Here is a 72,089-nt window from a genome sequence, read left to right on the forward strand (position 1 = left end):
GTCACAGAGAAGCTCCGATTGCTCTGTGATGAAGCCATGTGCGTTCTTTTCTAGAAAGTTTTCGCCCACTGAGCGGAATTATGATGTTGGTAATCGGGAGCTTTTGGCCATGAAGTGGGCATTTGAGGAGTGGCGTCATTGGCTTGAGGGTGCTAGACATCGTGTGGTGGTCTTGACTGATCACAAAAATCTGATTTACCTTGAGTCTGCCAAGCGTCTGAATCCTAGACAGGCTCGTTGGTCACTGTTTTTCTCCCGTTTCGATTTTGTGGTTTCATACCTGCCAGGTTCAAAGAATGTGAAGGCGGATGCTCTTTCTAGAAGTTTTGTGCCTGATTCCCCTGGAAATTCTGAGCCCACTGGTATCCTTAGGGATGGGGTGATTTTGTCGGCTGTCTTCCCAGACTTGCGACGTGCTTTGCAGGAGTTTCAGGCGGATAAACCTGATCGTTGTCCGCCTGAAAGACTGTTTGTTCCGGATAATTGGACCAGTAGAGTCATCTCCGAGGTCCATTCTTCTGCGTTGGCAGGTCATCCTGGAATATTCGGTACTAGAGACTTGGTGGCCAGGTCTTTTTGGTGGCCTTCCTTGTCGAGGGATGTGCGTTCTTTTGTGCAGTCTTGTGAAGTTTGCGCTCGGGCTAAGCCTTGCTGTTCTCGGGCCAGTGGATTGTTGTCACCTTTGCCTATCCCGAAGAGGCCTTGGACGCACATTTCCATGGACTTTATTTCGGATCTCCCTGTCTCTCAAAAAATGTCCATCATGTGGGTTGTGTGTGACCGCTTTTCTAAGATGGTTCATCTGGTCCCCTTGCCTAAGTTACCTTCCTCCTCTGAGTTGGTCCCTCTGTTTTTTCAGAACGTGGTTCGTTTGCATGGGATTCCGGAGAACATTGTTTCTGACAGGGGATCCCAGTTTGTGTCTAGATTTTGGCGGACGTTCTGTGCTAAGATGGGCATTGATTTGTCCTTTTCGTCTGCATTCCATCCTCAGACGAATGGCCAGACGGAACGAACTAATCAGACCTTGGAAACTTATTTAAGGTGTTTTGTTTCTGCTGATCAAGATGACTGGGTTACCTTTTTGCCGCTTGCCGAATTTGCCCTTAATAATCGGGCTAGTTCTGCTACCTTGGTTTCTCCTTTCTTTTGTAATTCGGGGTTTCATCCTCGTTTTTCCTCTGGTCAGGTGGAGCCTTCTGATTGTCCTGGAGTGGACATGGTGGTGGATAGGTTGCATCAGATTTGGAGTCATGTGGTGGATAATTTGAAGTTGTCCCAGGAGAGGGCTCAGCAGTTTGCTAATCGCCGTCGCCGCGTGGGTCCTCGACTTCGTGTTGGGGACTTGGTGTGGTTGTCTTCTCGTTTTGTTCCTATGAAGGTCTCTTCTCCTAAGTTCAAGCCTCGGTTTATCGGTCCCTATAGGATCTTGGAAATTCTTAACCCTGTGTCATTTCGTTTGGATCTCCCGGCATCGTTTGCTATTCATAATGTGTTCCATCGGTTGTTGTTGCGGAAGTATGAGGTACCTGTTGTTCCTTCGCTTGAGCCTCCTGCTCCGATGCTGGTGGAGGGAGAATTGGAGTATGTTGTGGAGAAGATCTTGGATTCTCGTGTTTCCAGACGGAAACTTCAGTATTTGGTCAAGTGGAAGGGTTATGGTCAGGAGGATAATTCTTGGATGGTTGCCTCTGATGTTCATGCTGCTGATTTGGTCCGTGCATTTCATAGGGCTCATCCTGGTCGCCCTGGTGGTTCTCGTGAGGGTTCGGTGACCCCTCCTCAAGGGGGGGGTACTGTTGTGGATTCTGTTTTTGGGCTCCCTCTGGTGGTTACAGATGGTACTGGGTGACTTGTGTTCTTTGCGGTCTCTGGTGTCCACCTGTTCTATCAGGATATGGGAGTTTCCTATTTAACCTGGCTTTCTTGTCATTTCCTCGCCGGCGATCAATGTAATCAGTGTGTCTTGTTACCTCTGCTTTCTGCTTCTGTAATCATCAGGACAAGCTAAGTTTTTGATTTTCCTGTTCCACGTTTTGCTTTATTTTTTGTTTTAGTCCAGCTTGCAGTTATGTGATTCCTTGTTGCTGGTTGCTCTAGTGGGCTGATATTACTCCTCATGTTCCATGAGTTGGCACATGAGTTCAGGTAATTTCAGGATGGTTTTTTGTAGGGTTTTTCGCTGACCGCGCAGTTCACTTTTGTATCCTCTGCTATCTAGTTTTAGCGGGCCTCATTTTGCTGAATCTGTTTTCATTACTACGTATGTGCTTTCCTCTCATTTCACCGTCATTACATGTGGGGGGCTGCTATTTCTGTGGGGTGTTTCTCTGGAGGCAAGAGAGGTCTTTGTTTCTTCTAATAGGGGAAGCTAGTCCTTCGGCTGGCGCGAGACGTCTAGAATCATCGTAGGCACGTTCCCCGGCTACTGCTAGTGTTGTGAATTAGGTTCAGGATCGCGGTCAGCTCAGTTTCCATCACCCTAGAGCTTGTTCTGTTTTTTGTGTGCTTGTCTTTTTGTGATCCCCTGCCATTGGGATCATGACAATAGACATTTAACCACCATGAATTTGCAAGCCTGGACTAACTACCAAACGTCCCTTAAGGTTGTATCACCCTCGGCCAATGAAGCTAGTCAGCAATGCTACATCCCTTCCGTCACTGTAAGGCCACCATTTCCCGCACCACCTGCAGTAAATGTGCAGGTTTCGTTGCCAGGCCAAAGCAGTCAGGGAATCACCAGTTTCGTAGTAGGAAACACTGCATGTAGGGCACCGGCAAGAATACCGTCTCCAACCGTCTCTCAGTCTGCCATGTCCACCGGCACCCCCGCTAGTTCCACGATCTCCAGCTCTCCAGTCCAGCTCACCCTACATGAGACTCTCGTTAGAAAAAGGAAGTACGGTACTCATCCTCGCATCCACGTACACAGGGTTTGAACGCCCACATTGCTAGACTAATCTCGTTAGAGATGATGCCCTACCGGTTAGTTGAAAGCGAAGCTTTCAAAGCCCTGATGGACTACGCTGTACCACGCTACGAGCTACCCAGTCGACACTTCTTTTCGAGAAAAGCCATCCCAGCCCTCCACCAGCATGTTAAAGAGCGCATCGTCCATGCACTCAGGCAATCTGTGAGTACAAAGGTGCACCTGACAACAGATGCATGGACCAGTAGGCATGGCCAGGGACGTTACGTGCCCATCACGGCACACTGGGTGAATGTGGTGGATGCAGGGTCCACAGGGGACAGCAATATTGGGACAGTTCTGCCTGGCCCACGGTCTAGGAAACAGTTGGCTGTAGCCGTTCGCCCCCCCCCTCTTCCTCCTGCAGAAGCGAGAGCTCGTCCACAGACCGCAGTCGCACAACCACTCCATCCACAGCTGCCACTGTTGCACACCAGGTGTCCCATTATGGGGCAGCTACTGGCAAGCGTCAGCAGGCTGTATTGGCAATGAAGTGTTTGGGCGACAACAGACACACCGCGGAAGTTCTGTCCGAGTTCTTGCAGAAAGAAACTCAGTCATGGCTGGGCACTGTACATCTTGAGGCAGGCAAGGTAGTGAGTGATAACGGAAGGAATTTCATGGCTGCCATAGCCCTTTCCCAACTGAAACACATTCCTTGCCTGGCTCACACCTTAAACCTGGTGGTGCAGTGCTTCCTGAAAAGTTATCCGGGGTTATCCGACCTCAATGTGCGCAGACTTTGCTCGCATATCCGCCGTTCGCCCGTACACTCCAGCCGTATGCAGAACTATAAGCGGTCTTTGAACCTTCCCCAGCATCGCCTAATCATCGACGTTGCAACAAGATGGAACTCAACACTGCACATGCTTCAGAGACTGTGCGAACAGAGGCGTGCTGTTATGTATTTGTGGGAGGATACATATACACGGGCAGGCAGTTGGATGGCAGACATGGAGTTGTCAGGTGTGCAGTGTGTGTGCTATACATTAAATCTAGTGTGTAACACGTATGTTATATGGCCAGTGTGTGTGTACACTGTGTATTTTATATGGCCAGTGTGTGTGCAATATAGTATGTCTAGTGTGTCGGTGTACCGTGTATGTTATATGGCCAGTGTGTGATATACAGCATATCAAGTATGTGAGTGCTGTATACAGTATGGTCCCTGCGTGTGGTATACAGTAAAAGCAGTGTCTGAATAGAGTGCCGGACCCTGGGACTGGGCCTAGGTCAGAGAAATGGGGCTGTAAGGTCAAAATTGGATGTGCTGATACATAAACGGCTCGGCTCCATACACATCGTACACACGACTCAGCTCCATACGCCTTGTACACACACGGCTCTGCTCCGTACACCTTGTACACACATAGCTCCGCTCTGTACACACACGGCTCTGCTCCGTACACACACAGCTCTGCTCTGTACACACACACGGCTCTGCTCCGTACACCTCGTACACATGCGGCTCCGCTCCATACACCTCGTACACACACGGCTCCTCTCCGTACACCTCATACACATACGGCTCCGCTCCGTACACCTCGTACACACATGGCTCCGCTCCGTACACCTCGTACACACACGGCTCCGCTCCGTACACCTCGTACACACGCGGCTCCACTCCGTACACCTCGTACACACACGACTCCGCACAGCTCGTACACACACGGCTCTGCTGCGTACACCTCGTACACAGACGGCTCCGCTCCGTACACCTCGTACGCACACGGCTCTGCTCCGTACACCTCGTACACACGCGGCTCCGCTCCGTACACCTCGTACACACACGGCTCCCCTCCTTACACCCCGTACACACACGGCTCTGCTACATCCACCCTGTAAACCCCTCCTGACCCCACACATAAACTTCCCCTCATCCAGCACCATGACAACCAGCACAGCAGAGTCCTGCATACACTGAGGCCCCTGATCATGTGACCCCTGACTCCTCCCCTCCTGTGACCTCATCACAGGTCCTGTGTGCACAGAACAGCCATATATGTGGAGTGCGGCTCTGCAGGTGGAGGTAGGTGCTGGAGATTCCTCATTACTGGGCGGGGGCAGTAACCCTTTCACTACTGAGACCAGTGCAGTGATTTTGTGTTGCCACTTTCTATCATTTTTTTATTCCTTTTTCTCTGATAGTTATGACCCAACTGTGATAGACGGGAAGTAAGGAAACCCGTATTCCTCACATAGTACAGTGCTGCTTTATTGTCCCCAGATAGTATAATGTTCCCACAGTACTGCCATCCCCCACACACAGTATAATGATCCCCCAGTACCGCTATCCCCCACACACCGTGTGTTACTACTAGATGCCCCCACAGTATTGTACCAGGCACAACCCTGGCTAATAAATACTTGGAGCGCCCGTAGGACCGTGGGGTACTCGGGTTGATCCTTAATGGGATGTGTCACAGTGGCAGTGACCCGATCCGTGGCCCTGGGCGTCCAATAAAAGGAGAAAAGTGTAGAGGGAATAAAGTCTATTGAAGTAGTGTTCGTGACGCCACCGGTGGTACTTGGCCAGGGATGGCCGACGCTGCTTAAAGGGGTCCTCTGGGGATGATGCTGCAAAAAGATGGAATAGTTCCCCACAGGTAGAACTTAGTCCCCAGGGCTTTCTGTGCAGTTGGTAAGGATGATAGATGGTAAAGTGCAGGAAAGAATCAGAGGACACAAGGTTGCAGTCTCTTTACCTTTTACTGGTGCTGTTCAGGTACACGGATTACAGGTGGTCTTTGGAATCCAGTCAGCCTGGAAGCGATTCGGAATCCCCCTTGCCAGGTGGTATTGGAAGCCTTCCTTACTGCGCTGTGTTTTAAATTCCTTGCTGTCTGAGAGTTCACACAAGGACCTCTCTTTCTCTCTGTCCCTTTTAGGTGGACACGACCCGCATGGCAGGCAATGCGAGCCTTTTTATAGGTGTCCCTTCTCGTGGTGACTCCGGGCTCTATCTGCTGCGGTGCCTTCGGGTGTAATGGTGGCCAGGAGACATGGAATCTCCTGCCCACCGGTTTCTGCTGTGAGGCATACAGTTAACCCCACAACCTTGGAATTCTGGCCTCCGGTTTCTGTGCTTGATCCTGGAGTGAGCCCAATCGCAGCTCCACTCCAGTTTTTTTTCCTCCTTTGCTTCTTCTCCCCTCACAGTCTCCTACACAGTGCTCTGTCAGGAGCTGCAGAACCAGCCTTCTGCTCAGCTCCAGCTCTCCTCTTGACTGACGAGCTAACTCCTCCTCCAGCCAGAATATATCTAGGGAAGCTACCTTGAAACTCGGTCTAGAGCTCCTCCTTCTGGCCTGGAGTCAGAACATTGTTGTATGTACATGTTACCTGTTAAAGGGATCCTCCTCCCTTCCAGGCATGGCATCACCCTTCCCGTGAGGAAGGCAGCACCACTGTAACAACCGGCTTCCTGGGGTGTTACATACTCGCTTAATAATTTTTGCCAAAATTAATTATTTTTTTTACATTTAAAAACTTTTTTTTAACAAACCCTCATTAGTGCAATCATACAGCATAGATGCCTCTGATTGCTCCGGTGATACCCTGTACTTCTGTAGTGCGGGGTACTCTCCCACATGAGATCACTGTTGGCCGGACAATCATTCTGCTGATGTCTATTTCTCCCGACTCCCCACACACAACTGTTCTACTCGGCCGAGCTTTCCTATATAGAGCCTTGATGGATAGAGAGGAGGCAGGATGAGGAGGTAGTTGTTGTGAATTCTGCTCGTGGGCTCCCTCCGGTGGTTATGAGTGGTAGTGCTACTGTCTTTGGATCGCAGCATTTATCAGGTGTGTCCATTTGGACTAATTGCAATTTGGACTGGGCTATTTAGTCTTGCTTGATCCTTTTGTCAGTGCCAGTTGTCCATTGTTTTTGGAGGATTCACATCCCTGACTGGTCTCTCCTGTTTGCTGTTCTTTTCAACAAAGATAAGTTCTGGCTTTGTTTTTGCTGTCCACATGCTGTGGGCCTTATAGTTCTGTGCATTTTCATGTTTTGTCTTGTCCAGCTTTGTCTTTGTTAGGATTTTTTGCAGCCAAGCTGTATCTCTGGAGATGCAGATATACCCTCCATGTCTTTAGTCAGATGTGGAGTTCTGTATTTTCTGTAGTGGATATTTTCTAGTGTTTTAATACTGACCGCATAGTTCTCTGTCCTATTCTTTCTTTTTAGCTAGAAAGGCCTCCTTTGCTAATCCTGATTTCAGTCTGCATATGTCATTTCCCTCTCCTCTCACAGTCAATATTTGTGGGGGGCTGTCTATCCTTTGGGGATTTTCTCTGAGGCAAGATAGTTTTCCCGTTTCTATCTTTAGGGGAAGTTAGTCCTTAGGCTGTGTCGAGGTGTCTAGGGAGTGTTAGGTACATCCCACGTCTACTTCTAGTAGCGGTGCTAAGTTCAGGGTCTGCGGTCAGTACAGGTACCACCTTCTCCAGAGTACGTCACATGCTGCTCCTAGGCCACCAGATCATAACAGGTAGTATGGGAATGGGAGATGCTGATGCAGTTAGTGAGGTATAAGGAGATCCAGGAGAGGGTATGTAGACTAGAAGTAAAAAAGCGTAATAAAGTCTTAACTGGTAACAATGTGGTGCAAAAAAAGGCAATCCGCTCACCTGATGGACTTGCACTTAAGCAACACATATAGCACATGTATCAGCTGCTGCAGGACACGGGTCCATAAGAACTGTGAAGCAAGGAATCCGTTGAAGTGTCACTTGTTGCACTACTGCTGGAGATAGACGGTATACTTTCAAAACTTTAATAAATAGGTTTTATGGGTTAACACGTTTCGAGTACATCACACGACCTGTTCATAAGGTTTTGTCCTGATAAAGAGGTCTTGTGCTGTCCTCGAAACGTGTTGACCTATGAGATCCAGGTGAGTGCATAGCCTGTGATTCTGAGGGAAAAGAGGATCTGTAGTAGGAGGGAGTGGTTAACCGTGTCAAAAACAGAGGTGAAGTCTAGAAGAAGTATAGAAAATTGTCTGTTAGCTTTGACAGTAAGTCATTTGGAACTTTGGTTCATGTGGTTTCAGTGGAATCTTGGGGACGGAAGCCAGATTGTATGTTGTTGAAGAATTAATTAGATGATAGGTGGGAGGAAAGTTCTGTGTGGACCTGCTTGTCGAAGAGTTTGGAGGCAAACATGGGGCACTAGTTGAAAGTACAGATCAGGTCACTCGATGGCTTCTTCAGGATAAGTGTGATTATTGCATGTTTGAAATACGAAGGAAAGACAATCCTAGCATGCGTTACGGCTATCGAACAGCTGCAAGACGTGCAGCTGCGGCGACTCGAACTTAGTTTTCAAGCACACTGAAGATACTCTGTTAACGCCCAATCGTGTTCAGGTAACACGTTATTCAAGCACGTTCGCTCGTCACTAATGGTGGGGTATTATTTGAAGAGAAAATGAGTTAGCTTTGCTTTAGTGATGTTGGGAAGGAAGGTTATGAGTGATGGGCATTGGTCTTTTATACTGAGGGGTTGTGGTGGTTGTACATTAAAGTTTTCTTCTATAGAAATGAGAAAGGTCGGAAGGGGCAGAGTTGGCTGGAAGAGGGATATTAAAAGTGTTGAATATGTTTAGGTTGTGGGATAGAGGTCTGTGGAGTAGGAGTCCATTTTGGTGGAGTCATTATAAAATGGACTGACTCCTAAAATATGTAATAAATTGGGTTCAGTAGTTTAATGCAGGATGTGCTGTAAATGTTTTCATAAGAAATTAAGAAAGCTGAGAAATGTCCTATAAATGTCTGTTCTGTTCCTGATCTAAGGATCTCGGCTTTTAGTTGAAATGAATCTGTGCTGCACTTTATCTACAGGTGCTTCTCACAAAATTAGAATGTTATCAAAAATGTATTTCAGTTCTCCAATACAAAAAGTGAAACTCATATAGAGTCATTACAAACAGTGATCTATTTCAAGTGTTTATTTCTGTTAATGTTGATGATTATGGCTTACAGCCAATGAAAACCCGAAAGTCATTATCTCTGTAAATTAGAATAATTAACAAAAAACTCCTGCAAAGGCTTCCTAAGCATTTAGAAAGGTCCCTTAAGGTACCGTCACACTTAGCGACGCTGCAGCGATACCGACAACGATCCGGATCGCTGCAGCGTCGCTTTTTGGTCGCTGGAGAGCTGTCACACAGACAGCTCTCCAGCGACCAACGATGCTGGTAACCAGGGTAAACATCGGGTAACTAAGCGCAGGGCCGCGCTTAGTAACCCGATGTTTACCCTGGTTACCATCCTAAAAGTAAAAAAAACAAACGCTACATACCTACCTACCGCTGTCTGTCCTCCAGCGCTGTGCTCTGCACTCCTCCTGTACTGGCTGTGAGCACAGCGGCCGGAAAGCAGAGTGGTGACGTCACCGCTCTGCTTTCCGGCTGACCGACGCTCACAGGAGTACAGGAGGAGAGCAGAGCACAGCACTGGAGGACAGACAGCGGTAGGTAAGTATGTAGTGTTTGTTTTTTTTTACTTTTAGGATGGTAACCAGGGTAAACATCGGGTTACTAAGCGTGGCCCTGCGCTTAGTTACCCGATGTTTACCCTGGTTACCAGTGAAGACATCGCTGAATCGGTGTCACACACGCCGATTCAGCGATGTCTGCGGGGAGTCCAGCGACCAAATAAAGTTCTGGACTTTCTTCCCCGACCAACGACATCACAGCAGGGGCCTGATCGCTGCTGCCTGTCACACTGGACGATATCGCTAGCGAGGACGCTGGAACGTCACGGATCGCTAGCGATATCGTCTAGTGTGACGGTACCTTTACTCTGTTTCAGTAGGCTCCACAATCACGGGGAAGAGTGCTGACTTGACAGATGTCCAGAAGGCAGTCATTGACACACTCCGCAAGGAGGGTAAGCCACAAAAGGTCATTGCTAATGAAGCTGTCTGTTCACACAGTGCTGTATCCAAGCATATTAATGGAAAGTTGAGAGGAAGGAAAAAGTGTGGTAGAAAAAGGTGCACAAGGGATAACCGCAGCCTTGAAAGGATTGTTAAGAAAAGGCCATTCAAAAACTTGGGGGAGATTCACAAGGAGTGGACTGCTGCGGAAGTCATTGCATCAAGAGCCACCACACACAAAGGTATCCAGGACATGGGCTACAAGTGTCGCATTCCTTCTGTCAAGCCACTCATGGCCAATAGATAAGGCCAGAAGTGTCTTACCTGAACCAAGGAGAAAAAGAACTGGACTGTTGCTCAGTGGTCCAAGGTGTTGTTTTCAGATGAGAGTAAATTTTGAATTTCATTTGGAAATCAGGGTTCCAAGAGTCTGGAGGAAGAGTGGAGAGGAACACAATCCAGGCTTCTTGAGGTCTAGTGTGAAGTTTCCACAATCAGTGATGGTTTGGGGAGCCATGACATCTACTGGTGTAGGTCCATTGTGCTTTATCAAGACCAAAGTCAGCTCAGTTGTCTACCAGGAGATTTTTGAGCATTTCATGCTTTCCTCTGCCGACAAGCTTTTTGGAGATGAAATTTAATTCTCCAGCAGGACTTGGCACCTGTCCACACTGCCAAAAGTACCAATACCTGGTTCAAAAACAACAGCATCACTGTTCTTGATTGGCCCGCAAACTAGCCTGACCTTAACTCTATATAAAATCTATGGAGTATTGTCAAGAAGATGAGACTCCAAACCCAACAATGGAGACGAGCTGAAGGCCGCTATCAAAGCAACCTGGGCTTCCATAACACCTCCATGCCGTGCCGCATTGATGCAGTAATTGATGCAATAGGAGCCCCGACCAAGTATTGAGTGAATTTACTGAACATACATCTCACTAGGCCAACATTTTGGATTTTAAAATCATTTTTCAAGCTGGTGTTATAAAGTATTCTAATTTACTGAGATAATGACTTTTGGGTTTTCATTGGATGTAGGCCGTAATCATCAACATTAAAACAGAAATAAACAGTGAAATAGATCACTCTGTTTGTAATGACTACATAATATGAGTTTCACTTTTTGTATTGAAGAACTGAAATAAATGAACTTTTTGATGATATTCTAATTTTGTGAGAAGTACCTGTCTTACTCAGTAGTGAGGCAGTGCTGTGGAGTCGGAGTCAAGGAAATTGAAGAGTCGGAGGTTTTGTTTAATGATTCCACAGTCCTGGTGAGATAGCGAAGATATGAGAGCTGTGAAGTAGTCCTGTTTAGCACAGGTGAGAGTCGACTTGAATGTGTGAATTGCTTGTTTGAGTGTGATAAAGTCTTCCTGAGAGTGAGTTTTCCCGCTCTGCCACTCTTAATGCTTGCCGTTGTTTTTTTTTATATTGGTGTACCAGGGTTTGCTATTTATTCATCACCTTCTGTTGTTTTCGAAAGGGACAACCGAGTCAATAATTTATGCTAGTTTGAAGTTGTAGAAAACAGTGGCTGAGTCTTCGAGTTAACATATGTTACACGTCAGTAGAAGAGAGTCAGTCAAGATGTGAGAGGCTTCTGCGGTTGTGTGCTAGCTGCTGGACTTTGAGGGAGCAGGTGAAGAGGATGGTCATGAGAGTAGGAGTAGATGGTTTTTAGATATGGGTAGAGGTGAGGTTAATAGAAACAGGTGAAGCTGAGATCTGGGGTATGTGTCTGTTTTTGTATTGAAAAATAATACCCTGAGAAACTTCTTAATGTTACACTCACAATCCTAACTTTATTTTCTGTGAAATAATACAAGGTTTTCTAAATATTTTAAACTTATAAATCTGAAAATTGTGATGTAAATTTGTATTCAGCCCCCCTGAGTCAATACTTAATAATAATAATAAATTTTATTTATATAGCGCCAACATATTCCGCAGCACTTTACATTTTAGAGGGGACTTGTACAGACAATAGACATTACAGCATAACAATAAACACAGATCAAAACAGATACCAAGAGGAGTGAGGGCCCTGCTCGCAAGCTTACAAACTATGAGGAAAAGGGGAGACGCAAAAGATGGATGGTCCAATTGCTTTAGTTGTTCGGACCAGCCAAGGTGTAAGAATCGGGTGTTCGTGTAAAGCTGCAGGAACCGGTTGTGAGCCTAAGTATGTAACATCCACGCGAGGAAGGATGAATGAACGCCACCAGGGCAGTTTGCACTGTTGTATACCAAATACGTTTGATAATTGGCATGCAGCTGTCATGGTCAGGACATGGTTAATGTCCTGTCAGGGTTAATTTTTGCTAGCCTCTTTTCTATATTGTGAGGGGTATTTATACTCGCTCGTAGCCTGGTTTCTCTGTCAGCTATAGATTCTGTTTCTGTCTGTATGCGTGACTCCTGGATTGTGTGCCTGGTTTGCATAGCGTTGTCTTGCTTTCTGTGCTTTACCCTGTTTGTGTTCCTGGCTACTGAACTCTGGCTTTGCTTCTGACGATCCCCTGTCTCTCTGTTTTGGTACCTCGTAATCTCCTGGCTACGACTTCTGCTTGTTTGATAATTCTTTAGTGCTTGTCCCTTCTCTGTTTCCCTGGCATCTGGCTCCGCCCCCTTTTCCTCCTCCCACTCTGTCACATGGTCTAGGTCCTGTTCGTTACCTGTACACTCTGTTTCATGTCAAAGGTCCTGTGGGTTCAGGTTAGTAACTTGGCATTTTGCTCAGCTGCTGTGTGCAGCTTCCCCTGCAGCATAGATATCCAGGCACCGTGACAGCAGCTTTGCAAAATTACAAGTATTTGGTGCTCAGCATTATGACAAAAGCGAGAAAATTATGAAAATTGAAGAGAATGCGGCACTCGCCCTTTTGCAGTGAAGTCGTTATCTTTATTATACCATAAAGGTATCAACAAACAAAATCCATGGGAGCGGCAGGTGTTCAGAGGGATGCGGGGAGAGGAAAGTGGACGACGGCCGTTTCGCGCGGGCTGCGCTTCAATGGGTCCAGGTGCTTCATTAACACGTCATTTCCTTGTAAAGGCTTTTGACGTGTGCACACAAACATGCATAAATAAAGTGCAAAACATTAACATGTGCATAGTTAAAAACATATTTTTAAACGTTTTTCCAATGTAGAAAAATAAACAAGGACAGTATAGAACGTATACCACAAATTTGCTTTAACAGGAAATGAAATCACGGACAAAATGAGAAATAGGGCCGATGTGCAGAGGATTTTTAACTATTCATAAATGAAAAAAACTGCAGTTACCACATTTATAATTCTCTTCTGGGGCATTCTTTCTTAGCCAGTTGAGTCAATGATTATGATTTTGAGTTCGCCTATATGCAAACTGTGGAGCATTTTCGTATATCTCGGCTATATCTCTTTCTGACTGCAATACGTGCCAGTTCTTACGAATTGCTGAATGTATTGCATTATCCATGCGCTATAGTGACTGCAGTTTTTGTCATTTACGCATAGTTAAAAATCCTCTGCACATTGGCCCTATTTCTCATTTTGTCCGTGATTTCATTTCCTGTAAAAGCAAATTTGTGGTATACGTTCTATACTGTCCTTGTTTATTTTTCTACATTGGAAAAACTATCAGACCTATAGTCACTAGATTCAAAGAACATTAGAACTCCATAACCTCTGGCAAAGGGTGATTAAGATTAATTCAACATATGAAGGAGAAGCATAATTCTAACCCTGACTTATTAAAGTTTGCTGGTGTTGAAGTGGTTAAATATCCTATACAGGGAGGCAACCACAATAGAGTATTAATGCAACATGAAGCCAGATGGATAACTGGTGCACAGGGTCCGATTGGTCTAAATAACAGGTTAGATCTATCAGTATTTTTGTAAAATGCTAGCAATCCGCAATAATGATGTTACCATATAATTTTAATTATGCACATATGTTAATGTTTTGCACTTTATTTATGCATGTTTGTGTACACACGTCAAAAGCCTTTAAAAGGAAATTACATGTGTTAATGAAGAGCCTGGACCCGTTGAAGCGCAAACCGCGCGAAACGGCCGTCGTCCACCTTCCTCACCCCGCATCCCATTGAGCACCTGCCGCTCCCATGGATTTTGTTTGTTGATATCTAAGTATGTAACAGTACAGAAACAGAGGGTTATTAAATGCATAAAGCGTGTGAGAACATGATGCGAGGAGCCTGGTTATGGTAAAAATTTTGAATGGGCAACACAGGGGTCGTTAGGTTAATGTGTTGAGGCGGTAGACCGGTCTGAACAAATGGAATTTTAGGGCACGCGTAAAACTGTGTGGATTGGGGATTAATCGTATGCACCTGGGTAGTGCATTCCAATGAATTGGCGCAGCACGTGAAAAGTGTTGGAATCGGGAGTGGGAGGTTCTAATTATGGAGGATGCTAACCTGAGGTCATTAGCATATCTGAGGGCATGGGTAGGGGGGTAGAATGCAGGGGCTGACTGGCAAATTTTAGCCTGGGGGGCAAGCACACAGCAGTGGCCCATGAGTAGCGGCCCATCCTTAAAGGGGTTGTCGGATCTTAAGCTACATGTCTACAGTCACTATGTGTGAATCCTCATATCGCGCGCACTGTGCGCTGTGAGGATTCTCCGGTGCCTGCGCCGGGAACAGGTGGTCTTGTGACTGCAAGCATGCGATATATATATATATATATATATATATATATATATATATATATTTATATTATGACACGCACAGGCACAGTCCCACTGTATAATCACAAACACACAGCCCCACTGTATAGTCACACACGCGCACAGCCCCACTGTATAATCACACACACACACACACACACACACACACGGCTGGAAAGGGACAAAAAAGCACCCCTGCCACAAAAAACCCCACCAGTCCACATACTCAAACACTCCCCACCCCCTATCAGTGAATTTTGCTATACTTTGTCCTGCCCTTCAACACTCCTCTTAAAGGCGTTATTTGAAGAGCCACATGTGAATGGCGCCGAAGTGCGCATGATCGACCACAGATCCATTTACATGGTGCTCTTTAGAGCTCCAGCTCTCAGGATCATGGGGGTCTCAGCGGTTAGACCCCGGCGATTCTAAGTTCTCGGCATAGGAGATTACTTGGGATAATCCATTTTAATGGATTTTCCAATTTTTTTTTTAATTTTCCCATAAAAAACCTGAAAATAATAAACCAGTATTGACCTTTCCAATGACCAATGTCACCTCTCTGACAACAGAACAGGAGAAATGGTACCGTGCAGTGTATATATACAGGACAGGAGGAGTGTTACTGTGCAGTATATATATACAGGACAGGAGGAGTGGTACTGTGCAGTGTATATATACAGGACAGGGGGAGCGGTACTGTGCAGTGTATATATACAGGACAGGAGGAGTGGTACTGTACAGTGTATATATACAGGACAGGAGGAGTGTTACTGTGCAGTGTATATATACAGGACAGGAGGAGTGTTACTGTGCAGTGTATATATACAGGACAGGGGGAGCGGTACTGTGCAGTGTATATATGCAGGACAGGAGGAGCGGTACTGTGCAGATATACAGTACAATACAGATAAGGCCACATTCACACTTTCAGCATTTGGTCAGTATTTTACATCAGTATTTGTAAGCCAAAACCAGGAGTGGGTGATAAATGCAGAAGTGGTGCATATGTTTCTATTATACTTTTCCTCTGGATTGTCCCACTCCTGGTTTTGGCTTACAAATACTGATTAAAATACTGAACAAATACTGACCGTGTGAACGTGGGCTTAATACAGGTACTCATTAGGGTGGAATCACACTAGAATATGGCATTGCATGTGATATGCAAACGATACCCGGCTCTTGCTCTGCTGCGAGCGTGAGCCAAGTGTCCGTGCTCCAATACTCTCGCAGCATAGATGTGGAGGAGAAGGAGAAATTAATTTCTCCATCTCCTCAATGGTCTGAGTCGCCGTGTATCGGACTGCAACATCTGCTGAGAAAAAAAAAACGACTCCACACTGACAGCAAGTGGGAAGAAAATTGTACCACTTTTGTGGAAGAAAATGGAACCAATTTTTTTTTATACTCTTTATTAGCCCATGTGGCAACATTTCTCTTCCATATCAGAGAAATGTTCAGTTATGGATCCAAAACATTGCCACATGGGCCAATAAAGAGTCCGCTACTTTTCTAACAATTAATCAGGCTCCCTCGTTCCTGTATCCATGGCTCCTTATCCCTGTCCTTGTCTGCATGGCTCCTTATCCCCATCCTTGTCTGCATGGCTCCTTATCCCCGTCCTTGTCTGCATGGCTCCTTATCCCTGTCCTCGTCTGCATGGCTCCCTATCCCCGTCCTTGACTGCATGGCTCCTTATCCCCCTCCTTGTATGCATGGCTTCTTATCCCCGTCCTTGTCTGCATGGCTCCTTATCCCCGTCCTTGTCTGCATGGCTCCTTATCCCCGTCCTTGTCTGCATGGCTCCTTATCCCCGTCCTTGTATGCATGGGCTTCTTATTCCCGTCCTTGTCTGCATCACTCCTTATCCCCGTCCTTGTCTGCATGGCTCCTTATCTCCGTCCTTGTCTGCATGGCTCCTTATCCCCTTCCTTGTATGCATGGCTCCTTATTCCCATTCTTGTATGCATGGCTCCTAATCCCCGTCCTTGTCTGCATGGCTCCTTATCCCCATCCTTGTCTGCATGTCTCCTTATTCCCGTCCTTGTCTGCATCGCTCCTTATCCCCGTCCTTGCCTGCATGGCTCCTTATCCCTGTTCTTGTATGCATGGTTCCTATTAAAAAAAAACATCCTACTTACCTTCATTGAATGCCCTTGCAGCATCTCATTCCGGTGCCAGCAGCTCCTGTGGCCGGGTGATCACGTGTCTCGCGCTCATTAAGGTAATGAATATTTACTCCACGCCTATGGGAGTGGAGAGGGGTGAATACTCATTACCTTAATGAGCGGAGGACACATGATCGCTCGGCCTGAAGAGCTGCTGGCACAGGAATGAGATGCAGCCAGCGCGCGCAAGGAAGGTAAGTAGGATGTGTGCTGGAAGCCGGCAGCTGTGCACGCTATAAGAGAAATGAATATTCACTACCAGCGCAGTGAATATTCATTTCTCTTTAGTAGCGGCACAGGCTTTAGCCACAGCCACCGGCTCCTGTCTCTGTGACCAGCTGCTCCCCCTCCATCTTTCTGAGACAATGACTCGTGTACAGGTCCTTCTCAAAAAATTAGCATATAGTGTTAAATTTCATTATTTACCATAATGTAATGATTACAATTAAACTTTCATATATTATAGATTCATTATCCACCAACTGAAATTTGTCAGGTCTTTTATTGTTTTAATACTGATGATTTTGGCATACAACTCCTGATAACCCAAAAAACCTGTCTCAATAAATTAGCATATTTCACCCATCCAATCAAATAAAAGTGTTTTTTAATAACAAACAAAAAAACCATCAAATAATAATGTTCAGTTATGCACTCAATACTTGGTCGGGAATCCTTTGGCAGAAATGACTGCTTCAATGCGGCGTGGCATGGAGGCAATCAGCCTGTGACACTGCTGAGATGTTATGGAGGCCCAGGATGCTTCAATAGCGGCCTTAAGCTCATCCAGAGTGTTGGGTCTTGCGTCTCTCAACTTTCTCTTCACAATATCCCACAGATTCTCTATGGGGTTCAGGTCAGGAGAGTTGGCAGGCCAATTGAGCACAGTAATACCATGGTCAGTAAACCATTTACCAGTGGTTTTGGCACTGTGAGCAGGTGCCAGGTCGTGCTGAAAAATGAAATCTTCATCTCCATAAAGCATTTCAGCCGATGGAAGCATGAAGTGCTCCAAAATCTCCTGATAGCTAGCTGCATTGACCCTGCCCTTGATGAAACACAGTGGACCAACACCAGCAGCTGACATGGCACCCCACACCTGTTGTGAGTTCTGTTTTTGGGCTCCCTCTGGTGGTTACTGATGGTACTGGGTGACTTGTGTTCTCTGCGGTCTCTGGTGTCCACCTGTTCCATCAGGTTATGGGAGTTTCCTATTTAACCTGGCTTTTTTGTCATTTCCTCGCCGGCTATCAATGTAATCAGCGTGTCTTTTTACCTCTGCTCCCTGCGTCTGTTATCTTCAGGACAAGCTAAGTTTTGATTTTCCTGTTCCACGTTTTGTTTAATTTTTGTCTTAGTCCAGCTTGCAGAGATGTGTTTCCTTGCTGCTGGTTGCTCTAGTGGGCTGAAATTACTCCTCATGTTCCATGAGTTGGCACATGAGTTCAAGTAATTTCAGGATGGTTTTTTGAAGGGTTTTTCGCTGACCGCGCAGTTCACTTTTGTATCCTCTGCTATCTAGCTTTAGCGGGCCTCATTTTTGCTGATTCTATTTTCATAACTACGTATGTGCTTTCCTCTCATTTCACCGTTATTACATGTGGGGGGCTGCTATTTCTGTGGGGTGTTTCTCTGGAGGCAAGTGAGGTCTGTGTTTCTTCTTATAGTGGAAGTTAATCCTTCGGCTGGCGCGAGACGTCTAGGAATCATCGTAGGCACGTTCCCCGGCTACTGCTAGTTGTGTGTTTAGGTTCAGGATCGCGGTCAGCTCAGGTTCCATCACCCTAGAGCTTGTTTTGTTTTTATGCTTGTCCTTTTGTGATCCCCTGCCATTGGGATCATGACAGTATAGCCGGCCAATAAAAAATCGGTCATCGTTTTGGCTGAAGTAGGAGGAAAAGTAGTCTGAGGAAGTTTTTTTTTTTTCCCCTCCTCAGTGTTTGCTGCCTAGCCTTAATTGCAGCTTGACTGCTTCTTTCCTCCTCTTAATCCTTGAATGGCTCTGACCTCAGCTGTTTATCATGGACGCCCAGAGTTTTTTTCTGGAGATAGATCTAGTTTTCTGAATTTTAGGAACAATTGCACGTTGTTTCTTTCCTTGAAATCTCGCTCCTCTGGAGACCCTGCTCAGCAGGTCAAGATTGTTATATCTTTCCTGCGGGGTGACCCTCAGAATTGGGCATTTGCATTGGCACCAGGGGATCCTGCGTTGCTCAATGTGGATGCGTTTTTTCTGGCATTGGGTTTGCTCTATGAGGAACCTAACCTAGAGATTCAGGCTGAAAAAGCTTTATTGGCTCTCTCTCAGGGGCAAGATGAAGCAGAAATATATTGTCAGAAATTTCAGAAATGGTCGGTGCTTACTCAGTGGAATGAGTGCGCTCTGGCTGCAAAATTCAGAGATGGCCTTTCTGAGGCCATTAAAGAGGTTATGGTGGGGTTCCCGGCGCCTACAGGTCTGAATGAGTCCATGACTATGGCTATTCAGATTGATCGGCGTTTACGGGAGCGCAAACCTGTGCACCATTTGGCGGTGTCTTCTGAACAGGCACCTGAGATAATGCAATGTGATAGAATTCAGTCCAGAAGTGAACGGCAAAATTATAGGCGGAAAAATGGATTGTGTTTTTATTGTGGGGATTCAGCTCATGTTATATCAGCATGCTCTAAACGCACAAAAAAGGTTGATAAGTCTGTTGCCATTGGTACTTTACAGTCTAAGTTCATTCTGTCTGTGACGCTGATTTGTTCATTATCATCCATTTCCGTCGATGCCTATGTGGATTCAGGCGCTGCCCTGAGTCTTATGGATTGGTCATTTGCCAATCGCTGTGGGTTTAGTCTGGAACCTCTGGAAGTTCCTATTCCTTTGAAAGGAATTGACTCTACACCTTTGGCTATGAATAAACCTCAGTACTGGACACAAGTGACCATGCGTATGACTCCCGTTCATCAGGAGGTGATTCGCTTCCTGGTACTTTATAATTTACATGATGTCTTCGTGCTTGGTCTGCCATGGTTACAAACTCATAACCCAGTCCTGGACTGGAAAACAATGTCTGTGTTAAGCTGGGGATGTCAGGGGGTTCATGATGATGCATCTCCGATTTCTATCGCTTCATCTACTCCTTCTGAGGTTCCGGTATTTTTGTCTGATTATCGGGAGGTTTTTGAGGAGCCTAAGCTCAGTTCGCTTCCTCCTCACAGGGATTGCGATTGTGCTATAGATTTGATTCCTGGCAGTAAATTCCCTAAAGGTCGTTTGTTCAATCTGTCAGTGCCAGAGCATACTGCTATGCGGAATTATGTTAAGGAGTCCTTGGAAAAGGGACATATCCGTCCATCTTCGTCCCCTTTGGGAGCAGGTTTTTTTTTTGTGGCCAAAAAAGATGGTTCCTTGAGGCCTTGCATAGATTATCGTCTTTTGAATAAGATTACAGTCAAATATCAGTATCCTTTGCCATTGTTGACTGATTTGTTCGCTCGCATTAAGGGGGCTAAATGGTTCACTAAGATTGATCTTCGGGGTGCGTATAATCTTGTGCGGATAAGGCAGGGTGATGAGTGGAAAACCGCATTTAATACGCCTGAGGGCCATTTCGAGTATTTGGTGATGTCTTTTATGCACGATATTTTCCGTGAATATCTGGATAAATTTATTATCGTGTATTTGGATGATGTTTTGGTTTTTTCTGATGACTGGGAGTCTCATGTTCAGCAGGTCAGGAAGGTGTTTCAGGTCCTGCGGGCCAATTCTTTGTTTGTAAAGGGTTCTAAATGTCTTTTTGGAGTCCAGAAGATTTCTTTTTTGGGGTATATTTTTTCCCCTTCTACTATTGAGATGGATCCCGTCAAGGTTCAGGCTATTTGTGACTGGACGCAGCCTACATCTCTTAAGAGTCTACAGAAGTTCTTGGGCTTTGCTAATTTTTATCGTCGCTTCATAACTAATTTTTCTAGTGTTGTTAAGCCTTTGACGGATTTGACTAAAAAGGGTGCTGATGTTACTGATTGGTCTCCTGCGGCTGTGGAGGCCTTTCAGGAACTTAAGCGCCGGTTTTCTTCTGCTCCTGTGTTGCGTCAGCCAGATACGTCGCTTCCTTTTCAGGTTGAGGTCGATGCTTCCGAGATCGGAGCGGGGGCGGTTTTGTTACAGAGAAGCTCCGATGGCTCAGTGATGAAGCCATGTGCGTTCTTTTCTAGAAAATTTTCGCCCGCTGAACGGAATTATGATGTTGGTAATCGGGAGCTTTTGGCCATGAAGTGGGCATTTGAGGAGTGGCGTCATTGGCTTGAGGGTGCTAGACATCGTGTGGTGGTCTTGACTGATCACAAAAATCTGATGTACCTTGAGTCTGCCAAGCGTCTGAATCCTAGACAGGCTCGTTGGTCACTGTTTTTCTCCCGTTTCAATTTTGTGGTTTCATACCTGCCAGGTTCAAAGAATGTGAAGGCGGATGCTCTTTCTAGGAGTTTTGTGCCTGACTCCCCTGGAAATTCTGAGCCCACTGGTATCCTTAGGGATGGGGTGATTTTGTCGGCTGTCTCCCCAGACTTGCGACGTGCTTTGCAGGAGTTTCAGGCGGATAAACCTGATCGTTGTCCGCCGGAAAGACTGTTTGTTCCGGATAATTGGACCAGTAGAGTCATCTCCGAGGTCCATTCTTCTGTGTTGGCAGGTCATCCTGGAATATTTGGTACTAGAGACTTGGTGGCCAGGTCTTTTTGGTGGCCTTCCTTGTCGAGGGATGTGCGTTCTTTCGTGCAGTCTTGTGGAGTTTGCGCTCGGGCTAAGCCTTGCTGTTCTCGGGCCAGTGGATTGTTGTTACCTTTGCCTATCCCGAAGAGGCCTTGGACGCACATTTCCATGGACTTTATTTCGGATCTCCCTGTCTCTCAAAAAATGTCCGTCATATGGGTTGTGTGTGACCGCTTTTCTAAGGCTGGTTTCACATTTGCGTTTTTTTGGGTGCGTTTTTGCGGTAAAAAACGCAAAAAAATGCATGGTGAAAAAACGCATGTAAACGCATGCAAATGCTGCGTTTTTTTGACGCATGCGTTTTTGCATGTGGTGTAAAAAACGCGGCGTTTTACCGCGTTTACATGCGTTTTTTCATGCGTTTGCGTTTTTTAAACGCATGCTGAGAAATGTGTGACAGCTGCCAATCATTAAAAAAAAGTAAAAAACCCACTATAAACAGAAATAGTTAGGGTTAGGGGTAGGGTTAGGGGTAGGGATCATAACCCTAACCCTAAAGAGATCCTAACCCTAACCCTACCCCTAACCCTAAGGGATCCTAACCCTACCCCTAACCCTAACCCTACCCCTAACCCTAACCCTAAGGGATCCTAACCCTACCCCTAACCCTACCCCTAACCCTACCCCTAACCCTACCCCTAACCCTAAGGGATCCTAACCCTACCCCTAACCCTACCCCTAACCCTACCCCTAACCCTAACCCTACCCCTAACCCTAAGGGATCCTAACCCTACCCCTAACCCTAACCCTACCCCTAACCATAAAGGGGTTAGAGTTAGGGGTAGGGTTAGGATCCCTTAGGGTTAGGGGTAGGGTTAGGGTTAGGGGTAGGGTTAGGGTTAGGGGTAGGGTTAGGATCCCTTTATCACCTTTACGTTGGGTGGTGGCATATTAGTGTGTTTTAAGTGTTTTTAATAAAAAAACGCATGCGTTTTTTAACGCAAAAAACGCATGCACCAAAAAACGCATGCGTCCCCATTGACTCCAATGCATTTTTCGACACAAAAAAAACGCATGAAAACGCATGCGTTTTTTTTTGGTCCAAAAAACGCTTCTAAAAATACTACAAGTAGCATTTTAGAAAAAAAACGCATGCAGTAAAAAAACGCATGCGTTGCAAAACGCGACCAAACGCATACACAAAAAAACGCATGCGTTTTCAATGTTAAATATAGGAAAAAAAACGCATGCGTTTTTTTGAAAAAAAAACGCAGCAGACAAAAACGCAAGTGTGAAACCAGCCTAAGATGGTTCATCTGGTACCCTTGCCTAAGTTACCTTCCTCCTCTGAGTTGGTCCCTCTGTTTTTTCAAAACGTGGTCCGTTTGCATGGCATTCCGGAGAACATCGTTTCTGACAGGGGATCCCAGTTTGTGTCTAGATTTTGGCGGACGTTCTGTGCTAAGATGGGCATTGATTTGTCCTTTTCGTCTGCATTCCATCCCCAGACGAATGGCCAGACGGAACGAACTAATCAGACTTTAGAAACTTATTTAAGGTGTTTTGTTTCTGCTGATCAAGATGACTGGGTTTCCTTTTTGCCGCTTGCCGAGTTTGCCCTTAATAATCGGGCTAGTTCTGCTACCTTGGTTTCTCCTTTCTTTTGTAATTCGGGGTTTCATCCTCGTTTTTCCTCTGGTCAGGTGGAGCCTTCTGATTGTCCTGGAGTGGACATGGTGGTGGATAGGTTGCATCGGATTTGGAGTCATGTGGTGGACAATTTGAAGTTGTCCCAGGAGAGGGCTCAGCAGTTTGCTAATCGCCATCGCCGCGTGGGTCCTCGACTTCTTGTTGGGGACTTGGTGTGGTTGTCTTCTCGTTTTGTTCCTATGAAGGTCTCTTCTCCTAAGTTCAAGCCTCGGTTCATCGGTCCCTATAGGATCTTGGAAATTCTTAACCCTGTGTCGTTTCGTTTGGATCTCCCGGCATCATTTGCTATTCATAATGTGTTCCATCGGTCGTTGTTGCGGAAGTATGAGGTACCTGTCGTTCCTTCGCTTGAGCCTCCTGCTCCGGTGCTGGTGGAGGGTGAATTGGAGTATGTGGTGGAGAAGATCTTGGATTCTCGTGTTTCCAGATGGAAACTCCAGTATTTGGTCAAGTGGAAGGGTTATGGTCAGGAGGATAATTCTTGGGTGATTGCCTCTGATGTTCATGCTGCCGATTTGGTCCGTGCTTTTCATAGGGCTCATCCTGGTCGCCCTGGTGGTTCTCGTGAGGGTTCGGTGACCCCTCCTCAAGGGGGGGGTACTGTTGTGAGTTCTGTTTTTGGGCTCCCTCTGGTGGTTACTGATGGTACTGGGTGACTTGTGTTCTCTGCGGTCTCTGGTGTCCACCTGTTCCATCAGGTTATGGGAGTTTCCTATTTAACCTGGCTTTTTTGTCATTTCCTCGCTGGCTATCAATGTAATCAGCGTGTCTTTTTACTTCTGCTCCCTGCGTCTGTTATCTTCAGGACAAGCTAAGTTTTGATTTTCCTGTTCCACGTTTTGTTTAATTTTTGTCTTAGTCCAGCTTGCAGAGATGTGTTTCCTTGCTGCTGGTTGCTCTAGTGGGCTGAAATTACTCCTCATGTTCCATGAGTTGGCACATGAGTTCAAGTAATTTCAGGATGGTTTTTTGAAGGGTTTTTCGCTGACCGCGCAGTTCACTTTTGTATCCTCTGCTATCTAGCTTTAGCGGGCCTCATTTTTGCTGATTCTATTTTCATAACTACGTATGTGCTTTCCTCTCACTTCACCGTTATTACATGTGGGGGGCTGCTATTTCTGTGGGGTGTTTCTCTGGAGGAAAGTGAGGTCTGTGTTTCTTCTTTTAGGGGAAGTTAATCCTTCGGCTGGCGCGAGACGTCTAGGAATCATCGTAGGCACGTTCCCCGGCTACTGCTAGTTGTGTGTTTAGGTTCAGGATCGCGGTCAGCTCAGGTTCCATCACCCTAGAGCTTGTTTTGTTTTTGTGCTTGTCCTTTTGTGATCCCCTGCCATTGGGATCATGACACACACCATCACTGACTGTGGGTACTTGACACTGGACTTCAGGCATTTTGGCATTTCCTTCTCCCCAGTCTTCCTCCAGACTCTGGCACCTTGATTTCCGAATGACATGCAAAATTTGCTTTCATCAGAAAAAAGTACTTGGGACCACTTAGCAACAGTCCAGTGCTGCTTCTCTGTAGCCCAGGTCAGGCGCCTCTGCCGCTGTTTATGGTTCAAAAGTGGCTTTACCTGGGGAATGCGGCACCTGTAGCCCATTTCCTGCACACGCCTGTGCACGGTGGCTCTGGATGTTTCCACACCAGACTCAGTCCACTGCTTCCTCAGGTTCCCCAAGGTCTGGAATCGGTCCTTCTCCACAATCTTCCTCAGGGTCCGGTCTCCTCTTCTCGTTGTACAGCGTTTTCTGCCACATTGTTTCCTTCCAACAGACTTACCATTGAGGTGCCTTGATACAGCACTCTGGGAACAGCCTATTTGTTGAGAAATTTCTTTCTGGGTCTTACCCTCTTGCTTGAGGGTGTCAATGATGGCCTTCTTGACATCTGTCAGGTCGCTAGTCTTACCCATGATGGGGGTTTTGAGTAATGAACCAGGCAGGGAGTTTATAAAAGCCTCAGGTATCTTTTGCATGTGTTTAGAGTTAATTAGTTGATTCAGAAGATTAGGGTAATAGGTCGTTTAGAGAACCTTTTCTTGATATGCTAATTTATTGAGACAGGTTTTTTGGGTTATCAGGAGTTGTATGCCAAAATCATCAGTATTAAAACAATAAAAGACCTGACAAATTTCAGTTGGTGGATAATGAATCTATAATATATGAAAGTTTAATTGTAATCATTACATTATGGTAAATAATGAAATTTAACACTATATGCTAATTTTTTGAGAAGGACCTGTATAAGCTGAGGGGGGCGTTTTCAGCTAAAAAAAAAAAAATATGCTGAAAAACTCGGCTTTATACACGAGTATATACGGTATACTACATTCTATTATATACACAGATACATATTATATACCTTGTTAAGGAATATAGAGCGGTGTAAATATTATATAGAGTAGAGATGTGGCAGTGTATATATAGTGTGAATTCTACACTATATACATAGCGCCACACTATATAAACATCTCTAGACTATTATATATATATATACAGTGGGGCAAAAAAGTATTTAGTCAGTCAGCAATAGTGCAAGTTCCACCACTTAAAAAGATGAGAGGCGTCTGTAATTTACATCATAGGTAAACCTCAACTATGGGAGACAAACTGAGAAAAAAAAATTCAGAAAATCACATTGTCTGTTTTTTTATCATTTTTTTTGCATTTTATGGTGGAAAATAAGTATTTGGTCAGAAACAAACAATCAAGATTTCTGGCTCTCACAGACCTGTAACTTCTTCTTTAAGAGTCTCCTCTTTCCTCCACTCATTACCTGTAGTAATGGCACCTGTTTAAACTTGTTATCAGTATAAAAAGACACCTGTGCACACCCTCAAACAGTCTGACTCCAAACTCCACTATGGTGAAGACCAAAGAGCTGTCAAAGGACACCAGAAACAAAATTGTAGCCCTGCACCAGGCTGGGAAGACTGAATCTGCAATAGCCAACCAGCTTGGAGTGAAGAAATCAACAGTGGGAGCAATAATTAGAAAATGGAAGACATACAAGACCACTGATAATCTCCCTCGATCTGGGGCTCCACGCAAAAGCCCACCCCGTGGGGTCAGAATGATCACAAGAACGGTGAGCAAAAATCCCAGAACCACGCGGGGGGACCTAGTGAATGAACTGCAGAGAGCTGGGACCAATGTAACAAGGCCTACCATAAGTAACACACTACGCCACCATGGACTCAGATCCTGCAGTGCCACACGTGTCCCACTGCTTAAGCCAGTACATGTCCGGGCCCGTCTGAAGTTTGCTAGAGAGCATTTGGATGATCCAGAGGAGTTTTGGGAGAATGTCCTATGGTCTGATGAAACCAAACTGGAACTGTTTGGTAGAAACACAACTTGTCGTGTTTGGAGGAAAAAGAATACTGAGTTGCATCCATCAAACACCATACCTACTGTAAAGCATGGTGGTGGAAACATCATGCTTTGGGGCTGTTTCTCTGCAAAGGGGCCAGGACGACTGATCCGGGTACATGAAAGAATGAATGGGGCCATGTATCGTGAGATTTTGAGTGCAAACCTCCTTTCATCAGCAAGGGCATTGAAGATGAAACGTGGCTGGGTCTTTCAACATGACAATGATCCAAAGCACACCGCCAGGGCAACGAAGGAGTGGCTTCGTAAGAAGCATTTCAAGGTCCTGGAGTGGCCTAGCCAGTCTCCAGATCTCACCCCTATAGAAAACCTTTGGAGGGAGTTGAAAGTCCGTGTTCCCAAGCGAAAAGCCAAAAACATCACTGCTCTAGAGGAGATCTGCATGGAGGAATGGGCCAACATACCAACAACAGTGTGTGGCAACCTTGTGAAGACTTACAGAAAACGTTTGACCTCTGTCATTGCCAACAAAGGATATATTACAAAGTATTGAGATGAAATTTTGTTTCTGACCAAATACTTATTTTCCACCATAATATGCAAATAAAATGTTAAAAAAACAGACAATGTGATTTTCTGGATTTTTTTTTCTCAGTTTGTCTCCCATAGTTGAGGTCTACCTATGATGTAAATTACAGACGCCTCTCATCTTTTTAAGTGGTGGAACTTGCACTATTGCTGACTGACTAAATACTTTTTTGCCCCACTGTATATATATACTAGATGGTGGCCCGATTCTAACGCATCGGGTATTCTAGAATATGCATGTCCTCGTAGTATATTGCCCAGTCATAGTATATTGCCCAGCCACATATTATATTGCCCAGCCACGTACTATATTGCCCGGCCACGTACTATATTGCCTAGTCACGTAGTATATTGGCCAGCCACGTAGTATATTGCCCAGCCACATAGTATATTGCCCAACCACGTAGTATATTGCCCAGCCACGTAGTATATTGGCCAGCCACGTAGTATATTGCCCAGCCACGTAGTATATTGCCCAGCCACGTAGTATATTGCCCAGTCATGTAGTATATTGCACAGCCACGTAATATACAGCACAGAGCCACGTAATATATTGCCCAGCCACGTAGTATATTGCCCAGTCACGTAGTATATTGCCCAGCCACGTAGTATATTGCCCAGCCACGTAATATACAGCACAGAGCCACATAATATATTGCCCAGCCACGTAGTATATTGCACAGCGACGTAGTATATTGCCCAGCCACGTAGTATATTGCCCAGTCACGTAGTATATTGCCCAGTCACGCAATATACAGCACAGAGCCACGTAGTATATTGCCCAGCCACGTAGTATATAGCACAGCCCACGTAGTATATAGCATAGCCCACGTAGTATATAGCATAGAGCCGTAGTATATAACAGGCCACGCAGTATATAACATAGCCCATGCAGTATAAAACACAGCCACACGGGTACAAACAATCGTCCAGACCAGCATATCGCAGAACAACTGATCAAACTGGTAAAGAGGGCAAACCTAAAATTCCCGGACAGTAAAATCCTTCTGTCATCGCTGCTCCCAAGAAAGGACATATGCAGGCAAACCACCCAAGCCATCAATACAGAACTGACTGAAAGGATCAAGACTGTGCCAAACGTGACCCTGGCACAACACCTCTCCATAAACATCAGTCACTTGCACGATGATAAACACCTCAACAAACAAGGGGTCAGCCTCCTGGCCAAAGAGCTGAAGGACATCGTGCTAAACAGAGACCCCGGGCCTGGATTCAACAGTGGCCATAATCACACTGGAAGACCCCCGAGAACGATAAAGCAGAAAACCCCAAGGCTACCTCCTGAAGCTGGAAACAAAGCTCTCCACCCAGTGTCAGACCATCAGAGGTGGAGACCTCCACGGAGGAGACCACCGAGCCCACACAGACACATGCAGAGCAGAGATAGGAATGAGATAAAGAACCTGCTCAAGGAACTGCGCAGAATACTAATGTGACTGGATGGAACCAAGCACCGCTATAAAACGGTCAGAAATCCAATTTGTCCCACACAGCCATACTCATTACAAGGTATATACACACAAACCACACAGAAGAATGTCTTCACTTACAATCAGCAGCTGGAATATCCAGGGTCTCAACGCCTCAACCTTCGGATCTAAAACAAAGGACCCTGATTTTATACAAAGTCTGAAAAATATAGACATTCAGATCCTCCTGGAAACATGGACCAGAGCCGAAAACGAATCCCTGGTGCCTATTGGATACAAGGAATTCTGGGTCCATGCCCAGAAAAATAAAAACATCAAACAGGGCCGGGGCTGAGGAGGAGTAGCGATCTGGTATAAAGAGGAGCTCCAGCAGTACATCAAACCGGTGAAGAAAGGAGGCAGCCACATATGGATCAGAATCAGCAGCTCCATCCTCACCGGTCAGTCTGATGTCCACCTCTGTGCCACCTATATACCACCACCAGAGTCCCCCTACTTCAATCCAGACTGCTTCGAGATCTTACAAAGAGAAGCCGCCCATTATCAGGCCCTGGGCAAAGTTCTCATCTTTGGAGACCTCAATGCAAGAACAGGGAGAGAGAGAGCCTTCCTGACCACGGATGGAAACATCTACATACTTGGAGCAGAGAATGACGGCCAAGACCCTGTACACACTGAGAGAAACAGCTATGACAGTACAGTCAACAAAAGTGGCAGAAAGCTCCTGAACGTATGTAAAAGTTTAGGACTTCATATCCTTAATGGACGAAGCAAGGGTGACTCCTTAGGAAGGTATACACTAAACTCCCATGTAGGGAGGAGTGTAGTTGATTACGCCATTACAGACCTGAACCTGGCAGATGTCAGCGCCTTCATAGTCACCCCACAAACGCACCTGTCAGACCACAGCCAACTTCTTCTGTACATGAAATCTACAGAGAAACCATCCACTCAGAAGCCACAGCAGAGCGGCCTCTTCACCCGGCCTCCATCCTACAAATGGTCCAAAATGTCGGCACTAAAGTATAAAGAAGCTTCCAGCAGACCTGAAATACAGCGGATGCTCCACCACTTCTACAACCTCGAGTACATGCCAAACCCAGAGGGAGTGAGCCAAGCCGCAAAGGACCTCAACAATATATTCCACGCAATGGCCAGACTGTCCCACCTTAAAAAAGTCGACTACAAGAGACCAAAAGAAACACAGGTCAATGGCTGGTTTGACAAAGAATGCAAAGCTGTACGGAAGACCCTGAGAACAGCCTCCAACAAGAAACACAGAGACCCCAACCACCTGGGTCTGAGGGAAGCCTATGACTCCATACAAAAGCAGTACAAAACCATCCTCAGGAGGAAGAAGCAGAGTTACATCTCTACCAAGCTTAACCAACTCCAAGACGCCCTCCAAGACAACTCCTTCTGGGATCTATGGAACCACATGGGCACCAAAGACAAGAAAAACAACAACCATATCCAAAATGGCAACCTCTGGCTCCAATACTTCAGAGACCTCTATAAAGACATTCCAAAGGAAGGACTAAGCCAAGAACAGGAAAACATAATGGCGAAACTAAAAGCAATGGAGGAAAAAATCAAAAACTTCCAAAACCCGGTGGATACACCTATAACACTACAGGAAGTAACCGAGAGACTCTCCTCCATAAGATGTAGAAAAGCCGGTGGCCTGGATGGAATCCTACCAGAAATGCTGAAGTACAGCCCACCAGAAATACAGGCTGCAATGGTTAAACTCTTCAATATTGTACTGAGTGCCGGCTACTTCCCTCGTACCTGGAACCAAGGCCTCATCACACCCATCCACAAGAGTGGGGACAGGTATGACCCAGCCAACTACAGAGGCATATGCGTCAGCAGCAACCTGGGAAAACTGTTCAACAGTATCCTGAACAAGAGGATCCTCACCTTCCTCACCGAGCACAACGTCCTCAGCAAGAGCCAAGCAGGGTTCATGCCGAACCACCGCACCACTGACCACATCTATACTCTGCACAGCCTCATTCAGAAACACGTGTACAATACAAAGAATGGGAAGATATACGCCTGCTTTGTGGACTTTAAAAAGGCCTTTGATTCAGTGTGGCACCCGGGCCTATTCCTGAAACTGCTGGAGAGTGGAATAGGAGGAAAGACCTACGATGTCATCAAAAGCTCCTACACCGAGAACCGCTGCAGCGTGAGTGTGAACGGCAAAAGAACGGCTTATTTCCAGCAGAGCCGCGGAGTCAGACAAGGCTGCAGCCTAAGTCCAACGCTCTTCAACATCTACATCAACGAGCTGGCTACCGTCCTGGAATCCTCCTCAGCTCCAGGACTCACCCTCCACGACACCCAGGTGAAATTCCTGCTGTACGCAGATGACCTGCTGCTGCGGTCACCAACCGAGAAAGGCCTCCAGGACAACCTGAAAATCCTAGAGAAATTCAGCTCCACCTGGGCTCTACCGGTCAACCTAAAGAAAACCAACGCCATGGTGTTCCAGAGGAGAAAGAGAAGATCAGACCAACACCCATCATTCGTCCTCAACAACTGCGACCTCACAGGAACGGACATATATACCTACCTGGGCCTAGAGATTCACCGGTCAGGGAGCTTCAAATAAGCCATAGAGACCCTGAAAGACAAAGCCTGCAAAACCTTCTATGCCATCCGAAGGACACTCTACCATCTGAAGCCACCAGTGAGGGTCTGGCTAAAAATCTTCGACTCCATCATCGCCCCAATCCTCCTGTATGGCAGCGAAGTCTGGGGTCCTCACACCTACCCAGACTGGTCAAAGTGGGATTCCAGCCCAACAGAAATATTCCACCTGGAATTCTGCAAGCACCTTCTCCAGGTCCATCAGAGCACCTCCAACAGTGCTTGTCAGGCCGAGCTGGGCAGATTCCCTCTACACCTAACAGTTCTAAAGAGGGCGCTGTCATTCCGGGCTCACCTGCATAGGAGCAATCCAAGCTCCCATCACCATAAAGCCCTGATACATGTAGGTGAAACAGAAAAACCAGAACCCTCGGAACAGCCCAGCCAAACCCAACCGGACCAGAACACCAATCACAACAACCTGACAAAAGCCGGAATTAGGAAGATGGCAGACGAAGGCCAGGAGAGGTATGTCAGTGACTGGAAGAATGATATCATCAGCTCACAGAAACTGGCCATATACCGGAGCCTACAGAGAGACTACAGACTGGCCCCATATCTGGAGAAACTCCCGGACCCCAGAGACCGCCAGATCCTGAGCCGATATAGACTCAGTGCCCACAGTCTGGCCATCGAATGTGGCCGACACAGGCAGAGCTACAAGCCCAGGGAGGAAAGACTGTGCCAACACTGTGACCAGGAGGCCATAGACGAAACCCACTTCCTGCTACACTGCTCCAAATACTCAGCAGTGAGGGACACTCACTTCAGGAGACTCTCACATCTCTTCCCAGACTTCATCACCATGAAGGAGGAAGAGAAAACATATATCCTGCTGGGAGAAGAAGAGAGCGCAGTGGAGATAGCAGCACGGTATGTGAGCGAATGTCATAGACTGCGAGAAAGAGAACTATGATGCCATGGACTATAGCCCCCAACCTGGACCTGCCCCATCCACCTCCCCTATGCCATGGACTATAGCCCCCACCCTGGATCTGCCCCATCCACCTCCCCTATACCATGGACTATAGCCCCCACCCTGGATCTGCCCCATCCACCTCCCCTTTGCCATGGACTATAGCCCCCACAATGGATCTGCCCCCATCCACCTCCCCTATGCCATGGACTATAGCCCCCACCCTGGATCTGCCCCCATCCACCTCCCCTATGCCATGGACTATAACCCCCACAATGGACCTGACCCATCCACCTCCCCTATGCCATGGACTATAACCCCCACAATGGATCTGCCCCCATCCACCTTCCCTACAGCTCCTACCCAACATCCCCACAGTCCCTATCCCTATTGCCTTTATACACTTGCTTTGGCAAAACTGATGTGTATTTGGTCCTGCCAATAAAGCTTCTTTGAATCTTGAATCTTGAATCTTGAATCATAGCATATAGCACAGCCCACGTAGTATATAACACTGCCCATGTAGTATATAACACACCCATGTAGTTTATTCCAGAGACCGCTACATCATCTCCGGTCATTGCCGCAATGCATTCTTGGTACCAGAGCGACGCGAGGAGCAGCAGGAAAGGCACCGGAAGGTGAGAATAGCACGATTTTTTATTTTTTACATTATTTTTAACATTAGATCTTTTTACTATTGATGCTGCATAGGCCGCATCAATAGTAAAAAGTTGGTCACACAGGGTTAATAACAGCGGTAATAGACTGCATTACACCGTGTTATGCCGCGGTGTAATGCAGTCCGTTTAACGGACTGCTAAACCGCTATGGGGGCACTGACTGGAGGGGAGTAGGGAGGGGGCCAATTCGTGGCTGGACTGTGCCCGTCGATGATTGGTCGCGGCCAGCCGTGACCGTGATTTCTGTGACAGACAAACAGACATAAGTGACCCTTAGACGATTAGATAGATACTGCGACTATACACAGCAGTATCACCTATATATCGAATATGAAGTAGTCTATACATTATACAGATGATACTGCAAATGTTGGATACACATTATATACGCATTATATATACTGCTACTGCTGTATATAATGATAGTATCACCTACATAATGTATATACAGCAGTCTATACACATTCTATAGGAGATACTGCTACTGTATATACGTTATATATAGGTGATACTGCTGGGTATATATATGTGTGTGTGTGTGTGTATATATACATACACCGTCCGCAGTGTCAACTATAACGAATATATACATCAGTAGCAGTATTGCCTATAGAATGTATATAGACTGCTGTATATACATTATATAGGTGATACTATCATTATATACAGAAGCAGCAAGTATCACATATATTGTATATACAGAAGTCTATATACATTCTATAGGCAATACTACTACTGATGTGTATATACGTTATATATAAGTGATACTGCCGTGTATATATGTACGTGTGTGTGTGTATATATATACACACACACCAGTATTGCCTATATAACGAATATACACATTAATAGCGGTATTTCCTATATAATGTATATAGACTGCTATATATATATATATATATATATACACACATACACATTATATAGGTGATACTGCTGTATATAATCACTATCACCTATATAATGTATGTATAGCAGTCTATATACATTATATAGTGAATACTGCTACTGATGTGTATATACGTTATATAGATGATACTGCTGTGCATATATGTACGGGTGTGTGTATATAAATATATACACACCGCAGTGTCACCTATATAATCTATATACATCAGTAGCAGCATTCACTATATAATGTATATAGACTGCTATACATAAATAATGTTATATAGGTGATACAGTGATTATATATAGCAGCATCACCTATATAATGTATATATAGCAGTCTTCACACATTATATAGGTGCAACTGCTGTATATACACATTTTTAAAAAAAAATCATTTTGGGACTTACCCAGGTCCCTGAGATGGGGGGGAGGTCGGTAGGATAGAGGGCTGAGGTGGGTCGGGTCCCAGCGTCGGTGGTAGAGGATCCCAAGCAGGCAGGCAGCATTGGTGAGAGCACTCAGAGCAGTCTTCTCTGACACTGGTTCGGGCCGGCCAGTGTCAGACACAGGTGGAGGTCCCAGCGTCGGCGGTAGAGGATCCCGGCCGCAGGCAGCATTGGTGAGCACTGAGCAGTCTTCTCTGACGCTGGTTCCGGCTGGCCATCGTCCGACACAGGTGGAGGCGCCCTATTCCCGCACCAGCCTTTTCAAATATCTCCGTGTGCACGCGGGGTCTCCTGCTTGCCCGCGCTGGCAAGGGCAGCAGCAGCAGACGAGCACACTCAGCACACGCAGGCGGCAGGAACAAAGACCGCGGCCGTGCACTGCCCATTGCTCCCGTGACCCGCACTGCCGCCGGCCGCCGCGGCCCTTGTCAGTGCGGGCAACTGAACGCGCACATACAGGACCATTTAAAGGGCCGGTGCGCTATGTAGTAAAATCATTGCCGGTCTTCCAGCGGTCCTGTGCAGCTGCTCAGGCACCGGCCCGGGGGGCACATGCATTCCTGCCACCTGGCCCAGTCCGCCCCTGGTAGAATGAGAGGTGGGAGGAAATGTAGGGTGGAGCTGAGCCATGGAGTGCTTTGTGGATGACGGTAATAAGTTTGTACTGGATTCTGGAGTGGATGGGTAACCAGTGTAATGACTGGCACAAGGTAGAGGCATCGGTGTAACGATTGGTGAGGAATATGATCCTAGCTGCAGCATTCAAGACAGATTGGAGAGGGGAGAGTTTGGTAAAAGGGAGAGCAACTAGAAGAGCGTTACAAATAGTTCAGACGAGAATGAATAAGAGCAACAGTGGGAGTTTTTGCAGAATCGAAAGTAAGAAAGGTCGAATTCTAGAAATGCTACTTTGTGGGATCACCTTTTTATGCATTTACTGCTGTCTCTGCCTACTTTGCACATCTAGATTTGATATTTTTGCCCCTTCTTTGCATACTCACTGTAGCTCAGTGAGATTGGATGGAAATTGTTTGTTGTTTTTCTCCACGTACAGCAAAAACCGATGACACGGTGATCACTTTTCTTAATAAAGTCTGATCAAAATAATTGGTTCCTTTTTCTCGTGCTTGAGAATATCAGATGTCTGAATAAGTCTTTAATCAGCAATTCAACTTGCGTTCCAGTCCATATAAGATGAGATTTAACATCTATGTTATATCTCCTCATATGTTTTCCCTTATCTTCAATAATTGTATTATTGCATAAGATTCTTTATGATGTTACATCTGTTCATCTTCTTTACATTTAGGTTCCTACAATAACACATTCAATAAAGGATGGATAGGGACAGGGACAAGATGGTGGAGAGGATATTACACCTCACCCTAGAGATCCTCTTCTGGCTTACTGGAGAGGTGAGAGATTCTGATGATGTCACATCACATCATTCTTATCTATGGGAAAAACAGATGGACAGAACTGGAGAGGTGAGGACTCTGGAAATGTCTGTAGTGAGATTTATTAATGTGTCTCTCCATAACCAGGATTATACAGTAGTGAAGAAAACCTCTAGTAACCGCTGTCAGGACCCTGTGTCTGAGGGATGGGGAAGACCCCTAACCCCAATCAAGGGGCCTCCACCTCACCCCCTGATATATGAGGGCATCAATGACCAGAAGATCCTAGAACTCGCCTACAAGATGATTGAGCTGCTGACTGGAGAGGTGACACTGCTGGAAATGCTGGGACATTATACAGTAACGATATGAAGGGATCGGTGGATGACAGTATCATTGTATGTGTCAGGTTCCTGTAAGGTGTCAGGATGTCTCCGTCTATTTCACCATGGAGGAGTGGGCGTATTTAGAAGGACACAAATATCTGTACAAGGACATCATGATGGAGGTTCCCCAGCCCCTCTCATCACCAGGTAATAATCAGGACTAAATACACACGGCCTATAATTATCTGAATGTAAAGAATGAATTTAGTCCCTGTATGTGTTTTCTCCAGATCTATTCAGTAAGATGACAACACCAGAGAGATGTCCCCGTCCTCTTCTTGCACAGGATTGTAAACAAGAAAATACCAATGTTCCTCAGGATTATCAGGTAGATGGAGAGAAGGTATCATTGGATCTCCTCGTGATGTGTAGACATCTTTGAATGTCTTTTGTGCAGTCTTGTTTTATCCACCAGTATTATATTTTACACTTGTGTAATGTTAATGGTGGAGATGGCAGGATTAGAGCTGATCATAGATGTGACTTCTCCATCTGTCTATGAGTGTGTATATGTTTAGCCATCTGATGACGTCCCATTTGAGGGTGGTGACATCTGATTTGCCTGCTGGTCTGGTCTCTGCTTTCCTTGTTTGGGTCATGTTCTCTCTTTATAATGCACACTGACAGTGCACTCTCTTGCTGGCTCGTTACTTCTCATTGGAGCCAACAAGGGAGCTCACTGTCACTGCACAAAGGAATATAGCGCTAAGAGCAGGAAACACATATTGAGCACACATCGGAAGTAACAACCAACAACCAACCAATTAGGGATTAGCCCAGCTCCTCAAAGGGATGTTACTAATTATGTTTCGTTGGCAGTGACCACAGCCCTGGCTTCCTGATGACATCCTATTTGAGTATTCCAGCATGAACTGGAATTCTCACATGAAACCTCATGAAAATGGAAGTAACAAAAAAAGCAGGAAGACTAAAGTATAATAAAAAAGCCATTATGTTATTACATTAAATAGATTTACTTTTCGGATCAAATTCAACTTTGGTTTCAGGCAACCCTTTTAAGACCATCAGGTATAAAACATTGCATTCCAAAACACAATCCAAAAATATTCTTTATTACTGAGCTGTGAATAACGGTCGGTTGCATCTGGAGAAATCTGTTCTGATGGAATCAACTGTCAGAACTGTCATTTTCACCAGTGGAAGCAATAGGATATGAGCATAATGCAGGCGAGTGTCATTGGCATTGGCACAGTCTGTCACTGGAGATGCATGGACTCATTGGAGGGTAACAGGTGCTACCTGACCTGGTAGAAATGTGGGGTGATTATTTAATTTATTTAACATTTCTAACAAATTAAATATTCAGATAAAGAAATGACATACAATCATATTGTAAGCTCACTTTACAGTTGGTTGTTGTAGTTAACAATAATTTTTTTTGAGTCTGTGTAGAAGGCGTGATTTTATTTTTTTATATATATATATATATATATATATGTGTGTGTGTGTGTATGTATATATATATATATATATATATATATATATAAGTACAGACCAAAAGTTTGGACACACCTTCTCATTTAATGATTTTTCTGTATTTTTATGACTATGAAAATTGTAAATTCACACTGAAGGCATCAAGACCATGAATTAACACATGTGAAATTATATACTTAATTTCAGTTGTTTTGCACTTTTTTATTATGTGTTATATTTTAGGTTCTTCAAAGTAGCCACCTTTTGCTTTGATGACTGCTTTGCACAATCTTGGCATTCTCTTGACGAGCTTCAAGAGGCAGTCACCGGAAATGGTCTTCCAACAATCTTGAAGGAGTTCCCAGAGATGCTTAGCACTTGTTGGCCCTTACGCCTTCACTTTGCGGTCCAGCTCACCCCAAACCATCTTGATTGAGTTCAGGCCTGGTGACTGTGGAGGCCAGGTCATCTGGCGTAGCACCCCATCACTCTCCTTCTTGGTCAAATAGCCCTTACACAGCCTGGAGGTGTGTTTGGGGTCATTGTCCTGTTGAAAAATAAATGATGGTCCAACTAAACGTAAACCGGGTGGAATAGCATGCCGCTGCAAGATGCTGTGGTAGCCATGCTGGTTCAGTATGCCTTCAATATTGAATAAATCCCCAACAGTATCACCAGTGAAGCACCCCCACACCATCACACCTCCCACTCCATGCTTCGCGGTGGGAACCAGGCATGTAGAGTCCATCCGTTCACCTTTTCTGCGTTGCACAAAGACACAGTGGTTAGAACCAAAGATCTCAAATTTGGACTCATCAGACCAAAGCACAGATTTCCACTGGTCTAATGTCCATTCCTTGTTCTTTAGCCCAAACAAGTCTCTTCTGCTTGTTGCCTGTCCTTAGCAATGGTTTCCTAGCAGCTATTTTACCATGAAGGCCTGCTGCACAAAGTCTCCTCTTAACAGTTGTTGTAGAGATGTGTCTGCTGCTAGAACTCTGTGTGGCATTGACCTGGTCTCTAATCTGAGCGGCTTTTAACCTGCGATTTCTTAGGCTGGTGACTCAGATAAATTTATCCTCAGAAGCAGAGGTTACTCTTGGTCTTCCTTTCCTGGGGCGGTCCTCATGTGAGCCAGTTTCTTTGTATTGCTTGATTTTTGCCACTGCACTTGGGGACACTTTCAAAGTTTTCCCAATTTTTCAGACTGACCTTCATTTCTTAAAGTAATGATGGCCACTCGTTTTTCTTTACTTTTACTTAGCTGCTTTTTTCTTGCCATAATACAAATTCTAACAGTCTATTCAGTAGGACTATCAGCTGTGTATCCACCAGACTTCTGCACAACACAACTGATGGTCCCAACCCCATTTATAAGGCAAGAAATCCCACTTATTAAACCTGACAGGGCACACCTGTGAAGTGAAAACCATTTACGGTGACTACCTCTTGAAGCTCATCAAGAGAATGCCAAGAGTGTGCAAAGCAGTCATCAAACCAAAAGGTGGCTACTTTGAAGAACCTAGAATATAAGACATAATTTCAGTTGTTTCACACCTTTTTGTTAAGTATATAATTCCCCAATTCCACATGTGGTAATTCATAGTTTTGATGCCTTCAGTGTGAATGTACAATTTTCACAGTCCTGAAAATACAGAAAAATCTTTAAATAAGAAGGTGTGTCCAAACTTGTGGTCTGTACTGTATATATCTATCTATCTAATATATATATATATATATATATATATATATAATGTACATTGAGGTGTGAAAGCTGCCTCGGCATCGATTTATATCAGCTTCATCTTTTTCTCATTCAGGTCCCTTCAATATCGGATCCCTTCATTGGAGATATTCTATATGAGAGAATTTTTCTGATTGACTCATCAAGGATGTATATGGACAGGGACAAGATGGCGGAGTTTATAGTACACCTCACCCTAGAGCTCCTCTTCTGGCTTACTGGAGAGGTGAGAGAGATTCTGATGGCATCAAATTATCATTCTTATCTATGTTAATAACTAGAGCTGAGCGGATCTTTTGAAATTCATATTCACTGTCTTTGTCAATTTTTTTAAACTTAGTTTACTTAGAATAAAATAGTGCACATCACAGAATTAAAAAGCTTCTAATTGCCTGGAAAATAAGTCTAGAACAGTGATTTTCAACCTTTTTTGAGCCGCGGCACACTTTTTATACTTAAAAAATCCCGAGGCACACCACCAACCAAAATGGCACAAAATGGTGCGTCCAGGTTTGAGATGAAAGTCTGCAGTCATTCTATGTGACTGCAGGCTTCTGAATTCTCACAGCGCAAGCACTGCACACTTTCAGGATTCTCCCTTGCCGGTGGCCAGAGTGGACGGTCATGACAGCACAAGTATGTGATTTGGATACTTCTGGCCACATTCTAACTAGACGTGTCCGGCCTCAGTCAATTCATTTTCATTGAATGAGGCCACACATGTCTAGTCAGCACGTGACCACATGTATGTAAATCACCAACATCAGAGAATTATGATAGCAGTGTGCACTGTGAGAATTCAGAAGTCTGCAGTCACATAGTATGACTGCAGACTCATCACAACCTTGGACATCCCCTTTAATGTTCCTAACAAATAAAAATGAGAATTAGTATCACAAAAAAAACACATTTACATCCAGGTACCTGATAGATGACGTTGTTTGTGGAGTCGCCTCTTTCTTTTCATCTTCACCTTGTCCAGATGCCATGATGACTCTTCTCATCCACCGGCAGAGCTCGTTTCTGCAGACTTCCATCTTCTCCTGTCTTCTGCAGCACATCCCAACACAACACCCCTAAAGATAGCAGTGTTATTATAATGCTCCAGAATAACAATATCTGCCCTAGGCTGAGCCCCTGAGTAAATAACAGGATTTTTGGTTGCTTACCGTAAAATCTGTTTCTCGGAGCCTTCATTGGGGGACACAGGAACCATGGGTGTATGCTGCTGCCACTAGGAGGCTGACACTATGCAAATAAAAAGTTAGCTCCTCCTCTGCAGTATACACCCTACCGACAGGAAGTAGGATATTCAGTTAGTGAGAAAGCAGTAGGAGAAGCAACGTGTAAAAGAGGAATAATAATAATAAACTTTATTCACATAGCGCCAACAAATTCTACGGCGCTCCATAGATTAACAGTTTCAAACACTCGAAGAGTGTTCAAAGAACTCAAACGTATACAGTAAACAGAGCTGTTCAACTTGGGAGGGTGCTGTGTCCCCCAATGAAGGCTCCGAGAAACAGATTTTACGGTAAGCAACCAAAAATCCTGTTTTCTCTATCGCCTTTCATTGGGGGACACAGGAACCATGGGACGTCCCAAAGCAGTCCCTGGGGTGGGAAAAACCGACTTCCATCAGGTCCGAGGACTCACCACTGCCGCCTGCAGGATCCTTCTGCCCAGGCTGGAGTCCGCCGTAGTTCGGCGAAACGTGTGGATGGAAGACCAGGTGCCGCTTGCAAAGCCGTCAGCGATAACCCTGTGACGTACCGCACTGGAAGCGCCGACTGCCCGGGTAGAGTGAGCCTTTATCTCAGGAGGGGGCACTCTTGTTCTTGACCCGGTAAAGCTTCCAAAATTGCCGATCTGATAGAGCGAGCAATAGTCGCCATTGCCGATCTGATAGAGCGAGCAATAGTCGCCTTGGAAGTCGGCAGGCCTCTACGCACGCCATCAGGGATGGCGAAAAGAGAATCCATCTTTCGGAAAACGGCTGTGCTAGCCAGGGAGATCCTCACTGCCCTGACGAGGCCCAGCCTGTTCAACGATCACTCCAGAGGATGAATCGGAGCTGGACAAAAGGAAAGGTATAACGATGTCCTCGTTGAGGTGGAAAGATGAAAAACCACCTCGAGAAAGGAAGGAAGGCAGAGGCCTGGGACCACCTTGTCCTGGTTTAAAATCAAAAAAGGAGGTCGGCAAGAAGCGGCCGCCAACTCAAAAACGCGGCGGATCAAAAAGATGGACCTGAGAAAAGTCACCTTCCGAGATAGAACTGACAGGGAAAACTCCCTGAGAGGCTCAAAGGGGGGAACCCCTAAGCACAACCAATCCAACCTATAAATCCCATGAATCCACAGAGGCCCTGTACGGAGGGACAGCGTGGGCTACTCCTTGAAGGGAGGTCTTAACCTGTGGCTGAGAAGATAACGTCTTCTGAAAGGGAAGAAGAGCGCAGGAACCTGGTCCTTTAGGGAACTAAGAGCGAAGCCCGAATCCAGCCCTGCCTGAAGGAAAACCAAATGGAAGGCAGGGAAAAAGGACATAGGTGAAAAGTGGTTGGACTCGCATCAACGAAAGTAAGCCTTCCAGGTACGATAGTAGATCCTGGAAGAAGACAAAGGCTTCCCAGCCTGGATTATAGAGTGACTCATCTGGGCCGAAAGGCCGGACGCTCTTAGAACTGTGGAGTCCACAGCCACGCCGTTAAACTGAGCGACCGATAATTCGGGTGGCAGATCGGACCCTGAGACAGCAGATCGGGTCCGCCCGGAAGACACCAGGGGTGTCCGCGGAAGATTGGCGATGTCTGCAAACTAAGACCTCCTTGGCCAATCCGGGACGATCAGAATGACCAGCACCCATCCAGCCTTGATCTTTTTCGACAGCTTGGAAAGCAAGGGAAGGCGTGGGAACCGATAGGGGAGCCCGAACTGCGACCGAGGAATGGCCAGAGAGACAACACCACTGAGAGGATCACGGGACCCTGGGCCGACCCGAGGGACCTCCTGTTCAATGGGGACGCCATGAGGTCCACCTCTGGAGTCCCCCATCGAAGAGCAATCCGATAGGAAACCTCCTGAAGTACCATTCCCCTGCCGCGAGGCCCTCGCGGCCGAGGAAGTCGGCGGCCTAAATGTCCACGCCGGGGACATGCACTGCGGAGCTCACCAGGACCGTTGCCTCTGTCCAAAGGAGGGTCCTGGAATCTCGGCCGAGGCCAGCGAACGCCGAGTCCACCCCTGGTGGTAGACATATGCACTGCTGTGTCGTTGTCTGTCTGGATTCGAATTGGCAGGCTGCTGAGAATCCTTACCCAGTGAAGGAAAGACAGAAAAGATGATCCGGGACTCGAGGACATTGATCGGCAAAGGAGGCTCCTGCACCGACCAACAACCCTGAAAGAACAGGAGACAAAGCCCCGCGCCTCCGCGAGCGGACGGGCGTCCGTCGTCACCACCTGCCAGGGAACTGGAAGGAAGGATATGCTGTGAAGGATCTACTCTGGGATAAGAGAAGTGACCTCGGCCACCAGTCGAGGAACCATTTGACCTGGGAGAAAGCCGGATCGGACGATGCAGGGAGAAGACAGACCTGTACCCTGCGATAAAATAGCCTGCTGAAGAAGTCTTGAAAGAAACGGGCGAAGGGCAAACTGCTTCCGATGTTGCAACCAAACCTCCTTAGGGCCGAGAACCCTGGAGCAAGCGAACTTCCTGACAAAGGAGGGATATCCTGTCCTCGGGAAGGAAGACTCTGGTCCGACAAGTGTCGAAGAACATGCCCAGAGATACGAGACGCTGAACAAGACGGAACTTCTTCCTGTTGATGAGCCACCCGCAATGGTTAGAATGTCGGAAAAGATGGATAGACTTTCGGGAGCCTGAAACCGAAATTCCTGAGCCTCCATGAAAGTGATTACTGAACGAGGGAATATCATCCTGAAGTGTCTCCGACGAAACTTCCTGTACAGCAAATGGAGATCCGGACTGGGACGAACCTTGCTGTCCTCTGTCAGTACAGAAAGATTCGAAGAGAAGCCTGTGAACCGATGAACCATTCCTGTTCTGGGACGGGAACGTTTACCCCAGATTTAAGGAGGGAAACAATGGCTGTAAAGAAACCCGGGACTAGAGCGGGGTCTCTTGGAGGTTGGGATTTGAAGAAAACGATCCCAGGACCGTGAAATGAAGATTTTGTATCTAGAGGATACAAGTGCCCTGGCCCATGCGCCCTCTACTGAGGAGACCCAGACGTCCCTGAGGAACAGGAGACGGTTGCCCGGTCTGAGAAACGGGCTGGGGCCTAGTCGTGGGTCATGCCTAGGTGGAACTTCCAGTCCTGGACCTGGAGAATCCACCTTAGGAGTAGCAGGCACGCCAGGAAAGAGTGAGTCGAAGAATACCTTCTTCTATCTAACGTGCCAGAGGCCTCTGCTGTTGCGAAGAGGAATCTGATGCCGTAAAACTACGAAAAAGGTCAAAAAGACCGAAGTAGCCGCCTAAGGGGAAGTAGGCGAGGTCTGGAGAAGGGGACTGGTGCCGCCAGTGTCGTCCTTAATAAATTTGGTCCAGCTTGGAACCGAAAAGGACGTGAACCCTGAAATGGCAGGCTCGTAAGGGACTTCTTTGATGACTCTTGAGCCAAACAGTGCGACAGCTGGCAACAACATTACTGGACGCCTGTGCGGCAGATGACGCGACGTCCAGGGCACAAATTATTCCCCGGCGTGAGAAATCTGGGAGGCAAGTTCCGCCAGCCGACCTGATGGAGCTCCAGCTTGAATGCCCCAACGGAGTTGTTTAGCCCCTCGGATACAGACTTCGAAACCCAAGTGGAAGCCCAAGCTGGGCATTGGGATGATTCGGCAGTTTTGAGAGCCGACTTCACGAAGGATTCCATGATCCTATCGATGGAATCTTTCAGAGCCGCCCACCGGACAGCGTAAGGACTGTGTTGGTGGCAAGTTTAGCAGCCGACGGATCCACAGGGGGAGAGGTCGTTCTCTAACGCCTCTCATTCCGGTTGGCAATGAGATCCGGAGGAAAGAGATATGAGACTCCAAGACTGTCTCTTTGAGAACGTCTGGTCGAATTCGCTCTTTCTCTGGACAGAAGCTCCTTGAATTCAGGATGAGGAGCAAATACCTTGGGAGGTAGCTTGGACCGTCTAAACGAAACCGCCTGATCTGCGGGTTTCTTGGAGGAATCTTTGATGCCACAGGTCTGATTGGTCGCTCCAATGAGGCTTTGAACCATATCCCTCATGTTAGCGATTTGGTTCGAATCCGGCCGCAAATTATCCTCCGAAGGCGTATCAGAGAATGCCTCGCCTGACTCAGGGGAGGAGGATCGGGAGGACGCCGACTGCAGAGGAGGACCGAGTGTCGAGATGGAGCGAGAAGAGGACTCAGACTGGCATTCCTGTCTGGACCTTTTTCAGCTAGCCTTGGAGGGCTCGGATGGAGCTTTCAGCGACCCGGTGGCTACTGCGGGGGTCTGCAGGGGTAACCGATCCAGCACGGACACCAGGGTTGAGACACCCGTGTTAGATTGGCCACCGATTGAGACGGAGAGGAGGCCCAGCCTGGGACTGGGGAATCACTCTCGGGCGGATCGGCTGGGGGATCCTGGGCGGTGGGCACAATCGGGTTGCTGCAGGAGTAGGAAGACGAAAATGGCCCCCTTTTTTGCCCGAGTGGATAGAGGGCAGGGGGGGTGGGGGCAGAGGGGAGTGTCGGTCTGCAGAGCAGAACTACTCACGGTAGACGAAAAACGGGATCCGGAGGACGCTGTTCGGCTTGATAGGATGGGCCTCCGGTAAGAAGTCGTCTTTTAGGCAGGAGGGTGATATGAGCTCCTGCCGCAAATTGGACCGATCTGCGGATGTGACCGCGGTATGGGCTCCTGAGATGTGGCGACGGATGAGAGGTGCATGTAAAGGAGTCCCAAGATGGCGCCAGTGGGCGGAGAGAAGGCAGGCCGCAGTGAAAATGTCGGGCGGGAGAAAAGCCCGCCCGATGAGAGAAGAAAGGGGGCGGAGTCCGGCACCGGAAGTAGGCCCAGGCAGAAGCCGGGGCCTAAATTAGCGATCGGTGCCGGCATGGAAGGGCCGCAGCGGTGAACAGTGCGCCGCAGAAAGCGATAGGTGAGCGGCCGCCTACAGCGGCGGGAGTAGCGCAGCCGCCGGTCCAAAGCGGTGAGGCGGTCTGGCAAGCCGCCACGCTGAGGGAGGATGCGCGGCGCTGTAAGCGGCCAGAGGGACGCAGCTGCAGGGGGCCCGATTAGCGATGCGGCGGCCGTGCTGAAAAGAAATGAACAGCCGCATACAGCGGCCGGAGCAGGGAAGCCGCAGCGATGCGGCGGCTGGGAAGCCGCAGCGATGCGGTGGCTGGTAAGCCGCCGCGCTGAAAGGAAATGAACGGCCGCATACAGCGGCCGGAGCAGGGGAGCCACTGAGGGCCGCGCTAAAGCTGGGGCTGGATAGAGGGCAGGGGGGGGGGTGGGAAGCCTGCAGGACCCGAGGCGGGAATGTCCCCCCCTGAGCACGGCCACGCAGATAGCGTGCCCGGACAAGAAGCGGCGCGGTGTTCCGTAAAGGCAGCCGCGCCGGAACAGGGGACAGGGAGGCCGCATCCACGGAAGTGGCGCGGCTGAAAAGAGATGCGATTCGCATCAGAAAACCCCTAAATAGGAACCCCCTTTTTAGGATCCAGGGAAGCCACAGGGTGGGGAGGGAAAATACTCACCTAAACATCCCCCGCCGGTACTAACCTGGAAGGAATGAGACGTCCACGGAGCTGATGGACGTCCTCGTCTCCTCCGACCGACAGGCTCTGGTGGGCGAGTGGGTGGGGGACGGAGCCAGGACCGGACTTCTAAGCACGCTTGTGTGCTAGGATCTTGGTCCTGGTGAGGGATCTATGAGGATACGGGGTGGCAGTACACGCCGTACTCATAGTCCACATTGTGGGACTACAGGTGTGACTGTTCACCCTGTATCCCTCCGGAAAAACCTGAAAGGAAACGACGCACATTGAGGTAGATAAGGGTCTAATGAAAGACCCGTGTCCACCTCCTACTGACACTAAGCTAAACTGGATATCCTACTTCCTGTCGGTAGGGTGTATACTGCAGAGGAGGAGCTAACTTTTTATTTGCATAGTGTCAGCCTCCTAGTGGCAGCAGCATACACCCATGGTTCCTGTGTCCCCCAATGAAAGGCGATAGAGAAAAATGCCTCTCACTTTATTCCCAGCACATAATATGACCCTCACTGTCCCTCTTATGGTACATGCCATCCACACTACCCTCTCTCTCTTTTCCATACTTCACACTGCCTTCTCATACTGTGTCCCTCATAGAGAGCCCAGTCTCTCTACTGTGCCCCTTCATTACACTCCTCCTACTTGGCATACTGTCTCCTCCTGGCTGTTACCCTCACACTACTCAGTATCTATTCTGTATCCACTCACACTTTCATCCCCCCATACTGTCTGCACACATTTCTAATAGCCTCCTCCTGTACATCCCCCCCCCTGCTAACATACCCCTTTGCTCTCTCCATATTTCCTCCTCACACATTCCCCCGACTCCCCATACTGTCCTCACACATCCCATCACCGTTGCTCCCAGTACTGTCAGCACACATTTTTCCCCTCGCTACTGTGTCCACCCCCATCTTCCCACTCACCCCCACAGAATATATCCACTGCCCTTCCGATAGAATAAATCCATCCCCTTCCACAGAATAAATGCACCCTGCCCCACACATGCTAAATAAATTCCAGCCCCCCCCCACGTACACACTGAATAAATCCCCCCCACACACTGAATAAATCCCCCCCACACACTGAATAAATCCCCCCAAACACACTGAATAAATCCCCCCCCAAACACACTGAATAAATCCCCCCACACACTTAATAAATCCCCCCCAAACACACTGAATAAATCCCCCCCAAACACACTGAATAAATCCCCCCCACACACTGAATAAATCCCCCCACACACTGAATAAATCCCCCCAAACACACTGAATAAATCCCCCCCACACACTGAATAAATCCCCCCCACACACTGAATAAATCCCCCCCACACACTGAATAAATCCCCCCCACACACTGAATAAATCCCCCCCACACACTGAATAAATCCCCCCAAACACACTGAATAAATCCCCCCCAAACACACTGAATAAATCCCCCCACACTTAATAAATCCCCCCCAAACACACTGAATAAATCCCCCCCACACACTGAATAAATCCCCCCAAACACACTGAATAAATCCCCCCCACACACTGAATAAATCCCCCCACACACTGAATAAATCCCCCCCACACACTGAATAAATCCCCCCACACTGAATAAATCCCACCACACACTTAATAAATCCCCCCACACACTTAATAAATCCCCCCACACACTTAATAAATCCCCCCACATACTCCCCATAAACCCACCCCACGCTGAATCTTCGGTGTCTTCAGCTCCACTGCACAGGAGCACTTACCACCAAGTGTCTTCTGTCTCCTGCGCGCCGGATAGTGACGCCAGCAGCGTGATCACATGACTTGATCACGCTGCTGGCGTCGCTCTGACCCAGCGGTCAGAGCCTCAATTGTACTCGCAGCTGGTAGATGTCTGCGAGTACAATTGATCTCCGGGAGCCGGCGCGCTGCAGCTTCTCTGTGCCGGCTGTCAGCTTGACAGTCGGCACAGAGAACAGCTGACTCCCGTTCCCCGCGGCACACCTGACCATGTGTCGCGGCACACTAGTGTGCCGCGGCACACTGGTTGAAAAACACTGGTCTAGAACACAGAATTCCCCTTGGAGTCAAATTAACATGTTTTTACCTCTGTAATGTAAACACAGCCTTTTTAATTTCCAAATGACTACCACCTATCTGGGAAGGTGAAAGTAGATGGTATCCAGAGGTAACCAACAGAGTATTTTACAACATACTACAGTATCAGAATTTTTAGGCTACCTAAAATCTATAAACAGTCTAAAAATTATCCCTTTATTTGGCCAGATGTATACACTGCTATTGTTTATAGACGGGTGGTGCACCTGGAAAAAACTGTGGCATTTTCATACAATTGCATGCAACAATTATCCCTATTTGGGGAATATAAAGAGCTTTGAAATTTGCCAAAGGAAAAAGTGATAACTTTTTCATAAGCTGTCCAAAAATTATTGCTTTAAGACAAAACAGATGTGGTATACTGCTTTGACTGTGAAGAAGTAATGACCTCTCAACTAGAAGTGAAAAAAATGTATTATTTTTTTCAGCTCTGCAACTGGTTTCTTAATCACAAAATGATTAGGCAATTACAAAGGCTTTTTTTCTGCAGACAAAAGTTATTCTTGTCACTAACCTTTAACAAAAAATAACCCTATTTTAAGAGTTGTTTCTTGAGTCTGTTCCCAGCATCAGTATTACTGTTAATCTCTGCCTTATGCACTACTCACAAAAAGATTGAGATATTTGGCTTTCGGGCAAAATTTCACAGTTAACCTAAAATGCAATCTAACCTTTTCAGGTGAACTTACTGTAACTTTCTCTAAACTTTTTAAAGCACGTGTCCAACTGTTCAATGTTTCAGTACTTTTTGCTCAACTTGCTGTTCTCTAAGGGCTCATTCTCACTTGCGTGAAATACCCGGCTCTGCCGCCGGCACTTGGGAGCGGAGCGTGCAGCTCCATGTATTGCTATGCGGCCGCACGCTCCGCTCCCAAGTGCCGGCGGCAGAGCCGGGTTTTAACATGCGAGACTCTGCCGTATTTCACGCAAGTGAGTATGAGCCCTAACAAGAAGCTTAATGGCAAAATTCAAAAGAGGTGTTTGATCCATAAATCGTCCAATACATTTTGGGGTTCAATTAGAGTTGGTATTTAAACAGTCCTCCTAGTCATGTTGTTGACATTTTAACATCATGAGACCAAGACAACACTTCACAATTGATCAACAGTACCTTTTTATTGCGAGTCTTCCAGCAGGATGTTCTCAGACCGAAGTGGCCACTGAGCTTTGAAAGTCACAAAGTGTCATCAGCAGGTTGCAACAGAGATGCAGAGAGTCTGGAAGAGTCACAGAAATGCAGAGACGTGGATGCCCTTTGGCCCCATTCCACACTGATGACCGATTCATTCTGAGCAATGCCCTTCAGAACCGGATGATGAATGCCACACAACTCCAGCTCATAACTCTGTACCCCAGAACCTCAATGACCTGAGTGTCTCCCTTCAAGAAGAGTGGGATGCCATGCCTCAGCAGACAGTAACTCAACTTGTGAACAGCATGAGATGTCATTGTCCTGCTCTAATTGATGCTCAAAGCCACATGACAAGTTATTGAGGCATTGACATTTTTGTTGGGATATATCCACCACTGTTGTTGGCTTTTGTTTCAATAAATTGTTTGAGATGAGGAAATTGCCATTGCATGCTTCTACTTAATTGCCCTACTTTCATGATAAAATGTCACTGTAATGCAAACTTTTTATGTTTTTCATAAATTCACCCTATAGCCAAATATCTCTAACTTTTTGTGAGTAGTGTTTATATATTGTGATATGTAAGGTTTTTCACACCTGGTCTGCTTCGGTGTGACAAATCCACTGGCCATGCTGAATGCCCTCTCTGACATTCCCCTGGAAGATGGACATGATGTTATGCCCATAGCAAACTGGGCCAATTCATGCAACTTGTCCAATTTGTTGACCCAGAAATCCATGGAGTCAGGTCTCAGGGTATCTGCTTAAGAAGGGACACAGTCTAAGTGTGACTAAACTTGGCTGTTCAGGTGGTGCAACTCTGTTGGCTGATGTGCATCAGTTTTTGCATCTTCAAATAGCCTCTGGTCTATAATATACAGCTCTGGAAAAAATTAAGAAACCACTGCAAAATGTTCAGTTTGCCTTATTTTTCTCTTTATAGGCATATTTTTGAGTAAAATGTAAATTGTTCTTTTATTCTATAAACTTCTAACAACATGTCTCCGAGTTTCCAAGCAACACATTTTTTTTTCTGACAAAGAAAAATGGTTAAAATAAAAAAAATAAAAAAAACAGTGCTTTCAGACCTCAAATAATGCAAAGAAAACAAGTTCATAATCAGTTAGAAGTAACAATACTAATGTTTTAACTCGGAGAGTTCTGAAATCAATATTTTGTGGAATTACCATGATTTTTAATCACAGCTTTCATGCGTCTTGGCATGCTTTCCACCAGTCTTTCACACTGATTCTGGCACAAAAATTTAAGCAGTTCTTCTTTGTTTGATGGCTTGTGACTATTCATCAATCTCTTGATTACATTCCAGAGGTTTTCAATGGGATTCAGGTCTTGAGATTGGGCTGCCCATGACAGGGTTTTGATGTGGTGGTCTCTTAATTTTTTCCAGATCTGTATAGCATAATTGGTGCTGCTGCCATAGGTATTTGTAAAATTTTTAATTTTGTGAAAGAAAATTTCACTTATGGAATTCAAAGAATTTGGTTTTGAAAATGGTTGTCATGACGGACATGGCTTTGCTTACTTAGCTTACGCTCCCACGTTGCCAACGTGAGCCGTATGTTCTAGGTGGTAAAAGAATGTGGACCACAAGGGGGGTGACCCGGGCCTACCCAGACTAGGGAAGAGCAGCAACCGGGGTCTATGGGAGCTGAGAATGTGGGCAAGGTGGTAAAATGCAGGACTAAATAACACCACACAACTTCAGATATGAAGAAACATAAAGTTTACTAAACAAAGTCACCATACAGAAACAAGACATTACTATGCTGGCTCACGATTCCGCACATCAAGCAAGGGTGAACATCATAGGACAGCAGACATCAGACGAAGGAAAGAGGTCATCACGGGTTGATGCAGTCCAGGGTCATCTGGCATGGGCATATCAGGAGAACCTCTCTATCAGGCATCAGGCGTAGCATAGGCACAGCAGGAGATCATCAGACACCACCCTTGGACAGACATCACAGGATGGACCCCAGGGAACAGGCCGGACATTGGGACACAGGCAAAACACTGACAGCAAAGGTCCAGGAACAACGATATACTAAATCAGGACATCGGCTGGTCAGATCCAGGACACACAGGCTGAGCCATCACCGGGAAACAAGGCTGGAAACTCCCCAGGGACACGGAAGAGGAGCCCATCCAGAAACACAAGAGGGACCGACTCAGAAACACAGGCTGGACCACCAGGACCATCGACTGGATATCTGGACACAGACTGAACATCTAGGGTGAAGACAGGACATCTGGACTCTGGACAACAGACCCAGCTCCAGGCAGAGAATGGCAGGACATCAGGGAGACCGACAGAACATTGAGCAGCGGTCATAGGACTCCAGGCACCAGACGACGGTCATCAGGCTCCAGACAGCAGACAGAGGTAGTCAGGCTCCAGGCACCTTGTAGCGGTTGCCAGGCACCAGGTAGAGACAGTCAGGCACCAGGCAGCAGTCCTCAGGCTCTAAGTACCAGGCAGAGACTTTGAGGCACCAGGCAGCAGTCGTCAGGCTCTAGGCACTAGACAGCGGTTGTCAGACTCCAGGCACCAGATGACGGTCATCAGGCACCAGGCAGACAGTCAGGCTCCAGGCACCAGGCAACGGTCGTCAGGCCCCGGAGAACGGACACGACCTAGAAAAGAACTCAAGGGGTATGGTGCAAGCACCGCAGAATCGGACTGGAGCTGGACATAGCTAGAACAGCATAGTAGGCTGAGCACAGTATAGTAGACTCTCAGCCAGAACACCGGACTCCATCTTCAGAGGACAAACACAGGTTTAATTTCAAATCACAGGTTACAGGAAACTCACAGTAACTGGGTACATAGTTCAAGACACCGAAGGATTTCAGGAACATAACACAGTAGGAATTCCCATTTAAGGGCAAAGACTTTGGTACCAACACGTAGGCAGGATAGGTCCATGGACGTAGACATCAGCTTTCCCAGAACTGGTAGTAGGTAGAACAGGAGCTGAAGACAAAGCAGACCAGGAGCAGCAAGCTGGACCAAATACACATGGCTAGGTTCTGCAACCCAATGAGCAGCTCTGGCAACGCCCAACAGGGAAAAGGAACTTTAAATAGGAGCTGCCCCACAGCAATAGGCTGGGGAAAGCAATTCAAGCGCACACACTGCCCTTAATAAAAGCGGGGAAGGTGTAGCCATGCGCACCCTAAGCACAGACAGAAACCAGTACAGCATAGCCAGCAGAGTAATTGAGGCATAAGGCACCTGGCAGCGGCTGTAATCCTGGACACACATGGAAAGTCATGCACCAGCTGCAGAGGACCTCTCAACCCGTGGATAGCTTCCACAGCGGCAGCTAGGCACTGCGCACGCGGATGGTCATGCAGTGGAGCAAAGACTCTACAACACATGTACGGCTACGCAGCAGAGCAGGGAATTGAGTAGAATCCATACAGGTAACAGTCAACAGTATCCCAGCTGGTTAGGGGGAAAGGAGCAAAGGGTAAGAGTACAGACATGCAAAAGTAACATCGGGGAAACAAGGTGCAAACACACCGGCTTTACAATGGCAAAAAATGTTACCCTTTCTGATGATTTTTCCTTTTCTGACCTGCCATGTTCAGGGGCTCAAGATGTTTACTCTGCAGGGAGTACTTGCTGGTCATATACGCGCACATACAGTCGGCAACTATCCACTGTGCAAAAACTTCACCAATTAGGTAACTGCTATTTCCCTTGTAATTCGCCAATTCCCCCTCAGAAAAAAATCATTTTTTTTATAAAATGGAATTTTTTTTACCGGTAATTTCAGCTTAGGAATTCAAAAAATTTTGGTTTAACAATTTTAATCAATGTAGCACTTTCTGGCCTGCTGTGCACACGCAGAGAAGTTGGGCTCTACCAAGAGTGAATAGTGGTCATCTGGTCATACATGCGGTCAGCATTTGTTCACTATGCAAAAGCTTCACCAATTAGGGAACACATATTTCCATGGTAATATGACAATTCCCCCTCTCCCCAAAAAATTCTTATTAATTTTGTGAAAAATTGATCATTCATTTTGAAAGAAAATTTTACTTCAGGCATTCAATGAGTTGTGGTTTAATAATTTTCAACAATTTTTGCATTTTCGGACAGTTTTTCTCTTTCTGACATCCGCTGCGTAGGGGCTGCACTCATGTGGTGAACTTTCCACTCACTGCAGATATACGGTCGTCAACTGTTCACTGTGCAACAGGATCAATGATTAGGGAACACAGATTTTCTTGCTAATAATTTCTGAAGAATTTTGGAAAAAAATGTATAGTTTTTTTTATTTTTCTTATGTTCAAAGAATTTTGATTGGATAATTTTCAACAATTTTGCCCTTTTTCACAATCCTTATCAGGGTGCTACCAGGAAAATTCAGCACAGATGCAGTCAGAATAATATAACCAAAAATTAGAGAGAAAGTGAGTTTGTTGTAATATTGTGTCCCAAAGTGGCAGGGGGGTCTTTTTGAAATAATAATGGTGGCTAGGTATCTTCCATTGAGCTTGAGCGCATGCAATTCTCTTGCAAAGAATATGTCTTCTTTTGCTGGCCGATCCGGTCATCCCTAGTAACAATGGACAGAACTGGAGAGGTGAGGACTCTGGAAATGTCTGTAGTCAGATTTATTAATGTGTCTCTCCATAACCAGGATTACACAGTAATGAAAAAAACATCTCGTGAGCGCTGTCAGGCCCCTGTGTCTGAGGCATGGGGAAGAACTCTGAGCCCAATCACAGGGCCTCCACCTCATCCTCTGATACATGAGGACATCAATGACCAGAAGATCCTAGAACTCACCTACAAGATGATTGAGCTGCTGACTGGAGAGGTGAGACTGCTGGGAATGCTGGGACATTATACAGTAATGCTATGAAAAGGTTGGGGGGATGACCGTATCATTGTATGTGTCAGGTTCCTATAAGATGTCAGGATGTTGCTGTCTATTTCTCCATGGAGGAGTGGGAGTATTTAGAAGGACACAAAGATCTGTACAAGGATGTCATGATGGAGCTTCCCCAGCCCATAACATCACCAGGTAATAGACAGTACTAAATACACATGGCCTATAATTATCTGTATGTAAGGAATGAATTCAGTCCCTGTATATATTTCCTCCAGTTCTATCCAGTAAGAGGACAACACCAGAGAGATGTCCCCGTCCTCTTCTTCCACAGGACTGTAAACAAGAAGATACCAGTGTTCGTCAGGATCATCAGGTAGATGGAGAGAAGGTGTCATGAGATCTCCTCTATGATATGTAGACGGTTGTGAAGGTCTTGTGTTCAGTCTTGTTTTATCCACCAGTATTATATGTTTTATACTTTTGTAATGAGAACGGTGGAGATGGCAGGATTAGAGCTGATCATCGATGTGACTTCTCCATCTGTGTGTGACCTTTACAATATTTGTTTCAGGGTGAAGATCTGACCCATATTAATACTACACAGACTTATGTGAGGGGTGATGAGCGGTGTAAAGAGGACATTCCTACAGATAACCGCCCAGGTGAGTAATAACCACTAAATGTAGAGAAGTCACAGATTCTTCTCAATCACTGGTTCTGGCTGCTTTATCAGTAGGGTAGTCCGGCCATATCGCAATCATGTGATCACCATTCTACTGATAAACCACGATCATGCTCCTCCACTCGAAACTGTACTCAATACTTTCTGCAATGAAAGCCTTTCTGTTGGAATGAGACCTTTACAGTCCAGAACCTACAGCTGGGAGGATCCACTTACCCCTTGGAATTAGAAGATGTTGACCCCTAAGTGCCTAGATCTCTAAACTGCAAAGTGAAATGCAAGCATATGTAGAAAGTACTGACCAATTAGAAAATCATGGGAAGAAAATCATTATCCGCATGGTGGATCTCTAAGAGAAAGTGGAGGGTATTGATGCTGTTGCATCAAATTCTGGCATCATATTGGATTAATCTGCCTTCTCTCCCTTCTGTGCTGCTGAATGTGCTCATATGGCCCCTACAAGACCAGGTCCAGTCTTTCAGACTTAACTTCGCTTTTATGATTGAGACACCATTCCATGTGCAGTGAGGCCAGGTGTGAATATTTTTTCTTCAATCTTTCCTTTTTATTTATATAATCAAATATATACAGTAGACATATAAACTCAAGAAAGATAATTAAAAAAAATTATAATTTTTTTTTCTCTTTAGACCCATCCTTGATTTCTGCCCCCATATAGGTGAGAGGAGAAAACTAGAAAAAAAACTTCAATAATTATTTCCCAATATTTCTAAAACTCTTTGCTAATAAATATACCAGATATTAATATATTGGAATCTGTAACTTAGCCTGAGCTAAAACATATAGTGTTACCACTCAAAATAGGTAATAAATAACATTTACCGTATTTCTACTATACATCGACAGCATTTTTCAATATCTTTTTTTTTTATTTTTTACCAATATTACCAATATTTTTTTGGGATCTTAGAAAGGCTTAAAAGTTTAACATGTTTTTATTTGTTCAATGAATCTATGAAAACTGACTTGCAGGAGCCTATATTTTAGAACATTGAACTTCACAAAGTATCATAAAGCAAATTCAGAAAACTTGTTAACCCTTTAAATTTATCACAATAATTAACAAAATTATGAATGCAATTACTTTGTTTTAATTACCGTATTGCACAGTTTTTCCTCCAAATTTGAGAGGAAAGTGTGGGTGCGTCTTATGGTAGGGATGTAACATGGGGAGGGGGCAGCAGCGAGTGGGATTGCACTGGGAGGCAGGAGGCAGAAAAATGTCTCTGTGGGGCTTCAGGAATAAGAGCTGGGAAACCACATGGTCCCGATCATTAAAATGCAGTGAATATTCATTAGCTCATTCCCCGCCCACCTGTCAGCTGAGCAGTGAGTCAGGAGCAGCAAATGAATACTCCTTCACAAGGACACACATGGTTTCCCCAGCGCTGGATTCCTGCAGCAGCTGGGGAGATCTGTGTGTCTGGTGGAGGAGGCAGCAGCAGGGGACAGAGGAGACAAGATCGCTGCATACCTGCCTGCCGGGGCTGTGCTGGGTGCTGAGTGCTCCAGCACAAGGATCTGTGTGATGTCATGAAGAGGGCGGGCTGGAGCATCACATGGCAGCACAGAGGCCTCCCTCTTCTGATGTCATCACAGGTCCTGTAGACACCACACTACAATCTGCTGGCTTACTCCTGTGCTGTGGAGAGGCAGCAAGAGGGAGTACTCTGTGCAGTCATGGGATGGGATGCTCCAGCATTTTACCTCACCACAGTGTGGCTGGCTGCCACAATTAAAAGGTTAGTCACTACAACACACAATAAAGCACTCTGCCACTTCTGTGGTGAACTATAACTCCCAGCATGCCATAGGTTCTGCAGGACATGCTGGGAGTTATAGTTCTCCCAATGGGATCTCAAAGCAGCACTCCAGTGTTATTTTTCAGTGCTGGAGTGGTGCTTTAAATATAAGCCCTGTGCCCCCATTCTTATACTCACCCTCCAGCATCTTCATACAGTACTTTACAGACACCACACTGGTCCCGCAGCTCCATCTTCTAGCCGCAGCTTCCAACATAATAACATACTATTATATATAATAACAACACATATAATAGTATGTTTATGTTATTAAATATTTTACCACCTTTTTTGCTTCAAATATTTTTTTCCCTATTTTCCACCTCTAAAACCTGGGTGCGTCTTATAGTCCGAAAAATACAGTAATTTTTTTCCCATATTCACAAGCAGTAATAGAAAAAAAATAGACCCCACAATTTATTTTTCAACTTTTTCTGGATCTGACGATATCCTCCTGTTTGGACACATGAAGGAATGAGCGCCATTTGATTCGTGGAATGCCGGTTTTGGTGGGATACTTTGCAGGCACCATTTGCAGATCAGCTAAGGTGCATGAACTGTAGAAAACCGCATTAAGTGACTCCATTTCCCTCATGGAATTTATATATAGGAGTAGTGACTATATTGATCCCACAAGCATGTTCTGGAAATTAGCACTCAGTAGATACTGCAGAAAGAAGATTGCACATTTGCCATTTTAGTGTCCAATACATAGTCCCCAGACTGTGCTTCAGGAGACACGCATACCGTTAGGCTACGTTCACACTAGCGTTGCGCCGCCCTGCGTCGGCGACGCAACGCACGAAAAAACGCGTGCGTCGTTTTTTGACCAAAATCGGACGCACAGAAAATGCAACTTGTTGCATTTTCTTGCGTCCGACGCTAGCGTCGGAAACGACGCAAGTGTCGAAAAACGCCACCCTAAAAACGCACGCGTCCCCTATGTTAAACATAGGGGCGCGTCGCCGCTGCGTCGCCGCTGCGTCGCCGGCGCAACAGCGACGCACATTGGCGGAACGCCAATGTGAACGTAGCCTAAGTGGGTTCTTTTCATCACATCAATGAAAATAAGGAGATATTAACTGTGGTTTGGGCACACTGCAAGGCTCAGAAGCTAGCAAGACATTTGGCTTTGGGAGAGTGGATTTTGCAGGATTGGTTTATAGAAGCCATGTTGCTTTTCAAAAGTCTTTCAGTTTTTAGTAGTATGGAAACTATTTTATTTAATTGAGAAATAATGGATTTATGTAGAGTCTTGTTTTTTGGGAGATGAAGTAGAAGTTTTACTATTATCTTTTTGGCCTACATAACATTTTGGTGGCTTATTCCAGTATTTGGGAGACAGAGCAAACAAAAAGTTGAACACCACGCTTTACTGTTTTATGCCATGAGGTCTTCTGTTAGATTATGAACTGTTTTTGTCTTAGGAAATAATTGAATTGTGCTACATAACTTGCAATTTCTTTGGATATTTTATAAATGATATACAAATATGTTTTTAAGGCTATTTCATTTAATTTCAGAGGAAAAACTGACATTTTCAATTTTTCAATCCGATCACCTTCAAGTCACACAAGAGATAACTGAAGCGAATGCCACTATTCCAGAAGTACTATCATTCCTTCACAGCAAAGATCTATCATCTGAACCTTTGAAACATGTCCTATCTTCTGATTCATCACAGACTATTAAGAAAGATAAAAGTCACGAAAAAGGCATTGAAAATAGAACTGCTCCTACAGAAAAAAAGCCACTTTCAAGTTCAAAATATGGAAGTATTTTTTCCCTCAAGACATCATTTGTTACACATCAACAAATTCACACCGAAGAGAAAAGATTTTGTTGTTCCAAGTGTGGGAAATATTTTAACCAGAGATCACACCTTATTAGTCACAGGAGAACTCACACAGGGGAGAAACCATATTCATGTTCAGAATGTGGGAAACATTTTCACCAGAAATCAAATCTTGACAGCCACCAGAGAACTCACACAGGAGAGAAGCCATTTACATGCTCAGAATGTGGAAATTGTTTTGTAAATAAATCACATCTTGTTAAACATCAGAGAACTCACACAGGGGAGAAGCCATATTCATGTTCAGAATGCGGTAAATGTTTTGCAGATAAATCAAATCTTATTACACACCAGAGAATTCACACAGGGGAGAAGCCATATTTATGTTCAGACTGTGGGAGATGTTTTGCAAAGAAAACAATTCTTGTTAAACACCAGAAATTGCACACTGGGGAGAAGCCATTTTCATGTTTAGAATGTGGGAAATGTTATGCACATAAATCACATCTTATTACACATCAAAGAACGCACACAGGAGAGAAGCCCTATTCATGTTCAGAATGTGAGAAACAATTTAACCAGAAATCCCATCTTGTTAGTCACCAGAGAACTCACACAGGAGAGAAACTATATTCATGTTTAGAATGTGGGAACAATTTCACCCGGAAATCACATCTTATTAGTCATCAGAGAACTCACACAGGGGAGAGGCCATTTTCATGTTCAGAATGTGGGAAATGTTTTGCAAATAAATCAAGTCTTGTTAAACACCGTAGAATTCATACAGGGGAGAAGCCATATTCATGTTCAGAATGTGGGAAATGTTTTAACCAAAAATGGCATCTTCTTGAACATCAAAAATCTCGCACTGGAAGAAGTCATTATCATACCTATTAGGTGACACATTGTTTACTTGACAATAATATTTTGTTAACCACGAAGAAAACTCGAGAGAAACCATATATTTTAACAAATTATACAAGAAATCACATGACACAGAAAGTCAAAATAAAGAGAAAGAAATAAATGAAAAAGGGAAAAGCAATTTAAGCTATAGATTAGAATTTAAAATATATGTAGTTACTAATCGACATCTGTTGTCTAAATGTCAAATAAAAAGCAATATTGCATGTGCATTGATTATTTGACAGTGATATACCTTACTTTTCGGATTATAAGACTCTTTTTTTTCCCAAATTTTTTTTGGGAAAATGGGTGTGTGTTATTATCCGCGTTTGCCAGGGCTGGTGGCTGGTCTGGAGCGGGGTCCCAGGAGGTCGGGTCGCTGCTACAGGAAACTGGCTCCTGAGATCTCAATCTGCACAATCGCCTCCTTTGGCACCATTTTCTTGACATCCACCGCACTGAAAATCGGAAGTTGACTCCACCAACATTTTCTTAAAAGTTGTGGCCCGCCGCAGCCTCGCATCATGGAACAACCCCTCCTCCCATCCCAGGGCCCACAGCATCTCCCCACTTTTACTGCCTCCGCCAGCTTCCTTCAGCAGTGACCTGTCCTCCTGGGACTCCACTCCACCGCAGCCGGCACCCCTGGTAAGTTATAGAAAAATTGGATTATAAGACGCATCACAATTTTATTTAAAAATATTTTTACATATTTTCCACCGCTAAATTTGGGGTGCGTCTTACAGTCCACAAAATACAGTATTTATATATTTTACTATATGGACAATAGTTTTGCCATACATCCCCCAACCCATCTCAAAAATAACCATTTATTTCGCATTCTTTTTTGTAACTCCCAATCTTAGCAATCTGCCATTCATTACAGTTTCTTATAATTCACAGTCTCCATTTGTAAACATTGTCTTCAACTTATTTATATTACAATATTAAATATGTTCGTATTACAAATTACTAGTTACATCTGCGATCCATTTCTTTTTTCTTTCAACATCTGATGTGATCAATTTTTTTTTTAAATCCTTATTGTGCTAAGTATGGTAGTAGTTTTTCCACCATTATTGGGAGACAATTCCCTTCTCTACACCTCCACACACATATCAATGAATCTAAGGTGACTTTGGTTTTACTTACTTGGTTGTCCCAGTAACGTGACTCCCAAAATTGGCACACTAAAGCATAATCACAACTTAAGATAGGTGTCCTCCAAGTTAATCTGACATTTGGGAAACTCAGGGGGCACACTTAGACCTCAGATGTGTTACTTAAATTTGTATGGTGTCCAACTGGAGCAAGATATACTTGTTGTAACCTGTGATGTGGTATCACTCCACTCCTTGATCATGTCACTGTGTTGGCCCACGCCCTCTTTTTGATGGTTTTATGCAACGTCATGAATTCTCTTAATAGTGGTATATGATTAATGGTATCACATGACAAATCACGTGACTAAATCCCCGATTCACCCTTCCCTTTTTTACTGCCTATGCAACGTTCCCACCAATGCGTTATATACTAGTATGACATGGTAGATCAGATGATAAAAGCATGTGACCATTATTGGACATGCTTCTTAGTGTCCAGCGCCTTCTTGGATGTAGATATTTGCGAGGAGGCACATTAACATGAGTTTTATGTGTATATCGGTTCATGTATATATATATAAGGTCATACACTCACCTTTCAAACTTACCCCTAATGAAGCGCGCTGTGCAAAACATGGGTTGGGGTGGCTGGACACCTTGATTTCCCCCATCTTGGTTGGTTATCATATGTTGTTTTTTGCCAAAAACTGGTTGATTTTCAAAGCTGTGTGGGCCAGCGCATTGTCATGATGAAGCAGCCACTCCTCCCACTATTTCGGTCGTTTCTTTTCTTACTGCCTTACTCAGTCACTTCCCCACTTACATATTGTGGTGTTGGTTTACCGTTGTGTCCTGAGTAATAAATTCAACGTGAACGACCCCTTTGATGTAAAAAAAAAATTAAATAAAATCATGGCCTTCAAATTTGATTTCACTTGCCATCCTTTTTTGGTCTGGGTGATGAAGCAGTTTTCCACTGGCTGGACTGTTGTTTTGTTTCAGTATCATAGGCATATCACCAAGAGTTATGCCCTGTTATGACTTTTGACAAAAAATCAGGGTCAACTCCCTTGCTCGCCCAGCCTAGACCCTGCGACTTCTTATTCCCAGGAATGAAGAAAAACCTAAAGGCAAAGTGTTTGTAGGACGTAGAGGAGGTTAAAGAAAACAGCTGGAGGCACTTGGCAGCATTAGTTCAAAAGAACATAAAAAATGTTTTGAACAGGAGAAAGAAAAACCTTTGGGACAAGTGCATATCATCTTATGGACAGTATTTTGAAGGGGATTAATGTTTTCAAGATGTTAGCTTGAATGAAAAAAAAAATTAAATAAGTAATTCTCATTTATTTGGGTACCCCCTCGTATATGTGATTTATGTTTTGGTTATATTTTTGTTTTACTTCTGGTGTGATTTTCTTCGATGGGTGACAACAGCTATAGATAGACTATATGTATATCTATGATCAACATGTTGATTGTTTCTTCATTAAATGTTCTATATTTTTGGCTGATACTTTGCACTTTGTAGGATATATCGTTCTATCTACTGGTGTCATTCACTGGTGATCATCGCACCTCCTCTTTTTAATATATGTCTATATATTTATATTATTTATATTTTCACTTGCATTGTACCATACCTTTAGGTTCCAAGCTGCTCCGACATTTTTCTGTTTCTTTATATTGTACGGATCTTTTGTATTGTATTTTCAGCATGTTTTTGTTAATTGTCTAATAAAGTAAATGATTTTCTACACTATTGAATGGTCGTAATCAAGGATACTTATGATCTACTACATGTGACCTATGTACACATTGGGCTATATTGGTGTTCACTTTTAATTTTAGACAGACAGGACTGACAAGGCATGGCATGGGGGTAACATGACATGGGGTAACATACAGCAAAAGGAGGGTATGTGTGAAATTAATGGCTACAACAATGAGATGTATGTAAAAATACTACAGTAGGTAAACAGCCAATCTTCTTAAGTTTAACAATAAACTTGAACTCCTTTTTAGGGACTCATTTGAAGAGGGACTGATTAGAAAAAAAACAGATAATACATTCTAGTAAAAAACCAAAGTGCATTAAGATATAACTAAATCTTCGGGAAGACATTTTATCTGGAATTTCTTCCCTTGTAATTTATCACATTTCATTGAGGTGCATCTGCAAAAACATGTAGTTAAATTCAAATCACAGAGTAAAGATACTTCTCATCACATTAATCCAACATTTACTTTGGAGACAATGTTATTTGTGGGTAGCTTTGGTTGTACTCTAACATTCCCTATGAAAAGGGTATTAATAGTATTGGTTACTACCTCCATCAATACACATATGCTTCCAGCTCAGAGTCAGTTTATTTTAGAGGTAATACAATATATCCTCACTTATAATATTTCTTTGTTTGAAGACAAGCAAACATGCGGGAACGCAACAGGCAAGTGGATCACCCCCATGAGGCCGTGGGGTACTTGGTACTAGGTTCTGACAGAGGGATGTCACAGTGGCTGACCCGGTCCGTGGCCTTGGGACGTCCGTGTAAAAGGGAAAGGTCTTTAAAGGGATATAGTTTGTGTTTGTGACACCACCTGTGGTATTCGGTCAGGATGACCGACGCTGCTTTAAGGGGTCCGCTGTTGTGAATTCTGTTGTCGGGCTCCCTCCTGTGGTCATGAATGGTACTTCGGCTGGTTCTGTCCATGGACTTCCTCTGGTGGGTGTTTCTGAGTTTCCTTCCTCAGGTGACGAGGTTAATTCGTTAGCTGGCTGCTCTATTTAACTCCACTTTGATCTTTGCTCCATGCCACCTGTCAATGTTCCAGTATTGGTCTAGTTCACTCCTGGATCGTTCTTGTGACCTGTCTTCCCAGCAGAAGCTAAGTTCCAGCTTGTATTTCTTTGGTTTGCTATTTTTCTGTCCAGCTTGCTATTTTTATTGTTGTCTTGCTTGCTGGAAGCTCTGGGACGCAGAGGGAGCGCCTCCGCACCGTGAGTCGGTGCGGAGGGTCTTTTTGTGCCCTCTGCGTGGTCTTTTTGTAGGTTTTTGTGCTGACCGCAAAGTAACCTTTCCTATCCTCGGTCTGTTCAGTAAGTCGGGCCTCACTTTGCTAAATTATTTCATCTCTGTGTTTGTATTTTCATCTTTACTCACAGTCATTATATGTGGGGGGCTGCCTTTTCCTTTGGGGAATTTCTCTGAGGCAAGGTAGGCTTTATTTTTCTATCTTCAGGGCTAGCTAGTTTCTTAGGCTGTGCCGAGTTGCATAGGGAGCGTTAGGCGCAATCCACGGCTATTTCTAGTGTGTTTGATAGGATTAGGGATTGCGGTCAGCAGAGTTCCCACGTCCCAGAGCTCGTCCTTTATTATCAGTAACTATCAGGTCATTCCGTGTGCTCTTAACCACCAGGTCCATTATTGTCCTGACCACCAGGTCATAACAGTACAGGTGGCCCAAAGTACTAATGCATCTCAATAGAGGGATAAGAGAAATTCTGAGACCATTTTTTTTTCTTTGCAGTGTGTTTTGTCTCTCTTTTCCCCTTTACCTCTGAGTGGTTCAGGACACAGGTGTAAACATGGACATTCAAGGTCTGTCCTCTTGGATGGATAATCTCACTACAAGGGTACAAAACATTCAAGATTTTGTGGTTCAGAATCCGATGTCAGAGCCTAGGATTCCAATTCCTGATTTGTTTTTTGGTGATAGATCTAAGTTCTTGAATTTCAAAAATAATTGTAAATTGTTTCTTGCCTTGAAACCTCGCTCCTCAGGTGACCCTGTTCAACAAGTAAAGATCATTATTTCTTTGTTACGTGGTGACCCTCAAGACTGGGCATTTTCCCTTGCGCCAGTGGATCCGGCATTGCGTGATGTTGATGCGTTTTTCCTGGCGCTTGGATTGCTTTATGACGAACCTAATTCAGTGGATCAGGCAGAGAAAATCTTGCCGGCTCTGTGTCAGGGTCAGGATGAAGCGGAGATATATTGTCAGAAGTTTAGAAAGTGGTCTGTGCTCACTCAGTGGAATGAATGTGCCCTGGCAGCAATCTTCAGAAAGGGTCTCTCTGAAGCCCTTGAGGATATCATGGTGGGATTTCCCATGCCTGCTGGTCTCAATGAGTCTATGTCCTTGGCCATTCAGATCGATCGACGCTTGCGTGAGCGTAAAGCTGTGCACCATTTGGCGGTACTATCTGAGCATGGGCCTGAGCCTATGCAATGTGATAGGACTTTGACCAGAGCTGAACGGCAAGAACACAGACGTCGGAATGGGCTATGTTTTTACTGTGGTGATTCCACTCATGCTATCTCCGATTGTCCTAAGCGCACTAAGCGGTTTGCTAGGTCTGCCACCATTGGTACGGTACAGTCTAAATTTCTATTGTCCGTTACTCTGATTTGCTCTTTGTCATCCTATTCTGTTATGGCATTTGTGGATTCAGGTGCTGCCCTGAATTTGATGGACTTGGAGTATGCTAGGCGCTGTGGTTTTTTCTTGGAGCCCTTGCAGTATCCTATTCCATTGAGAGGAATTGATGCTACGCCTTTGGCCAAGAATAAGCCTCAGTACTGGACCCAATTCACCATGTGCATGGCTCCTGCACATCAGGAGGATATCCGCTTTCTGGTGTTGCATAATCTGCATGATGTGGTCGTTTTGGGGTTGCCATGGCTACAGGTTCATAATCCAGTATTGGACTGGAAATCTATGTCTGTGTCCAGCTGGGGTTGCCAGGGGGTACATGGTGATGTTCCATTTTTGTCTATTTCGTCTTCCACTCCTTCTGAAGTTCCCGAGTTTTTGTCGGATTATCGGGATGTATTTGATGAGCCCAAAGCCAGTGCCCTACCTCCTCATAGGGATTGCGATTGTGCAATTAATTTGATTCTTGGTAGTAAGTTTCCTAAAGGCCGATTGTTCAATTTATCTGTGCCAGAACACGCCGCTATGCGGAGTTATATAAAGGAATCCTTGGAGAAAGGCCATATTCGCCCGTCGTCATCACCGTTAGGAGCAGGGTTCTTTTTTGTGGCCAAGAAGGATGGTTCTTTGAGACCTTGTATTGATTACCGCCTTCTTAATAAAATTACAGTCAAATTTCAGTATCCTTTGCCGTTGCTGTCTGATTTGTTTGCTCGTATTAAAGGGGCTAGTTGGTTCACCAAGATAGATCTTCGAGGGGCGTATAATCTTGTGCGTATTAAACAAGGCGATGAATGGAAAACAGCATTTAATACGCCCAAGGGCCATTTTGAGTACCTGGTTATGCCATTCGGGCTTTCCAATGCTCCATCAGTATTTCAGTCCTTTATGCATGACATCTTCCGAGAGTACCTGGATAAATTCCTGATTGTGTATTTGGATGATATTTTGGTCTTTTCGGATGATTGGGAGTCTCATGTGAAGCAGGTCAGAATGGTGTTCCAGGTCCTTCGTGCGAATTCCTTGTTTGTGAAGGGGTCAAAGTGTCTCTTTGGAGTTCAGAAGGTTTCATTTTTGGGGTTCATTTTTTCCCCTTCTACTATCGAGATGGACCCTGTTAAAGTCCAGGCCATTTACGATTGGACTCAGCCGACATCTGTGAAGAGCCTGCAAAAGTTCCTGGGCTTTGCTAATTTTTATCGGCGCTTCATCGCTAATTTTTCTACTGTTGCTAAACCGTTGACTGATTTGACCAAGAAGGGTGCTGATGTGGTCAATTGGTCTTCTGCAGCTGTAGAGGCTTTTCAGGAGTTGAAGCGTCGTTTTTCTTCTGCCCCTGTGTTGTGCCAGCCAGAAGTTTCGCTCCCGTTTCAGGTTGAGGTTGATGCTTCTGAGATTGGAGCAGGGGCTGTTTTGTCGCAAAGAAGTTCTGATGGCTCGGTGATGAAGCCATGTGCTTTCTTTTCTAGAAAGTTTTCGCCTGCTGAGCGTAATTATGATGTTGGTAATCGTGAGTTGTTGGCCATGAAGTGGGCATTCGAGGAGTGGCGTCATTGGCTTGAAGGAGCCAAGCATCGCGTGGTGGTCTTGACAGATCACAAGAATTTGACTTATCTTGAGTCTGCCAAACGGTTGAATCCAAGACAGGCTCGATGGTCGTTATTTTTCTCCCGTTTTGATTTTGTGGTTTCGTACCTTCCGGGCTCTAAGATTGTGAAGGCTGATGCCCTGTCAAGGAGTTTTGTGCCTGACTCTCCGGGTGTTCCTGAGCCGGCGGGTATTCTCAAAGAGGGGGTAATTTTGTCCACCATCTCCCCTGATTTGCGGCGGGTGCTGCAAAAATTTCAGGCTGATAGACCTGACCGTTGCCCAGTGGAGAAACTGTTTGTCCCTGATAGATGGACTAGTAGAGTTATCTCTGAGATTCATTGTTCAGTGTTGGCTGGGCATCCTGGAATCTTTGGTACCAGAGATGTGGTGGCTAGATCCTTTTGGTGGCCGTCTTTGTCATGGGATGTGCGTTCTTTTGTGCAGTCCTGTGGGACTTGTGCTCGGGCTAAGCCCTGCTGTTCTCGTGCCAGTGGGTTGCTTTTTCCCTTGCCGGTCCCGAAGAGGCCCTGGACACATATTTCTATGGATTTTATTTCGGATCTCCCCGTCTCTCAAAAGATGTCAGTCATTTGGGTGGTTTGTGATCGCTTTTCTAAGATGGTCCATTTGGTACCTTTGTCTAAATTGCCTTCCTCCTCTGATTTGGTGCCATTATTTTTCCAGCATGTGGTTCGTTTACATGGTATCCCGGAGAACATCGTTTCTGACAGAGGTTCCCAGTTTGTTTCGAGGTTTTGGCGATCCTTTTGTGCGAGGATGGGCATTGATTTGTCTTTTTCCTCGGCTTTCCATCCTCAGACAAATGGCCAAACCGAACGAACTAATCAAACTTTGGAAACATATCTGAGATGCTTTGTTTCTGCTGATCAGGATGATTGGGTGTCCTTTTTGCCGTTGGCTGAGTTCGCCCTTAATAATCGGGCCAGCTCGGCTACTTTGGTTTCGCCGTTTTTCTGCAATTCTGGTTTCCATCCTCGTTTCTCTTCAGGGCAGGTTGAGTCTTCGGACTGTCCTTGTGTAGATACTGTGGTGGATAGGTTGCAGCAGATTTGGACTCATGTGGTGGACAATTTGACATTGTCCCAGGAGAAGGCTCAACGTTTCGCTAACCGCCGGCGCTGTGTGGGTCCCCGACTTCGTGTTGGGGATTTGGTTTGGTTGTCATCTCGTTATGTTCCTATGAAGGTTTCCTCTCCTAAGTTTAAGCCTCGTTTCATTGGTCCGTATAAGATTTCTGAGGTTATCAATCCTGTGTCATTTTGTTTGGCCCTTGTCGCTTCTTTTGCCATCCATAATGAGTTCCATAGGTCGTTATTGCGGAGATACGTGGCGCCTGTGGTTCCATCCGTTGATCCTCCTGCCCCGGTGTTGGTTGAGGGAGAGTTGGAGTATGTGGTGGAGAAGATTTTGGATTCTCGTGTTTCGAGACGGAAACTCCAGTACCTGGTCAAGTGGAAGGGTTATGGTCAGGAAGACAATTCCTGGGTTTTTGCCTCTGATGTTCATGCTGCCGATCTGGTTCGTGCCTTTCATTTGGCTCATCCTGGTCGGCCTGGGGGCTCTGGTGAGGGTTCGGTGACCCCTCCTCAAGGGGGGGGTACTGTTGTGAATTCTGTTGTCGGGCTCCCTCCTGTGGTCATGAATGGTACTTCGGCTGGTTCTGTCCATGGACTTCCTCTGGTGGGTGTTTCTGAGTTTCCTTCCTCAGGTGATGAGGTTAATTCGTTAGCTGGCTGCTCTATTTAACTCCACTTTGATCTTTGCTCCATGCCACCTGTCAATGTTCCAGTATTGGTCTAGTTCACTCCTGGATCGTTCTTGTGACCTGTCTTCCCAGCAGAAGCTAAGTTCCAGCTTGTATTTCTTTGGTTTGCTATTTTTCTGTCCAGCTTGCTATTTTTATTGTCTTGCTTGCTGGAAGCTCTGGGACGCAGAGGGAGCGCCTCCGCACCGTGAGTCGGTGCGGAGGGTCTTTTTGCGCCCTCTGCGTTATCTTTTTGTAGGTTTTTGTGCTGACCGCAAAGTAACCTTTCCTATCCTCGGTCTGTTCAGTAAGTCGGGCCTCACTTTGCTAAATTATTTCATCTCTGTGTTTGTATTTTCATCTTTACTCACAGTCATTATATGTGGGGGGCTGCCTTTTCCTTTGGGGAATTTCTCTGAGGCAAGGTAGGCTTTATTTTTCTATCTTCAGGGCTAGCTAGTTCCTTAGGCTGTGCCGAGTTGCATAGGGAGCGTTAGGCGCAATTCACGGCTATTTCTAGTGTGTTTGATAGGATTAGGGATTGCGGTCAGCAGAGTTCCCACGTCCCAGAGCTCGTCCTTTATTATCAGTAACTATCAGGTCATTCCGTGTGCTCTTAACCACCAGGTCCATTATTGTCCTGACCACCAGGTCATAACAGTCCGCTGGGGTGATGTTATGGCAGCTAGATGGTATACCTTCCCACAGGTGAAGTAGGTCTCCAGGGCTTCCCGGTGTGTAGATGGTGGTATGGTGAGAGGCGCAGAAAAGAACGAGGACACAAGTTTGCAGTCTCTTTACCTCTACTGAAGACTTAAGCGTCCACAGTCCAGAGCACCAGATCACAGGGCAGGCAGAGTCTGGCCGGTTTGGAGGCAAGTCCACTTGTCCAGGGGGAAATCAGTAGCCTTCCCTTGCACTGCGGTGGTGCAGTCCCTTACTGCCTATGGCTTCACATAAGGGTCTCACAGATGTGGTGTCTCTCTCTCTGTCCCCCATAGTTGGATAGGACAAAACCCATACGACTGGAGGCTGTTTATAGGGACTCTAGCACGCCCTGGCCTCTGAGGGGTGCCACCGTGCCTCCTGGGTGTAGGTGCGGACCGGAAACTTGCAATTAGCTGTCCTGCCGGTCTCTGAAGTAAAGCATAAAGATCCTTACTCCCTCAGTGTTCTGGCTACCGGGATTCTGCGCCTCAGAAGAAGGCAGCCTGTTCGGGGCTTGTCCCCTTCTGGTATCCTCTCCTTTGCTTTGGCTTCCTTCACGCTCGCTGCAATGCGTTCGGCTTTCTGTGTGTCTCTTCCCAGGAGTTGTAGCACTTCAGGCTATACGGCTCCTCTGCTTCCTTTCCCTCTGTCTCCCTGACAGGAACTGCCCCTTCCCTCCAGATCAGGATTTTCTTATAGGGTAGTTCACCTTAAACAGGCTTAGAGCTCCTCCTTCTGGTCTGGAGTGTGAACATGTTGCATGTCTGTGGTACCTGGAGGCAGTTATCCTTCCTTGCCTCCAAACGTAGCATCACTCTCCCCGAGAGGAAAGCAATACCACTACGACGACCAGGACCCTGGGGCGCCACACAAGCATTTTGCGGCTAGTTTCACAAACTTTTTTGTGTTTCATTGTAACAGTGTTTCACCCTAGGTGGCTACCATGGACCATAATGTAACTAGGCCTCCAATAGCATTCTTTGTCTTGCATCAGGTGAGGGCATGCATGTCTTTGTTCCTCTGTACCGGGGGCCTGGCCTTGCTAATGCACAATATTTGTTACAACTTTGTTTCTTCATATAAATAAGTCATTTATGTCTTTATCTCTGCCAAACGAAAAAGGGGGTCCTTGAGCCCAGAAACCCATTGTGTACTGAGATTTTGATAAAGTTTTGAATTACCTTGCGGACAGTCTGTTTTAGAGTTTAGTAGGTGTTTCCCCATCAAACACTTGGCTACATTATTCTAACTTCTGGATATCCTTTTTAAAATGTGAAGTCGAAAACTGAATCACATATTCTAGATGTGGCCTCACCAGTGATTTATAGAGGGATAATAATACATGGAAATCACAGGATTTACTCTCTAATTTATACACCTTAAAATCTAGTTTGCCTTTACAGCTGCAGCCTGACATTGAGTAGTGCTACTCAGCTTTCTTGTAACCAAATTACAGAAACCCTTCTTCTATTCTGTAGTCCCAAGTATACTCCCATTTAATGTACATACAGCTATAGGATTACTCCGTCCTAGGTGTATTACTCTACATTTATCAACATTAAACCTCATCTGCCAAATGTTTGCCCATTCAGACATCTTAACGAGATCGTTTTGTAACATTGTACTGCCAAAGTTAGTTTCTATTGTCCTTTAGTGCCTGACGCATCACACAGACGGCATCTATGTGCTGTACGTGTTTACATGACCCACTGCCTTGAATGGGTCCTTGTGATCTGTGCAGTTGCACAAAAATGGACATGTCTGCATGTGGTTCTCACATACACATGGTCCGTGAAAAAACACAGATGTGTGCATAGACCCATTCATTTGAATGGATCTACGTTTGTCACTGTCTCCAGTACATGTGAAAACTGTCACTACACGTACTGGAGACACTGACGTGTGAAAGAGGCCTAAAACAGACTTCCTGGTGAAGTCCGTGTTCGGTGTCCGTTCCCAAAAAGTAGGTGTTCGGTACAGACATCGAACTTTAGAATGGGATCACACATGCGAGAAACACGGCCGAATCTCACATGTTAATACTCGGCCCTGCCGCCTGCACTCCGGAGCGGAGCGTGCGGCTGCATAGCAATACATGGAGACGCACACTCTGCTCCCAAGTGCTGGGTATTAACCCCTTCCTGACCTGTGACACAGCGTATGCGTCATGAAAGTCAGTGCCAATCCGACCTGTGACGCATATGCTGTGTCACAGAATGATCGCGTCCCTGCAGATCGGGTGAAAGGGTTAACACCAATTTCACCCGATCTGCAGGGACATGGGGAGTGGTACTTTAACCCTTGGGGGGTGGCTTCAAACCCCCCCCCCCCCCCCCCCCCCGTGGCTACGATCGCTCTGATTGGCTGTTGAAAGTGATGTTTCACTTTCAATTAGAGCGATAGTAATATTTCACCAATAAAAATTGGTCAAATATTACAATCCAGCCATGGCCGATGCTGCAATAGCATCAGCCATGGCTGGAGATCGATCTGCCTCCCCCACCGCCACCGATCTCCTCTCCTTCCGGTCATCTAGTGTGCTCCGCTCCCCTCCATCCTCCTGTCCGCTTCCCCCGCAGTCCGATCTCCCCTCGCTGTCCGATCCCCCCATCATACTTACCGACCTCCCGTGTCCCTCCCGGTGTCCGTCCGTCTGCGTCAGGGGCGCCGCCATCTTGCAAAATGGCGGGCGCATGCGCAGTGCGCCCGCCGAATCTGCCGGCCGGCAGATTCATTACAAGTACATTTTGATCACTATGATAGGTTTGATCACAGCGATCAAAATAAAAAATAATAAATAAATCCCCCCTTTATCACCCCCATAGGTAGGGACAATAATAAAATAAAGAAAATATTTTTTTTTCAGGGTTAGGGTTAATTCACACTGCGTCTAGGCAACCCGTTAGACGGACTACGCTACACCGCGGCATAAACGCGGATAGGGTTTGGGGTGTGTTGGGGTTAGGGTTGTGGTTAGGGGTGTGTTGGGGTTAGGGTTGTGATTAGGGTTATGGCTAGAGTTGGGATTAGGGTTAGGGGTGTGTTGGGGTTAGTGTTGGAGTTAGAATTGAGGGGTTTCCACTGTTTAGGCACATCAGGGGTCTCCAAACGCAACATGGCGCCACCATTGATTCCAGCCAATCTTGCATTCAAAAAGTCAAATGGTGCTCCCTCCCTTCCGAGCCCCGACGTGCGCCCAAACAGTGGTTTACCCCCACATATGGGGTACCAGCATACTCAGGACAAACTGGGCAACAATTATTGGGGTCCAATTTCTCCTGTTACCCTTGTGAAAATAAAAAAATGCTTGCTAAAACATAATTTTTGAGGAAAGAAAAATGATTTTTTATTTTCACGGCTCTGC

At 45.7% G+C, this 72,089-nt stretch overlaps 1 protein-coding gene across 1 annotated transcript; it reads left to right on the plus strand.

The window, feature by feature from the left end:
* Positions 1-4,937: 4,937 nt before the first annotated feature.
* LOC138663780 (zinc finger protein 436-like) lies at positions 4,938-60,096 on the plus strand. The gene is made up of 11 exons (XM_069750113.1): positions 4,938-4,997; positions 35,393-35,498; positions 35,628-35,807; positions 35,890-36,013; positions 36,097-36,194; positions 39,124-39,273; positions 53,724-53,903; positions 53,987-54,110; positions 54,194-54,291; positions 54,490-54,580; positions 57,947-60,096. Exons 2-11 carry the CDS (start codon positions 35,421-35,423, stop codon positions 59,113-59,115), a joined length of 2,292 nt encoding a protein of 763 aa, XP_069606214.1. The 5' UTR covers positions 4,938-4,997; positions 35,393-35,420; the 3' UTR covers positions 59,116-60,096.
* The last annotated feature ends 11,993 nt before the right edge of the window (positions 60,097-72,089 follow it).

The sequence above is a fragment of the Ranitomeya imitator genome, chromosome 2 (assembly GCF_032444005.1).
Source record: "Ranitomeya imitator isolate aRanImi1 chromosome 2, aRanImi1.pri, whole genome shotgun sequence".
Taxonomy (NCBI): domain Eukaryota; kingdom Metazoa; phylum Chordata; class Amphibia; order Anura; family Dendrobatidae; genus Ranitomeya; species Ranitomeya imitator.

Coding starts and splice junctions, on each gene's coding strand:
- LOC138663780 (XM_069750113.1), top strand. CDS start 35,421: ATGGATAGGGACAGGGACAAGATGGTGGAGAGGATATTACACCTCACC. Junction 35,499..35,627: donor TCTTCTGGCTTACTGGAGAG/GTGAGAGATTCT, acceptor CTCCATAACCAG/GATTATACAGTAGTGAAGAA. Junction 54,581..57,946: donor TCCTACAGATAACCGCCCAG/GTGAGTAATAAC, acceptor ATTTAATTTCAG/AGGAAAAACTGACATTTTCA.